Source organism: Callorhinus ursinus, unplaced genomic scaffold (genome assembly GCF_003265705.2).
Source record: "Callorhinus ursinus isolate GAN/ISIS: 27379988/994484 unplaced genomic scaffold, GSC_fseal_2.0 scaffold20, whole genome shotgun sequence".
NCBI lineage: Eukaryota > Metazoa > Chordata > Mammalia > Carnivora > Otariidae > Callorhinus > Callorhinus ursinus.
The window spans coordinates 23,357,909-23,429,702 of NW_027397082.1; the positions used below are offsets into that span (position 1 = coordinate 23,357,909).

A 71,794-nucleotide genomic window follows, 5' to 3' on the forward strand; every position below is an offset into this window, starting at 1 on the left:
CATTCTGATTTTACTGGCCTTTTGATCCAGTGTCTTGCAACTACTTGGGTTCATACCTGTAAGGAAGATACAGGAGAATACATTCTCTGATTATCCAATCTTTTGTAACTTTTTAAAAAATGTCATAAATACAGAAAACACCATATAGAACAGTTCCACTGTTTATTAAATCCCTCTTCTGTCCAAGTCCTGATCACCGTGTGCACAGTCTATTGTGGGTTTCTCTATAAGTCCAGTAATGTGAACATGAGCTTGTCACCCCCTCTGCTCTACAGGACAGAAAAACAAAACAAAACAACAAAACAACAAAAAAACAACCCAAACAAAACAAACAAACAAACACCAGCACAGGCCTCTGGTGGGGTTCAACTTTACCTTGACATGATTAAGATAATGTATGAAGAGCCCTAAAAGTGTCACAAATGATCTCTAAATACAATATAATGTTTACTTCTGTTCCTAAAAAGATATAGGGCTTCAGAGTCAGGATAGCGTATCTTCTCCATAAGGGTGTGAGGCATGAAACAGACCTAATATTTTCATGATCCCCTCCCCAATAAAGTATCTCTGTGTTCCAGAGTTACCCTGGTAGGTATTGAATGTTTGTATCCCCTTAAAATTCATATGTTGAAGCCCTAACCCCCAAATGCTGCTATATTTGGAGATGAGGCCTTTGGAGATTTAAGGTTAAATAACGTCACAAGGGTGGGGCCCTGATCCTATAAGATTAATGTCTTTGTAAGAAAAAACATCAGCAATACCTCCAACCCCCTCCTCTCTCCTCACACAGGCACTAAGGAAAGGTCATGTGAGGATATAGCAAGAACATGGCCATCTGCAAGCTAGGAAGAGAGTTCTCACCAGAAACTGAATTGGCCAGACCCTTGATCTTGGACTTGTGAGAAAATAAAGTTTTGTAGTTTAAGTTTTGTAGTTTAAGCATCCCATCTGTGATATTTTGTTATGGCAGCCTGAGCATACTATACCCACTCTGTAAGGATGGTGTGGAAAAGAAGGTCCTGCTTCAGCATCATTTTCCAATTATCCCTTGATAAAATCCACTATAATACTGATATAATCATAAGCTGGCTTCACATATTCTGAACCTGCCTGATATTTCAACTTGACTCTTATTCTCATGGGTGACTTGGTGGATTTTGGAGGTTCCCTGCTGGAGTACCTTCTGACTGCAACTCCTGTGACAGGCAGAATGACCAACCACCCTGAGTTGCCCGGGACTGAGGGATTCCTGAGACTCAGGACTTTCAGTACTAAAACAGGGAGAGTTCCAGGCAAACGTGAGCAAGTTGGTCATCCTAGATGGGCAACACATTCTCTTTCCCCAGTTACTGCTCCTTCTACAGCGTCAGATTTTCTGATAATCCACACAACACAGACTTTCTCAGTTGGAGTCCCATTTCCCTTCTGGGAAGTCCTCTTGGCCAAGAGTCAAAAGAGCTCCAGGCCAGCTTTTCTCGCATATGGTACAAATTTGGTGCACAAGAAACACTCAAACATGACTTGCCCTGACAAACTATGGGAATCACAGCTGATCCTAATATAGCAACACTCCTTTACTCCTCTGCCCAAACTTCTCACTGGCCCATTTCTCCTACCGTGGGATTTCTCAGATGTGAGTCAGGCACTATTGTACTTCTCAAAACCCATGGGACACATATCAATCTCCCTAAGTAGTGCCATTGAAACCCCACTCAGTAGACTTGAAGGGGCGTGAGGAAGCATAACATGGCTCTCTCCAAAAATCCTCATCATGAAATCACCTCTTTTATAATCTTCTTCTAAGCCTTGAAACTGGCGAAAAGCTCCAATAATTGAAAAGCCAGTTTTTTGACTGTGGTAACCAAATAATAGGGAGCAAAATTGCCTAAGGGCCCCAGATGCTGTGGCAGTCTGAAATCTTCTGCCACATTTGCACCAAGAACCAAGATTTCCATGGGCTGCTCCAGATGAGTGCAACACAGATCATAAGGCAAGCTTCTTCCTAGGAGGACCCTCTGTTGGCAATTTTGGCTTGAGCAGTCCCAGCAGCCTTTGCCAAATCTTCCTTAGACTGTACCATAGTCTAGGACACTTCCACCAACCTCCCCCCACCCCCTTCATTGCGTTTGACTTCCATCAGTCTGATGGCTCTCCCAGCCTTCCCTGGCTCCCTCCCCATTCTCTCTCACAAGTGTTTCCTCTAATAAAATTCTTGCATGTTTAATGTCATCTTAACAACTGCTTTTTAGAGGGCCCAGACTAACATGAAGATGCTTCCTTTGAAAACATGCCTCTTGTCAGGACCTCACTTGGTGTTTCATAGTTGCTGTATCATAATGCAGCAGGCAACACTTCCAGTTCAATATCCACTTATGCTACTAGGATGAATGAATGATATGGTAAGAGGGAACACCAGGGAAAACTATGGGATTTTACTTTACAGTTCTTGTTGTTCAATCCACTCTAGGTTTTGTTAAAATATAGGTCTAATTTGTATGAGTATAAAGCTGAAATTTTGGTAAGAATTATCATAGTGGGTGCTCAATGTGTGAGTGAGAACACTGTATATGTAAATCTGTTTGTGTGGGCAACTGGTCATGGGCCAAAACTTGGATGAAAGGGTTGTTACATGCTACCTTGGAATTTCAAAGCAACCTCAACCCCAGTATCAGCATTTTCCTTTATTCCTTTACATTTTCTTCCTCCCCAGTCCCTTCTTTTTTCTCTTCTATCTTTTCACTATATTTCTTGTAGTGCCACTGCTTGAGATGTTGCTAAAAAGCAATAGTGGAAGTAGAATACAGAAATAGAATAGAGAAACCTTTATTTTGCTTTTATCTGAACCTGGTAAGTTGTTTAAAAGTGTACCCCAAAGAAGGCAGAATAAAAGTAGCTTTTTATACTTGTTCTCCAGAATTTCAAGGGTCCCAAATCCTCCACTCCTTTTTTAGAAGAAAAACTTCTGACTGTAGTATATTTTTATACAAAGGTGTGTGAAAAACATCAATACCAAAACTATACTTTGATAATATCCTGACAGAAACCCAATGCTTTTCCAAGCAAAAGAATTCCTCTCTGTAATTTGTATCAAGGACTATCAATTGTCAAAATATGACAGCATGCCTTTTGTCATTATAATACCAGGGAATTAAGAAAGGTTTACTGTGGTCAATTTGTTTATTTCCCTATATTAAAAAGAATTGTAGCAGATGTGGAAAATAAAGAGAGAAGAAAATAAATGGCCACTCTTCAAATACAATCATTCTTAATTCTGATGTATTTGTTTTTTACTATGCATAATTTGTTTTTACAAAAATATTACTTCACCCCCATGATGTCTAGCACTGGGCTCTGACCTCCCCTGAGGTTGTGGTGCCCCTGGGACCTCTGACACCCATGGGTCTGAGAGGTCCCATTCTAGGGAGGTGCTGGGGTGTGTTGCTACTTCCCCACCTGCTAGCCTCTGGGGGGGGGCGGGGAACAAAGAAAAAAATGACTGAGTGGCTATTCACACTTTATCATTTGAAGGCTGGTTATAGTTAATGCTGACATAAGATCGAAGTATTGGTTCTCACTCATATTCTAAAGGAATGGAAACCAGGAGAAACAACTGATTCGGTGGAAAGTCCAAGATAATGGTTGTCAGGCCTTTATTACTGCCAGAGACTATTTGCCGATGATGACGGGCCTCGAGCTGTCCGAACAGTCTTGACTTTACAAGTGCTTGACAGGGGTTAAAATGTTTCCCAGCGGCCAACAGTCAGTGCCAGTTCCCTCAGTTAACCGGTGGTTGAGGGCAGCAAGAACCCTCCGCGTGCAGAGTCAAGGGGCAGGAGACCAAGTGAAATCGCAAGACACTGGGTTAACGAAGGTGACCACGGCACACGGTTCGGCTTTGTCCACCGCAAAGACCACGGCGGCTGTGGCTTAGCCCTACTCCAAGGACAACAATGCTGAGCTGAAGGTGAACGCCCTTGCAGAAGTGGCCTGCCAGGTGCAAGCACCAGGGGTTTGGGGGTTTTCTATATGGAAACATAACAGAAGAAATTTAAAGCACTGGCTCCACAGACAAACTGAGGGGATTAGAGCAGCTCCAATACGAGCTGTATTATCTTAGACAAATCACTCGCCCTCTCCTGGCCTTAATTTCCCCGTAATGGAAACGATACCATTTCTTCCTCCTGGACCTGTTGTGAAGAAAGGATTCAAATGGCATGGCAATACTGGTGTTGGGTACAACACGTGACGCGTAAAACCTGTTACAAGAAGGTGGTAATATATAAAACTCCCAACTCTTCCCCGTCACCCCCAGCGTCTCTACCGGACCCGCTTCCGGATCCCTTTCACCTCAGCCGAAAGCAAATCCCTCCGCGCTCGCGTCACTTCCGGGAGACTCTGGCGGCGACTCTTCGAAATACCCGGATGCAACTATCATGGCTACCATCAGTGAGGGACCGCAAAGGAGATCGAGTCAAGAGCTGCCCGGAAAGCGCTCAGAGTTGGGGCTTCATGGAGGCCTGTCAAAGGACAAAAGATGAGATTACTGGGCGGCAGGGTGCCCCAAACGTCCTAGGAACTGCGCTTCCGCGTTTCCTGTTAGCTTGCCGCCAAGTTTTTCTAGAGGAGTCGCTCCTTTTGGCAGGGTGGGGCCTCACTTCTTGCTTGGGCCTTCCTTGTGTGCCGGGTTTTGGTTTCCGTCACCCCGCTTAGCCCTGGAATTGCGTGGTTAATGCGGGCGCTGGCGGGGGGAGGAAGGGGCGGGGCAGAGGCTAGGACGGAGAGGGGTGGGGCGCGGCGGGATATTTGGGGTACCAGAGGTTTGGGGCGCCCCACCAAATGCAGGCATCCTCAAGGTGCTGTCCCATTGGAGTCTGGTTCCTGTATTTGACCGACATACACCTTGCCTTGGGGCTCTCATATTTGGTCATAGGGCTCTTCTCTGCTGACCCAACCATACTCAGCATTAGACTTTGATCCTCGAATAATATCCAGGATGTGTATAGTGAAGTATGCGATTGGTTTTTTAAAAATCCCAAATATAAGCAAACTAATAATGTTTCAGAGTTTTAAGTTTCAGAATTAATAGGGAAACTATACATGTTGAGTATGGGGTTGGTTTCCTTTTAAGGTTTAAATTTGGATAACATGTTAGTGCTTGTGAGATTTTTTAACGAAAGCACTCTTAAAGTAACTGGTATGAGACAATATGCTAATATTTAAAATATTCAGAAAATTGTTGCACTTTGCTACTGCGCAGTTGTCATGATGAAACACGAAGACACCAGAATTGTACCTCAGGATAAGACTTTAATTGCGAGAGGCTTCTGCAAATACAGTAATTCTAAATACAGATATATTCATTTCAGTTAGTTCTCTTTGCACAGTGGCCTATAGGTTTTGTCTTCAGGTGAAACAGGAACAAATGTGAGTTGATTGGTTAACATTTCCTAGTAGTTAAAACGACTTTTTAAGTGCTTAACTGTATATCGGTTGCATTCAGAACCTCAGTTGAAACCATTTTTATTTGTCTGAAATATATAATGAACTCATAATGTAAAAATACATATAGAATGTTATAACAAAATATAGAAACTAATATGTAAAGCAAGTTGACCCCATAAAACATAGTGTGCTATAATTTGGATTTTCACTTAAACTCTCAAAATTAGAAGAGCTAACCAGAAATGCTTAAAAAAAGAAATGTAGACATTTACCCCTTCTCTAAACATGCCATTGTTTGAACAGAAAACAAAATGACATTGGAAAGCACCTGGGATTTATTTTTACAGTTATACTATATGCAAGGCACTGAGTTGATAATGGATAAAAAAGTGCTTTACAACATATAAAGTAATATATTGATCGTGAACAGTTAATACTCTCACTTCTGACCAAATCATGTCTCCTCATGGTACATTTTAACGTCCCAAACTTGTTCTTGTACAAGTATTAATATACATGGTTGTAATCGTATTTTATAGAAAACAAAAATAAATGAACTGTTTACACATTTTGAATATTTTTTCTTGTTTATATGTTGTTTCAGATTGTATTTATAAATGCATTTGTACACAGTAGAGTCCTTAGTAACTTGATAATCATAGTTTTTTGTATGGTTTTTTGCAGGTAGGTCTACTGGGTTCTTGGCACAGTACCATATGGACCTGGACAAAGCATTGTTAAGGTGGAAATTTTTATTGTATTAATCAGTTCAAACATTTGACCAGTTTATTTATTTTCCAGTATTTTAGTTAGATAACTAGATGTGGGCTTCATAATAGTGAGCAATATTTGTAGGATAATTGGTCACTTTAAATTTCCTCCCAAATGTAAAATTTGATCTCAAATAGTTAAGTTTTACAGAGCACTAACTATATGCCAAACTCTGTGTTAAGTCCTATACATACATTATCTTACTTAATACAGTATCATGAGTTCGGTCTGTTAAACTCCTTTTTTTACAGTTGGAGAAGCTGAGGCAAAGAGGGATTAAGTTCCTTGTCCATGGTCCCAAAACTAGAGCCATATTCTAGAGCCTTTCTTTCCATATATTTGAAGACTTTGGTAGAAGAATAAGAATAGAAGTTAGGACCTGGGCTCTGGTACTACCACCTACCCTGCTTTGTAAATTAGGGCAAGTCATTTAATCTCTCTGAATTTCATTTTCCTCTCCTATAAGAAATGAACACTTTATCAACTATTATATTTTATGGAGTCTTGAGTCATCAAGAATCCTTAAGAGTCCTTTCACCATTGTCTCCCGTATTTTCTTCCAAGCCTCTGACACTGTTCCTTGAGTTTTGATGCACATGCACAGGCAGTGACAACTCTCCCTTGAGTGCAGCCTGGTCTGACCACATTGTAAGATGTGACTGATTTCACATTGTCAAAATGTAAAATAACGTGCATCTTGGAATTGATAACATATAATAAATGATCTCTAAGCTCCTTTCAACCCCAATTCTATGACGTGACTGACTAACTTATTGCTGGTTTATGTATTTTTTAATATGAATGATTCAAGATAAAACAAGCTTCTTGGTAGTGGGAAAGTTGGAACCATTCCTGTCTTTTTCATTGCTAAATCTTCAATACCCAGAACAATGCCTGGCATAGTAAATGCTCAGTAAATATTTGTTGAATGAATTAAGCAAACATTTTGCATTACAAATACAACATCTTAAAAAACTGTTTGACTTGAATTTGATGTAAAACAGAATACTATCAACAGTGCAAAAATATTTTGCTAACATTTTTTGGGTTCAGGAGTGTACTGTTATAAAACAGTCTCTTTGTTTCCAAACATCTTTTCTGTGCATTGTTATTGATTGTCATCAAGTGTGTGGTACGTTTTGTACCTTGAAGAGGTATAGTAAAAATCGAAATGCTGCCATAGAGTTTTTAACAAGGCATCAAACTTTTTTTTTTAAACTTGCAAAAGTATGGGAACACTGATTAATTATATAGAGATTTTCATTTTAACAAAAGTTGGAAAATGTTATTTGATATCTTTATTAAATTTTTATGTGTATTCTGGAGGTGATTAAACATACCATCCTTCCAAATATACAAATAATATTAAATATGTCTGAGTTATCAATGATGAAAATAAACTATAATTGAAAGATATGTTGAAACTCTGTGAATGGGCAGAAAAGTATTCAAGTTTTGGGGTGCCTAAGTGTAAGATAATGTAAGTAAAGAGATTATCCCAACTATATTTATAGTATGTCGGATGAGGTCTGTACTTTCAGTTAGAACCCAGGAAGGGGACACAGTAATTATTACAGAATTCTAGACTATTTTCTGGTGATAATCAGCTAAGTGTTCTCCTGTGGCCAGAAAAGCTAACAACATGTGAATTATCATCAAAAAAAGGATTTAGGAAAAATTAAAAAAAATTCTTACCTTGGGGCACCTGAGTGGCTCAGTCGTTAAGCGTCTGCCTTCAGCTCAGGTCATGATCCCAGGGTCCTGGGATCGAGCCCCGCGTTGGGCTCCCCACTCCGCGGGAAGCCTGCTTCTCCCTCTCCCACTCCCCCTGCTTGTGTTCCCTCTCTTGCTGTGTCTCTCTCTGTTAAATAAATTTAAAAAATCTTTAAAAAAAAAAAAAATTCTTACCCTGAACAACACAATGGTCTATCTAAACATGAAGGTACAGGCAGTTATTTTACATTCATGATGGATAGATCTAGAATGTTCAAAATCCTTTTAATTCCTAAATATGACTATAGATACTGTTTTCCTGACTTAATTCTGGAAAAGCTATATGCCTACATACCCACCTTTTAAAGACTAAAATACATAGCTAGTAAAATTTACATAGCTACTAAAATTTCTGCCACTAAAATAAAGCTCTGTATCACATTACAGCATATTATTACTGGATGAACATTAACCACTACTCTGAATTTCCACTATCAGTTTGCTTTTCTCAGGGCACCTTTTCATAGAAAACACAGTGTTTTATTCTTTTATAAGTCACGGCCTATGCAATAGTGAGGAGGGAGTAGTGTTCACTTCTCTTCGTGCTTATTCCCTTGCACCGGCTGTATAAACGTATCCTTTCCCGAAGCCCCAAACTCAAAGGAGAATAAGGCCAAGGGCCCACGAGACATTATAAGTTCAAATGAAATAACTCAATTTATGAGGTTTTTACAGAAGTTTATGTGTATTGATTAAAGGCTTATTCCGGTACAGTTTTGGAGAAGTGAAGGAGGAGTGATATTTATCATTAAATTTGGGACAAATATGTTCATTGAGTTCAATAACTGAAGAATTTTTTTAAGTACCTAATGGTAGTGCTTTGTACCACCTCAAAAAACTTTTTTTTAAAACTTCTACTATTTTCACATCTTTTTTTTCTTCATCTTTTTGTTTCCCTATAAATAAATCAGTAAACCCCCTCCCCGTTCCTGGGCTGCCAACCTCCCTAACCTCCTGCCAGCTATGATTTCATATGACTTCATCTGGATAAAATCCTAGGATACATTCATTTTGTTTTGTATACTCCACCTGTTTAAGAATTTATGTCAAATATATATGATTTGGAAAATCTGACATTTGGATAAAATAAATATAAATCAAAATAATAAAATCAGAAAGTCATGGGACACTTGAAAATAAACCAGAAACAAAATTTTAAAACCTTCTCTGGTTATTTATAAGTATCACATTTAAACTCTAGGGCAAGTAAATCCCTCAAAAGTTTTTAGAAAAGGAATACAAATGGAATGTTGCTAATTCATTATTGTTTTCAGTTTGGTACTTTAAAGGTAAAGGATTTTGCAAGTTCACGTAGCAACCTTATTCAAATTTTGATTTTTTTCCCTTTGAGGTCTCAACCATGACTTCTTTTAATAGAGGGTGTTTAGAAATGTTATGCTGCAAGTTGGTGAAGAAGTACTGCATCTCCTTTCTAATATTTATTCGAAAATCATTTTTTTAAAGTAATCTCCCACTCATCGCGGGGCTTGAACTCACAACCCCAAGATCAAGCGTCAGATGCTCCACCGACTGAGCCAGCCAGGGACCCTAGAAAATCATTCTTTATAGTCAAAACTTAAAGTCTTGATGACCCATTTTCATAGGCAGAAAATTATTTTTATGCTCTGCCTTCTAATTTGGTGACTGTGAGAAGTCTCTTGTCTAACAAATGACATTTATTAATGCATGCCTACACAGGGTGGAGAGACAGACATGAAAAGATCTACACCTTGCCACAACTCTGGAAGTACCTATATGAGAGTGACATTTAAACACATTAAGTGCGAGGAAGGATGACCTGTACTGTGGTGAAAGTATGTACAGGGTAGAGAGAGAGACACAGGTGATCCTTCCTGAGGTCTGGAGAGCATGTTAAAAGGGGGAGAGGGGGTTCATAGAACTGTGATACCTTGGATAGTCAGGATCCTTTGAAGAAGCGCTCTAAATAATTTGGTGGCTGTGTTTCTTAACAGGGACAGTATTAACATAGGATAGGACAGTTTATCACTGTACTGGACTCCTAAGCGATGTAAAATACTTAGCATCCTTCGCCAAGGATGGTCTTTTCCCACTAACTAGCCTCAGTTGGCATCATGAGGAGCAGTTGGCTTCCCCGCTTCTCAGTTCTGATCCTTATGCATGCTCACACAGACTGCATCGCTTTCGGGTGCTTTCTGGCCATGTGTGTCATTCTCATTCATTCCTTGCATTCTCCAAAGACTTTGGTACCTGACTCACAGTTTCTCTCCCTTTCCCGAGTCCCACCTTTAAGCCAAGTTACATAAAATTCCATGTGGGTAACCCAGGCAATATCCTGGTCTCTTGATTGCTTCAACTTCTCAAATTCAGTGACCTTTACCTTTTCTATAAAGCCACCCACTCCCTGGACCTTGTCATCACTTATGTCAACTTCACCCTTAAAAACTTAAAATAAACTCTTCTACTTTCTGCCCATTTTCCCAGCTTCCTGACCGAATGACTTCCAGTGCATCTATACTTCAAGAACACCAGGGCCTTGACTGTGCTACTCTCCCCTGTCAGTTTCTTCTTTTCGCTTCCCATCACTTCAACCACTGCACAAGACTCTTGCAATCTTGTCCTGTTAAACCTATTCAAGAAAACCCAACCATAGGTCAGAAACGATAATAGCTAACATATACTGTGTGCTTATTGTATTCCAAACCTCCAGTTGACCAGGATTGTCTCCTTTAATCTTCATAATAGCCCTATGAGATAGGCATTATTATTTTCATTTTGCAGATGAAGAAACTAAAACACAGTTTCTGTCTACGAAGTAGTGTCTCTAGAATATGAACCCAAGCAGTTTGCCCCTCAAAACCGTGCTCTTCCCGACCACTTTAGACTGCCTTCCAAACCAGCTGTCTTATGTACTTCCATGCTTGGACTGCTGAGCTGTTTTAGGGACAGAGTGGGTTTGACTAGATGGAGAGTGTTGAAAGTACTCACCTTAGCCCTTGGTTCCTTAACTACCCCTCGTGGTAAGTTTCAAGCCAAGCCAGGAAGCATAGAGGGAAGTAACAGTGATTAGGTATTTAATGCCCTTAGCTACTTCTGGGTGTCTGTAGCTAGAGGGAGGGGAAAACTAAAGAGAATATGCATCAGTTTGGGAGCTGGACATGACATGTCACCTCTGCTTGATGACCAGGTACTACTGAACTTGAGAGACTGAACTCGGCTTTATCTGCAATGGAGTAGACAGGAGAGAGTCCTCCGACTGGTTTTAGAACAGTCCTTCTCACCAGTTTTTCTTCTGGATTTCTTTCTCTAGATGTCCCTTTTTTTTTTTTTTTTTTTTTTTTTTTTGAAGAGACACAGCGAGAGGGGGAACACAAGCAGAGGGAGTGGGAGAGGGAGAAGCAGGCTTCCCGCCCAGCAGGGAGCCCTATACGGGGCCCATCCCAGGACCCCAGGATCATGACCTGAGCTGAAGGCAGATGCACTTAACGACTGAACCACCCAGGCGCCACTAGAGGTCCCTCTTTTTGTCATGGATTTGTTGACCCTGACATTATCACCTTAAGTAACAGGATAAAGCTCTTGAGAGCTGATTGTTCCAGTTAATGGGCCTACCTGTGTGGCCCTGTAAGTAGTTATTTTAGGGCTTTGGTTTTGACAGTGATTTTTGGTTCCCTGTACAAAAAAACCTTGCCTGTTGCCATTCTTAGGTACTTAAAAGGCAAACTTTTATTTTCTATGTATTTAAAATAATACCAATGATTTCTTCCCTTTAATATTAAATGCACCATAATTTCTGTATTACATACATAAATTTTATCTTCACCACAATTCTGAACCTGAATTTAAGTTACTCAGTTTCAAGAGAGAAGGTAGCCTCTAGTGAAGTAGGGATTTTCTTAGAAACCCCTTTCTGCTTAAAAGACTTCCTAGAGAAAAACCACACATCGGAGGACATCAGTAGCACAACAAATTTATGTTCACAACTTTACCTGGCAATTCTTCCCTGTCTCGCATTCTTCACAGGAGCTATATTAAAGTTCTGCTCACCTAAGACCTTTGTGTCCACCATCCCCTGTACTCCTTCACTCAGCAGATTATTTTACTTCTCATTTTCTCAGAGAAAAGAAAAACCATAAGACGGAATCTTTCTCAAATTAGTACCACCAAACCTTCAAACTTACTTAATTGATACCCATTCTTTGTCCTTCCCTCCTTTCGCAATGGAAAAGGTAACCTTCTTCTGATGCAAGGCTCTGGATCCCTTCCCAGTCCTGCTTCCTAGTACCTTTGTTCCTTTACCTATCTGTGGCTCCTTCCCATTGGCATTTTCAAGTCTTTTCTATCTTAAAAAAGTAAAACCTTCCTATAGGAACTCATTTTCCATTATGTTTTTTACTTCTTTACAGACATGGTTTATGAAAGAGTTGTCTCTATACACTGTTCCTTACTTTGTATTCCTATTCATTCTCCAACCAACTACAGTATTTTACCCCAACTGAAACTATCAGTTTTAAAGGTCTCCAACTACCACTGCATTTCTAAATCCACTGTGCACTTTTCAAACCTTATCTGACGACCTTTGTTCAACAAATGACAGTTGAACCACTCTCTCTTCTTGAAATCTTCTCTTCCTTGGCTTCTGTGACACCATTGTTTTCCTGGTATCAGATAACTTACTTTTCCATCCATTCTTTCTCAGTGTCTTTAAGGATATCTATTCATTGATTTTCTCATTCTCTTACTCAGATATTTACTAAGCATCTGTTACATGCCAGGCACTGTACCAGGTGCTGGCGACAGAATCTGACATAAAATCGAGTCTTTCTCCAGAAAAAATGCACTCCCAAACATACGCTCAGAATTTAGCATATGTTTTCGAGCGTTTCATGATCACTAAATACTTGTTTATCACTGTAGATTAAGAGACCTTGCCTTGGAACTTCCAATTTCCTTAGTAGAAGCTTTTACAAAAACAATTAAAAAACACAACAACCTGGGGCGCCTGGGTGGCTCAGTCGTTAAGCGTCTGCCTTCGGCTCAGGTCATGATCCCAGGGTCCTGGGATCGAGCCCCGCATCGGGCTCCCTGCTTGGCAGGAGGCCTGCTTCTCCCTCTCCCATTCCCCCTGCTTGTGTTCCCTCTCTCGCTGTGTCTCTCTCTGTCAAATAAATAAATAAAATCTTTAAAAAAAACAAAAAAAAAAACACAACAACCTAATGAAATTTTAAAAAAGTGGTGGGGGGGGCCTCAGAAAATGAAAATGAAGGCCGTTTTTCACAGAAGATTTTATAACCATTGGATACTTCCTCTAAGATGTTAAGTTTTTTTTTTTTTTAAAGATTTTATTTATTTATTTGAGAGAGAGAATGAGATAGAGCATGAGAAGGGAGAGGGTCAGAGGGAGAAGCAGACACCCTGCTGAGCAGGGAGCCCGATGCGGGACTCGATCCCGGGATTCCAGGATCATGACCTGAGCTGAAGGCAGTCGCTTAACCAACTGAGCCACCCAGGTGCCCCTAAGATGTTAAGATTAAACCAGTTCCTCCAACCTAACATTTGTGGACAAGCTACTGTTTCCCTACCCTCCAACCCCCACTCCTATATGCCTTGATTGGTGTCACAAGAATAAAATTCAGGAAAGAGTCTTAACTCATCCTTAAAAAGGAGAAAACGAAGTGATAGAGTTGGTATCATTACTTTGAAATTAGATTGAATAGGATTCTAGTTTCTACTAGGGTTCAAATGATGTGTAGGATGTCAGCTTCAGAGAATGGGGCAAGCAGAAGGCTGAGTAATTCCTCACTTGATGAAGCTGTTTCTAATGACAAGAGAAGGAAATGGTGCTTGTGTTGATATCTTGTGGTCACAGTAATAGGACATTTGCATTCTGGGCACTCTCTTTTTATGCCATCCATTGTCTCCCACCAGCCTCCAAAACATGTGGGTGCTGAGAAGATCCACTTCTGTCTTCTCATTACATGTTTTTAAAGGAAGAATCTTTTAGTGACAGATTCCATATTGGAGTTCCTTTGATCACTGGAAACAACCAGGAAAAACAAACAAACAAATGGTAAGATTCATGTTTCTTTTGGGACTATTGTGTATGAGGTAAACTGTTTGCCAACATTTTTTTTTTCATCCAACGCATATATTAAGCATCCACTGCTGTGCTCAACTCTGGTCATGTAATGATGAGTAAAAACAGATAAAACCCCTGCTCATAAAGCTTATAGTTTAGTGTAACAGATCACCAGTACCCAGAGAACCACACAGAAATATAAAAATGCAAATCTCACAGGTAGTAGGAAGAAGTATAAGGTTATATGAGACTCTATATAACAAGAGAATTTGACTGTGTTAGGGAAGTCTTAAAATGATGCTCATGCTGAAGACTGACTAAATGTTATCTAGGTGAAGAAGGGAAGTGTTCCCAGATAAAAGGGCTTGAATGTGTAAGAATCTCTGATAGGGGAGAACATTCAGGAAAGAGGTAGAAGAAAGGGTGGGTGGCACAGGGGAGAGAGTGAGGAGGAGATGAAGCTTGGGGTCCTATTTGAGTTTTGAGAGGATCTCCTTGGCTGAGGGTGAAGGAAAGACGAGAGTGGGGCAGAGTGCGGGAGAGAAGACCAGTCACCCAGGTGTGAGATGTTGGGTGGTGGGGATGGAAACAAAAGGGAGGAAGTTGATTGTATTTGGTAATTCATCTTGAGTACAAATACTGGATTAGATTGTATATAAATTTTGCTAATAGTTAAGCAGAAACTAAATTTTGATTATTCCTTTTGGCAGTGAAATAAGAATTACTGGTTAAGGGCACCTGGGTGGCTCAGTTGGTTAAGTGGGAGAGGGAGAAGCAGGCTTCCCGCCCAGCAGGGAGCCCTATACGGGGCCCATCCCAGGACCCCAGGATCATGACCTGAGCTGAAGGCAGGATCATGATCCTGGGCCAGGAGATGAGGTGTCACACTGCCTAGTAAAATCAGTTGCTCATCAATATTTGTGCACTTGACAAAAGAAGATGCTCTCCTCCTCTTGTGCTCTCTCTCTCTCATTCTCTTTCTCAAATAAATAAATAAAATCTTTAAAAAAAAAAAGAATTACAGGTTAAAAAAAAAATATATATATATGCTTTCAAAAAGTTATGGAAGACCACACTGGGACACAGGTTAGGCCCTCCTTGAAGCTTATTATATACACTGAATATGAACAACTAAAGCCTCAAATTGGAGAAAATTGAGTCATGGACCTTCGAGATTCAGCCTCCAGATTGAAAAGTATCTCTACAATTTTAAGAATAAAACTAATTTTATTTATTTGACAAAGAGAGAGTGTGCGGTGTTGGGGGGGGTGGCGGATGAGGGAGAGGGCGGAGGAGGATGCAGATTTCCCGCTGAGCACGGTAGTACCTTGGGCTCCATCTCAAGACCCTGAGATCCAGACCTGAGCCAAAATCAAGAGTCAGACACTCAGCAAAGTGAGCCACCCAGGCGCCCTAAGAGTAAAACTAATTTTCAAAACCAAGTTTGAGATTATTTAGCTTGTTTGGATGGCCTAATGGAACATTCTTTTGTTAATATTTTAAGTGGTTCTTTTACCCCCACCCCTTCTGTAATTGTACTTATCTGTAATTTAATGCGTTTAATTTAAATGCAAATTTAGACATGATTCCTAAAAGATAAATACCTGTGGTAAAATTGCACGGAGAGGGTGTTTATCTTCCCAGGCACATTTTCTGTGATAGTGAAGGTTTGTTGCATTTCTCACTTGAGGGCAACCAGCAAGCGTTGAATAACAGGGACACTTACTACGGCCACACATCTGAGTTTGTCGGATGTACAGTTGCTTCATCCTAATTGGAATAGGACAGTCCTAGATTACAGCGCCCGGTGCGTTGGTATAATTAGCGTAATTTTTATTTTGTGTCCAACTGCAGGGCAGGCTTCAGGGTTGGTAGCCTCTGCTCATCGGCCCCGTGATGTCATCAAGGACACAGGCTCTTTCCAGCTCTTTCTGCCACCTTTTGTGTTGTGTTGGTGTGGGAAAGTGTGTAATTATGATGCCAGCATCAAGCTGTAGCAAGATTGCTGCAGCAGCTACAGGCATCACCCCTAGAGCTATGCCACGGCTTCTTCCGCAGTTCGCAGCATTCTGCAGGTTGACCTGGCTTCTTACAAGCTTCGCGCTCTCTCCTCTGAGATGGCCTCCGACACGGCTTCTCAGGTTCCTGCCCTGACTGCCCATTGCATACTGCCCGGGTCGCCATAGCCTCTCTTGACTATGAATGCATTCTTCATTTGTCGTTGGCTACTTCTGAGGACTTGCCCCAGGACCTGAAACCCTCACCAGTAGAATTCTAGACTGAGTAGATTGAATTGATAGCTTTATAAATTCCATTCTCTTCGGTGGTTGTGTGTCTCCTGAGACGCTTCACATTAAGGCCCTTTTCTTCTTTCCTCCCACCCACCACAGATCACTGATAAGGGTCCCACCCTTTATCCTGGACTTGTGTAATTGGCTCAAAGAGCCTAGATCAAACATAAATTTCCCTATTGTTCCCATTTTCCTTAAGTACCTTCCTTTGAAGGTGTCTTCCTTACCTGTCTCATTGTCTTAGGACTAGAGTCTTTATATTCTTTTTTTTTTTTTAAGATTTTTTTATTTATTAGCGCGTGAGAGAGAGAGAGAGGGCAGGGGGAGTGGGAGAGGGAGAAGCAGACTCCCCACTGAGCAGGGAGCCTGAGGTGGGGCTCTATCCCAGGACCCTGGGATCATGACCTGAGCAGAAAGCAGACCCTTAACCGACTAAGCCACCCAGACACCCCCTAGAGTCCTTATATTATGTTGTGATTTCTCTCAGGGATTTATCTTGGTTGTTATTTGAAACTGGTATTAAACAAAAACATTTTTTTTTTTTAATTCTAACTCCATTGAGAGGCAAAATGAAGCGGCCTCCCCTCTCTCTGCTCTGGTAAGGCTTGCAAAAACAGATCTCTTACCTGAATCCCTCCTTGGCTCCCTCAACAATCCTTGTCTCTTGGGTATTGCTTCAGGCTTCCTGTGGAAGGAGCCTCAGAGAAGCTTTTCTGTTATTCCTTACGAACTGTGCCACCATGTGCCCTCCCCAGACAAAACCATTCTGCCTCCATCTCCACGTAAGTTCAGTGGCGGGAGCACAAACCCCATCATCCATGTTTTACCTCAAAGGAGAATGCAGATGCTGATTTTATTGAGCTTTGTCCCTATGCCTCAGATTGGCTGGACTGTTACTCTTTCAACTCTGAGCAACTATGTTTCTTACGAGGAAGGATGACCACTTTGATTTAGGGGAGACTAAAGCTGACTTAATTGCCAGCATCCACATCCTCAACTTCCAACTGATTAGGTCCAGTTACCTTGGTGGATCAGGTTTCCCCCAGGGACTTAGATCAAACCAACTGACTTCATTTTTGGTGCTGGTAAATGTGTTTCTTTTGCCAGTTGAAGAATCCAAGGGGGCTGGCCACTTGCTGATTGGCATCTTCAGAGGAACTGAATAAGAGGGTATGCATAATTTTAATTCAATTTAAAAAAATCCAGAGGTCCAAGTATTAAAGGCCTCACTTCCAGGAGCTTTGCAACCCTTGATGTAGGACAAAAGCTTGGCCTTTCCCGGCTCAAAGATCCCCCACGGCAAGGAGACTACGAAGAGGACTTTGTTTAGGACCACTTCCTTGTAGGATCAGAAAAATCTGTCTGGCAAGTAAGGTTTTCATCTCTGTTCTTCTCTTCCATGTGGATTTCTTATGGCTGCATGGACTCACGGCTATACTCAGCGTCAGTGCTCCACCCTGTTAATGGGTCCTGAAGACGTGGGCACCCTTTTTTTAAATCAAACTTAATAATACTCATACAACAAAATACACAAATACATACACCTATATAACGACCACCACAGTCAAGATACAGAACATTAGCATTACCCTAAAAGGTCTCCGTGTCCCCTTTCCCACTAAATCCTCCCCCACCCAAGTCCCTGGCCCAAGCAGCCATTGGAAGTAACACCCATGAGATGAGGCTCTATCAGTGCGGAATAAACCTGTCTTTCCTGGAGTTACGGATTGCCCCCACTATCTGACAGCATTCCTATGAAGCCTTCATTAGCCAAAATGGTGTAAAGCAAAGTAGCATTTACCCTTAATTTAAAGATTTATTTATTTATTTATTTATCTGAGCCAGAATGAGAGAGAGAAAGAGAGCACATGAGAGGGGGGAGGGTCAGAGGGAGAAGCAGACTCTCCGCTGAGCAGGGAGCCCGATGCGGGACTTGATCCAGGGATTCCTGGATCATGACCTGAGCTGAAGGCAGCTGCTTAACCAACTGAGCCACCCAGGCGCCCTACCCTTAATTTATATGGAAGATTGTTTGAGTGTTCCCAGACCCCAAAAGGGATGCATCTTGCTAACAAATGCACAAAATAAATCAGGATAAAGAACATGCTCACAGACACAGTTCAGAGCTATGGCAGCTTGATGCTGAGATGCTGAGTGTAGTTCTTGGGGAGGGAGCTTCGTGGGGCTGCTCTTGCTACTTGGGGTTTGGGCTGCCCCTATAATGGCTTGCTGCAAAACAAGCACTGGATGCCATTTTTGCCTTACACCTTTTCCATCAAAGTGAATATCCTCTCTGGATTTCTTTTGGTTAGGGAAAACAGGTACTCCTGCAGGTCTTTCCTAAAAGCAAAGTCACGTAACACAAACTTTCAAAAAGTGGGGGACATGTATAGAATGTGTTCTCTTTGGGTCTGGCTTCTTTCGTTCAGCATAATGTTTTAGAGGTTCATCTGGGTTGTTTATTTATCTGTAGTTTGTCTCTTTTTATTGCTGAGTATTATTCCACTGTGTGGATATGCCACAGTTTGTCTATCCATTCACCTATTGATGGACATTTGGATTGTTTCCCATTTGGGGCTAGCTTTTGTTTGGACATATGTTTTCATTTGTCATGCATAAATACCTAGGAGTGGAATGGCTAGGTCATGTGGTAAGTGCATCCTTAAATTTATAGTAAACTGCAAAACTGTTTTCCCAGAGTGATTGTGTCATTTTATATTGCCACCAGCAATATCTGAGAGTTCCCGTTCCTCCACATTCTCTCCAATATGTAGTTTTAATTATAGCCATTGTAGTGGGTGTGTAGTAGTACCTCATCGTGCTTTTAATTTGCGTTTCTTTGATGACTACTAGTGCTGAGGATCTTTTTTGTGTGCTCATTGGCCATACTTGCATCTTCTTTTGTCAAGTGCACAAATATTGATGAGCAACTGATTTTACTAGGCAGTGTGACACCTCATCTCCTGGCCCACTTGAACTTCTAGAATGGGTACCAGAGTTGCACTGTCCCTACCCAGCCACACACCCTCTTGGAGCCGTACCTCCTCCCTTTCTCTAGGTCGGGGATCAATAAACTTACTTTGTAAGGGCCCAATAATAATTTAGGCTTTGTAGGTCATGTCACAACTCTTCAGCTCTGCTTAAAAGCAGCCAGAGACAACATGTAAGTGAATGAATGTGGCTGTGTGCCAATGAACCTTTACTTATAGACCCTGAAATTGCCCCCAAACCGTCTTTAGATTGTTTTTCAACCATTTAAAAAGGTAAAAATTATTCTTAGCTTGCAGACCTAAGCTTGCCAAACTCTGCCCTGGATGGTTCACACGATCTCACCCTGTCCTTAGCATGCAGTAGTCACACAGTCAGAGGAGTTTGAGTCCAGCTCCCCCACTTACTGGTCTGTGTTCTTGGGCATCTCTGTCACCCTCACTTTTAAAGGAGACTTTCTGGAAGTCCCAAACAATGCTTCCACTTATATTTTGTTGGCCAAAACTTAGTCACATGGCCATGCCTAACTGGAAGGGAGACTGGGAAAGTCATCTTAGCTACATGACCATGTGCCCAGCTAAAATTTTGGGTTCTGTTACAGAGGCTGAATTAGTTTTGGGGTAAGTAACACAGTCTGTGCCATACACGCCTTATCCACAGCCCTATCCAGATATTCTCTGAGCCCTAGAATAGGCTCCTGAATGAAACTAGACACTACCCTCAGTCACAGCTACCTGCGTGGGAGTTGCCTTGCGGAGCAATGATGTCTGTTAAGTCATGATGAAAAAAACAACAGATTTTCAAGTCCAGTGATGCTCAGTACAATCAGTGAAAACTCCTGTTTAGTATGGACAAAAATGTCATCCCCCAAATCTTTAGAATGTTACCTTTCAGATCTCTCTTGTGATGTTCTATTTTCCATACTTTTCCAAGTTATGGATCAGATTCTGAGGTTTCTTCTTTTTCTGGTGATGACAATGCTTTGGTGAACAAAATGTCAACATGGACTTTTTCTACCCTGCTATTCGGTAAACATTCAAAATAAGCAGGTATGATTATTTTAAATATTTTGCTTTGGGTTGTTTTTTTTTTTTTCTCTCCCCTAAATGCTTGTCTCCATATAGCACCTGAGATTTTAAGAAATTGATAGTGGTAACATTTGAGTGGAGGAAGTCTTGGTTGGCCATCTTCAGAGGATTTCATGATAGATCTAATCTTATTCAAGATCTTTGACTCCCTATTATTTTAGATAATAGATACGTGGGAAACTCTTCCAAAGTCATAGAAACAGTCATGCAGGAATGGCTTCCACAGAGCCCACTCTTCTTCAAATGTCCACAGAAGAGGGCATCCCAAAAGTTTAGGCAAACCATATTAAAAAACATTAGGATGGAAGTGGGAGCCTTAGATTATTTGGCTTTAGATGGCTAAGCCTTTCTGTTTGGATTAAAATAACATGCTTTTATACTGTTATGGAACAGACAGAACATGTTTTGTTTACAATTTATATACTATGATTTTATCATGTTTCTAACAGTTGGCAAAACTGCTTTGCTTTTGTGGAAACAGTGCGAGCACATGTTTGTCTATTGGAATCCCCTCCTCCTAAAGCCACCTTATGCTGAAAATGTATCCTCTTCAAAGTGGAAAACCATCACCATCTTCTTGAGGGCTCTATTTGAGGGTGTTATTATTATGGTAGCCAGAGACCTCTGGGTTTTAATGTAAGTGTTTGGGGTCACCTAGAGTTGTCTGTAGTTATAGAATGAGTTGATTTATTGTGAAGTTGATATATTACAATTTTTGAATCAATAAATGACCATTCTTGAAAGCCTGCTGGTTTTTTGTTTGCTGCTCAGTAACATCTTTGGGCACTGAGAATGGGATCCTATTAAAAAGAAACCTGCATGAGTACTTACTATGGCTTTCATCTAGAACCTCTTTGAAGCATGGGTGAAGAAGTCAGTCTACTTGATCTGAGAAGATTTTTATTATCGGTAAAAAAAATAAACAAAATGTATTTTTCCCAATTGTAAACATAATCCATATTTACTGTAGAAAAAACACAAAGTTACCAAGGAAAAAATTAAAATCATCCACAGTCGCACTACCCAACAATAACTATGTTAAACCCTTTTACAAACATCCTTTGAGATGATCAAATTAAGTTAGTTGTCTTTGAACCAGTTAGACTTACCCAGTGGCCCACCCTAAAGTGATTTATGATTAAGGGAATTTTGAGCCTCTCTATAACCCAAAGACTGCTTTCACTTAGCACCTCACTGGGAGAAATATTTGTAAAATGTGAATCTTCCTAAGTGGACTAATTGCTAATACTGCAGCACATACCCAAACAATCCTTTATGTATTTCTCAAGACCTTTTGGAGAACATGGTTTCTAGGATGACACATTATTTTGTGATGCCTTGATAATAGGACCAGCAGAGGTTATATTTCCTTAAGTGCATGAACTTGGCTGTGTGAAAGAAGGAAGAAAGGGGTAGCGTTGGAGGATACAATCCCATCATCTCAGATTATTAGCCACCTCCCTGGCATCTGAAAACCGTGAGGCACCGCTGCAAGAAGCAAAGACAAAATATTTGCTGAGCCACTTTCTTGCTTTCCATGTGTTGGGATGGGGTAGTGGTGGTAGCTGACTAAGAAGACTTCCCGGGCAGACATCTTTGTAATCCCTCTAATGCCAAGCACAAAGCCTGAAGCCTTGTACTGCAGTAGTTAATTAGTAAAAGTATTCACAGTTGTGTTAAGAATAATCAGGGTCAAAGAGCACTTGAGTACACATATTGACACCAGCTCACATCACATATGGCACTTAACCATGTAAGAGATCCAGATCTTAGCCATGGTTGTCACCCTTCTCAGACATGTCGCTGGCCCAGTAAATTAATATCTAAGGATGGAGGCAGGTATAGGAAGGATCTGCAGACCGACCTGAGGACATGGCTGTAATCTGTGGGCACATTGCCACCTAGCCCTGCACTTTTGTACCGAGGTGGCTTTCTGCAGCCAAAGAATGTCTCTTCATCTTGGGAACTTTCTGGAGAAGACATGCATATACAGCAAAAGTGCTTTGTTTTGCAGTAGTACACCCTCCTGACTATCTGCATCAAAACTGCCTACATGTAGTGCCTTCTAAAAATGCAGGTTCTTGATTCCCAGTCCAGATTTACTGAATCAGAATCCCTTGGACTTGAGGTCTAAATGATTCTTATGCACCCTGTTGTTTGGGAACATGGGGTTAAGTAGTGTTTTCAAGTTTTTGACTGTGACGTAGAGTTAGAAATGTTTAATAAAATAATACTTATTCCTACAAGGGCAGTACATTCATATATTCTATTCCATTCTTTCCTATTCAGTTTGCTGACTCTGATCCACTAAGTTGATTTCATGACCCACTAATGCTGAATTAGAAAATTGGATTCAATGACTTGTAGTGTTTCAACATTAAACATTTTATAACTAGGAAGAATTGAACAGCATACAGAAAATAAAAATAAATGTAAATATAAAAAATAAAAAAGATAAAATGTCATCTTTTTTTTTTCTCTTTTCAGATTGTAGCCAATATGAGGATTGTCAAAATTCATAGAAGCACAGCAGATGGTATGCCTGGGGTTTACTCTCTAGCAACTGAACAATCAAAATCTTTGGGCTTCAGTTTTCATCATCTATAACATGAAGCTAATATTCCCCTTTACATTCTTAAAAATTCTCAAATGAGAGGGGTGCCTGGGTGGCTCAGTTGGTTAAGCATCCAACTCTTGATTTCAGCTCAGGTCATGATCTCACTGTCGTGGGACCGAGCCCCAGATCGGGTTGTGCACTCAGCAAGGAGTCTGCTTGTCCCTCTCCCTTCCCCCACTTGTGTGCTCTCTCTCTCTCCCTCAAATAAATAAATAAAATCTCTTTAATGAGATTAAAACTATGAGGAAGCTCTGTGAACTCTAAATGCATCCATTGATATAAGACATTAATTAATTGTAATACATCAATGTAATGCAATTAATGTAATTATGTCCTTTTACATTAATTGTACTTGAAAATGTTTGGACATCAGGGCACCCCTCTCGTAACACCTGTTGCTTTCTGGTCATAACTTACACTCTCCCTGATCCCTGGTGGATGGGCTTTAGAGGAAAAGGCACTGCAGAAATCACGTGAATGTTGATGCAAATATTTGGTTCTTGCTCTTACATTCTATCTCAGTTGCTTTCATACAAGAGAAAATGTCATGAAAAAACACACCTGGAAGAGCAGTCTAGATCTTTGGTCTCTGAGATATGTTCTTTTTCTTTTTTTTTTAAGATTTATTTATTTTAGAGAGAGAGCGAGCACAGGGGAGAGACAGAGGAAGAGAAAATCTTGAGCAGGCCCCCCACTGAGCGCAGAGCAAGACATGGGGGCTCGATCTCATGACCCCAAGATCATGACCTGAGAAGAAACCAAGAGTCAGAGGCTTAACTGACTAAGCCGCCCAGGCGCCCCTCTGAGATATGTTTTTAAGCCTCATAACCAACACCCCCTGGTCATTGTTGGGAAAGTGGTAAAATACATGTTCATTAGAGCATTTTTTAAATCATTTCAAAACATTGCAAAATGGTTAAAATATATTGTATTCATATAATTTAATACTAACAACTCTAACATATTTGGATACACTTTAATTTGGATATATTTTAATTTCATGAAAAATATTGTTATGTATTGTGGAGTAGAAAGTTACATATTCAATATACTGATCATGTAAATATGTATTTGTGTAAAGGTGCCAAAAGAAATGATTAGTTATGCCATTCTGCTTTATATTTTTCATTTTCCAAGTGGACACTGATAGACAAAAAAGACTCCTCATAAGACCCTGTAAGCATTGGTATAATGGTTAGCATTACTCTATGCTTTGATATATCTTGGAGACTGCCTGTATCAGTTTATATAAATCTTTGTTCTTTTAAATGCCACTGTAATAGTAAAACAAAGTCCCCAATTGATGAACATTTAGGTTGTTTAAAATCTTTTGTTCTTACCAGCAATGACGAAATAAATAATTTGTACCTATCACATTCAATATATATAACTTTACCCGCAGGATAAAATCCTAGAAGTGGAATTTCTGAGTTAAAGTATTTTTGCATTTGTAATTGTGACACATATTGCCAAACTGCCCTTCCTAGAATTTGCTTCATCAGACACTTCCAATTAGTAAAGTAGGATAAGGCCTACCACCTCACCAACACTGTTATCAAACTTCAAAATGAAGTTAGGCATCTTTTCTTCAGAGACATCAGTATTTCTTTTCCTGGGAACTGCCTGTTTATATCATTCTGTGTTTATATGTTAAGAAAATTTGCTCTTGCCTGGAGATTAATTGCAAATATTTGACCCATGTTGTTACTTGTCTTTTAACTTTGATTATGGTGATTTTTGTCATGCAGAAAAAAATTAATTATACAGCTTCTAGATTTCTTACACATACTTAGAAAGGTAATTCTTCCATGGTTTCTCTTTGATCAAAATTTAAATTTTTGATGGGGATCAATTTTATTTTTCCAGAAGGCTACCCCAGATGACCCAAGTCAATTTATTGAATAATCCATACTTTCCTCCACTGATTTGAGATGCTACCTTTATCACATATAAAATTCCATATAGGTTTAGGTTTATTTTTGGAATTTCTGTTGTTTCATTGAATTGTCAACTCATTTGCCCGTAGCACAGTGACTTATTTATTGCAGGTTTGTAATATATTTTAATATGTCAGAGAGCTCATCTCCCCTCATTTTCCTTGTTCAGAATTTTCCTGTTTATTCTTGTTTAGTTCATTTTTTAAAAATTGGCTTGTGAGGTTGTTTAATTTATAGATGAATATAAGAATTGTCATCTTTATGATGTTGATGTTGATGCTTCCTCTCTAAGAATATGGCATGACGGGGGTGCTCAGCCAGTTAAGCATCTGTCTTCGGCTCAGGTCATGATCTCAGGATCATCGATCGAGCCCCATGTCGAGCTCCCTGCTCAGTGGGGAGCCTGCTTCTCTCTCTCTGCCCCTTCGTGCCGCTTGTGCTCTCTCAATGAATAAAATCTTTAAAAAATACGGCATGACTTATTCAAGTATTCTTTTGTGTCACTCACAGTATTTAAAGTTTTCTTCACATTGATCTTGCACATTTCTTATGTTTATTGCTAGGCATTTTATCTTCTTTTGGTGGCCATTATAATTAAATATATCTTTCATTAAATCTAACTGGTGGCTGTTTGTATATATGAAAGCTATTTTAATTTTATTCACCCAATTTACTGAATTCGCTTATTGTCTGTAGTAGTTTTTCAGTTGGTTATCTTCGAGTTTCCAGGTGTACAATCATATCTGCAAATAGTGGCAATTTTACCTCCTCCTTTTCAATTTTTTAAAATATATTTATTTATTTATGAGAGAGAGTGAGAGCGAGAGAGATCACAGGAGAGGGAGAAGCAGACTTGCCACAGAGCAAGGAGCCTGATGCAGGACTTGATCCCAGGACCTGGAAATCATGACCTGAACTGAAGGCAGATGCCCAACCGACTGAGCCACCCAGGTGCCCCCTCCTTTTCAGTTTTTAAACTGTTTTCTTTTGTCTAGCTGCACTCAGGCATGTATCAGGTTTTTCTTTTATAGTTCTTTAATTTCTGCATTTATCTTTTTTCTTTCCTTCTGTTTTTGCTTGGTTTACTTGTTCTTGTTGGCATTTTGACTTTGTTTTATTTTTGGTCCTATTATTTGTATTTTTTTCATTGAATTTTCATGGAAGTATGTTTTCTACCATGACTATACAATGTTAATTCTACATTTTGGAGTTGATTGCTGTTTTCTTTATGGATTAATAAATAGTCAAGTTTGGTGAAAGTTCACATTAGAGTTTAGTATTATCAAAGAAAACTTAGATATAATAATTATCAGTACACTATTTACTTGTGCAAAGGAAACCAGTAATGGGTTAATTTCATCTAATGAAGGCAAAAATGGGAATATTTTTGCAGTTTGGAAACCATGGATTTTCTCTTCTTTGGGTGAGCTACAGATTAGCTGGCAGCTAGCAAATAGGTCAAGTCAAGGCACTGTGATTGTAGGCATCCAGATGGGTCAACAAAGAAAGCAATTCCATTTGTTAAAAACTTCTGAGAAGACTGAGAGTTTTGCTGTTGGCACAGGTGACACTCTGTCAGTGTCCTCTGTAACCTTGTCCGCCGGGTCCATACCATCTCCCTTCTCAGAATCTCTCCATATATGACAGTTAGATCATAATGTTATTATGGCCTTCTAGATCTTCACTTATTTTTTAAATTACCAATCTGCCATGGACCAAAAGAGATGACTTTCAGTTTCCTACTACCTAGGTTTTTCTTTCATTTCTCCTTATATCCTCTGTTGCTTTCAAATATTGTTGCAAAATTGATTCACAGATATTCATTAACTGTTCATCTTTACTGTGAATTATAATCTTTAGCATTATATATACTGCCCCCCTTTTTTCTGGTTAGTTTAATACATTTGGGCCTGAATTCAGCCTTGTATGTTATTAAGATGTTGCTTTTTGAGGGTTTTTTTTTTTTTTTTTTGGTATCTCTTAACTCATCCTGTGTTTTCAACCCTTCAGAATCATTTTATTTTTGTTGTAGTTCTGTTATATAGCACAGATTTGAGTTTTGCTTTGTGATTCAGTCTAAAATTCTTTTTAATAATTGAGTTTAGCCCTTTTTATATTTACTTATTTGTATGCTTGGTCTTACTTCTGTCCTATTGTTATACTTTTTTGTATTTATACCATCTATAAATATTTTACTATATAGACTGCTTGCTTTGTTTTCTGTATTTCTTTTGATAATTAGGAAGGTTTGTTCCAGTAGTTACCTTTGTAATATCTTGATTGTATAACAACCTCAATTCTGTATTTATTCAGCCAGACTTTCAGTATTTGTAATTCCCTTCTGTAAGTAATAACAAATGATCAGCTGGATTTCATTAAGATAAAATACTTGGGCTCTGTGAAAGACAATGTCAAGAGAATGAGGAGACAAGCCACAGACTGGCAAAGACACATCTAAGAAAGTATTGTTATCCAAAATATACAAAGAGGGGCACCTTGCTGGCTCAGGCCATAGAGCATTCAATTCATAATCTCAGGGTTGTGAGTCTGAGCCCCACGTTGGGGATAGAGATTACTTAAAATAAAAAAAAAAGTGCAATACCCCAAATATACAAAAAACTCATAGAATTGACAATATGTAAATAACCTGAGGGGCCCCTGGGTGGCTCAGTTACTTGGGCATCTGACTCCTGATTTCGGCTCAGGTCATGATCTCAGGGTTGTGAGATTGAGCCCTGTGTCGGGCTCCGTGCTCAACCCTGAGTCTGCTGGAGATTCTCTCCCTCTCCCTCTGCTCCTCCCCACACTCGCACACAAGCACTCTCTAAAATGAGTGAATAAAACTAAAGAAAAAAAAAACACACAAAAAAAACACCATAAAAAATACCTGGTTAAAAATTGGGCTAAAGACTTTAAGATACCTCCCCAGATATACAGATGGCAAGTAAACATAAATGCAAACTATGCAATTATGTGGAGCATAAATGCAAATCAAAACAATGAGATACTATACACTACATACCCCTACACACACTACACACTTACAGAACAGCCAAAATCCCAAAACACTGACACCACCAAATGCTGATAAGGATGTGGAGCAACAGGAACTCCCATTTACTGCTGGTGCGAATGCAAATGTACTACCACTTTGGAAGATAGTTTGGTGGTTTCTTAGAAAATTAAACATACTCTTAGCCATACAACCCAGCAATCTCACTTCTTTGGTACTTACCCCAAAGAGCTGAAAACTGACATCCACAGTAAAACCTGCATACATGTTGATAGCAGTTTTATTCATAACTGTTGAAACTTGGAAGCAGCCAAGATGTCCTTCAGTAGGTGAATGGATAAATAAACTGTGATCCACCCAGACAATGGAATATTATTCAGCACTAAAAAGAGCTAACAAGTTGGGCGCCTGGGTGGCTCAGTTGGTTGGGCGACTGCCTTCAGCTCAGGTCACGATCCTGGAGTCCCAGGATCGAGTCCCGCATCGGGCTCCCTGCTCAGCAGGGAGTCTGCTTCTCCCTCTGACCCTTCCCCCTCTCATGCTCTCTCTCTCAAATAAATAAAATCTTTAAAAAAAAAAGAGCTAACAAGCTATAAAAAGACATGATGGAAATTTATACATATCACTAAGTGAAAGAAGCCAATCCGAAAAGGCTATGTACTATATGGCCCCAACTATATGACATTCTGGAAAAGGAGAAACTATGGAGAAAATAAAAAGATTAGTGGTCGCCAGGCGTTGGGGATGGGGGAAAGGGACAACATGGGGAGGGGTGAATAAACAGATTAGAGGATTTTTAGCAGTGAAAATACATAGTAGGATACCGTAATGATGGGTACATGCCATTATACTTTTGTCTAAACCCATAGAATGTCCACCACTAAGAGTGAACCATAATGTAAACTATGGACTTTGAGTGATTATGATGTGTTAAGTGTAGATTCATCAGTTGTAACAAATATACCACTCTGGGGCAGAACGTTGATAATGGGGGAGAATGTGCATGTGTGGGGTAGTGGGCACATGGGAAATCTCTGTACCTTCTGAATTTTGCTCTAAAAATTCTAAAACTGCTCTAAAAAAGTCTTTAAAGGGGCACCTGCTTGGCTTAGTCAGTTGGGCATCTGCCTTCGGCTTGGTCATGTTCCTGGGGTCCTGGGATTGAGCCCCGTGTCAGGCTCCCTGCTCCCTCTCATTTCTCTCTCTCCCTCTGTCCTTCTCCCTGCTTGTTCTCTCTCTCTCAAATAGATAAATACAATCTTTAAAGAAAAAAAGTCTTTAAAATAATAAAAAGAATGACAGTTGGCTAGGGATAGGGTAGCAGCCTACCCCTACTTTCCCATTGGAAAGCTGGAGCTTGGTCTTCATGCTTTCCACCTACTGTATTTTTTACTTTTTTTTTTTTAATCTAAGGGATTTTAAAATGGATGTTGGGTGATTCCTATATGAAGATAATATTAAACTGAGTTCCAGACTATACCACTGTAACTGCTCCAATGTGATAGTCGTTATCAAGCTAAATATAAGCTGCTTGAGGTTAGGGAGGTTGTCTTTCACCATGTGCTTGAGGACAAATGATGGATATAAAACTTGTTACATGGGGTTCAGAACTGCCTCCACGTAAAGCTACCTGCCCTGGTCTAGAATGCTTGTTTTCTTAAATTCAGCCTTAAAGAACGTTATATATTAACTGACTCGAGGTCTGTTGCTAAACCCTGACACTATGCCAGAGCAAGGGACAATACAGAGGACTAATTTTAAAAATGCTTCTTAGTACATTAGTAAGATGTTAAAATTTTACTCTTCAAAACAATTTCTATCTGCTGAGTTTTAAGTGGCAAACGATACATACACTTAGGTGAACAGACCATTCTCACTGTTGACCCTGCTTCCTCTCACACCCTTGACCATCTTGTGCCCCTACTCTTCTGAGATCAGACTTCAAATTTTCTGAAGTATGTGTTGTTTGATAAATCAGATGCTGCAATTGCTAATATACTGAATTTAAGCTCAAAAGGCCAGAAGCTGTGTCCAACATACTTTCGTGGGCTTTGATGCTCAGTATGAATACATAATCAATGGACAAGAGTTTCCTACCACTTCAGTTATACTCTACATCTGGATGGCTTTTAGTAAATATAATTAGGATTCCAACTCTGACTAATACGATGACATGGTTCACTGAAGCTACAAATATGTATCAAATATATTTAAACAAAACGCTAAAGCCATTTTACTGAAAACTAGTTTTATTTTAAAATTAAGTGCATAGCACTCATCTAATTCCATTGGTGTAGAATTTAGCACCATACTCACTATTTGCAATTAATGTCACAACACAGATACATTTTGGTTTGCAGTCTGTACTTGAGTAGTGTTTATTTAGTGGACTTTGGTAAAGCCCTTTATACATATCATTAATCTCTTCACAGTACACATTTAATGATGGTCCAGTAATCTCAAAAAAAAAAAGACCTACTTTAAAGACTAACCAATAAATTAAACAAAACAAAACCCACACAATTCCCCCCACCCCCATCCCGCAAGGCTAGCAGTTGTGAGCTATTATTTATATTGAAACTTAATGTTTTAAAAATAGTTCTGATTCTCCAACCACCCCATCCCACCCCACCCTGGGTATGCAGCAATAGTAACCAATTAATTATTTTATTCTACCCCCCCACAAAATTAATCCAGTGTTCTTTAGCTTTTTTAAATACAAACTGGGAAAGTGTTAACAAGCTTTTTAAAAAGGCATATTCTTCTATAACAAGAATGACATTTAAACCAATCAATAAAAGCATTTGACAAGACATTAAATTACCATAGGCACCGGTTGTTGTTTCAAGTTGGGATCTCTATCCCAATATCTTACATTCATAGCATTATTGAGGTAGTTAAAATACTGAAAATTGGACTCCAGGTGCTGGGTTCTGAATGTGAATGTGAAAGATATATTCTCTTTTGAACCCACTTTCCCCCAAATAATTCAAGCTCTCTTTGAGGTAAGAACTACCAAAATCCAATTAGCAGCCTTCTGTAAAAAGGAAAAGTGATGATACTTTCAGAAAAACAATTTTCAGGGTTGAAAACTGCCATGAGTGAGTGTTCTTACCTGAGTGGTTTTTTATCTACCAGACTAATAAATTCACATCATGCCCTATGTACTCTAATTATAAAAGTTACCATTCTTTTAAGGAGAGGACATTCTCTAGGAATTCACGCTGGCAGAAGCCACCCACCCACATTTATCCACTGGAGCCATCTGGATCAGTCCACTACTGCGTTGAGTCCCTTCCTTTCCTAACAAAAGCCATTGGCTTGATTACTGAGACTCCTGCTGCATACCCACAACATCTTTATAATAAGTTTGTCTTCAATGCATATTGTGGCAGTCACATAACTGCCATGCAGTTTCCCTTCTATTCAAGTGCTATCTTTAAAAAAACACAAACAAAAAGACACACCTCACTAATTTTTAAATCAGAAAGCTTCCCTCCACCAAATCTCTCTTCTCCCACAGATAAGAGCACAATGTATAGTTTCAGTTATTACAATGCTTTCTTTCTTTTTACTTTTTATTCCCCCCGAACTCTCTCCCCGCAATTGCCCTTGCTGTAATGATGACTTATTGCTGTTTAAAAACACTCATTACCGACACAGTGAAATGTCCCAGGGCCATTCTGGGGCCAATGTAATGCAAGTGGCTACTGCAATCTAGTATTGGGTTCCTTTGCTGATACGCAGACAGGCTTGGATTGCAAGGCTGCTTATAAAACTTGTCTTCCATGTGACAAAGTGCTGCTCTAGCACAACCTGAGAACTACCCTGGCCACATTCCACTTCAAAATAAACCTACAGGACTTCATTCTAGTACTGACATTTTACAGTTACGCCTTCCCTTGAAAAAACTTCAAATCTGAGTATAAATCATTGATTGCACTGAGAAATGCAAAACCTATATATGGATTATGAATGACAGGAACCACTTCATTCATTCTAAGCTACAATTAGGTTCTCAGTTGGAAACACATCCTAGCAAGAGTATTTTAACCTATGTTATAAAGGTAGTTCATACTATAACATTCCCAAAGCATGTTGCATTACAGTTAAGTGTTTCCAAGTAGTACAAATTCCCTGAGTTAAATGTGTTTTAATCCTAAAGATTTGAGGTTGATCACTTAGGGCAAAAAAACAAAAATTTATGACCATGATTTTAAGAGATCTACTCCACCCTTAATTTTAGTACATAAATCCAGATACCTATATATTGTGATAGGAAGTTATAAAGACTCATCTAAAAAAAAAATTTTTTTTTTTTACTGCACAGATTGGTAGAGCATAGCAATTCATGAGTTTAAACTCAGTCAAAAATTCATTTGTAGACCAAAAATGTAACTCAAAACTGCAGAATAAAAAAAAGGACCTCTTCAAAAATTAATACTGTAACTTTCCTTCATAAAAAGACCATTTGGCAAGTCCACAGATAAACATTAGTCTCTGACATATAAGCCAACACTAGGCCCAGAGCCCACCACAGGTCAAATCTCAAAATGGCGATTTAGAGTCTGTCCAAATTTTCTGTTGTATTGCATATTTTTGAAATATTTGGACCATCAGCCAGGGCTTGAAAGTTTTTGTCATATAGGGACGTGTTTTAACAGGATTTGATAGACATACTGTTAAAGTGTTTGCAGTGTTGGTTCAGTCCTCCCCGGTATTCGTGGTGCACTGAAAGGGATATTCTGTCTTCCTGATGCTGGTATCCGAAGCGTTCTGATGCAATCTGGATCCCTTTCCTTTTGAAGAGAACTTTACAAAAAGCCTGCCCCCAGAGCTTCAAGTCACAGAACAGTCTGGGTCAGGAATTACCTTCATGTAACATCACCTTTCAAAGCAGGGAGTGATGCAAGGGTAATGTTCGTTTATCTGATAACTCCGGTTATAAGAAACATTCAGACAGGGCTTAACTTCTACTGGTATTGCCAGGGACATCCCAACACCAGTCTGCACGTGCCCGAGGCCCTGCACACTGGTTTGGAAGCCAGCAGGACACGTCTGTAGTGTGTAAGACGAGGTGTGTGTGGTAGATCCAATCTGCGGGCAGCCTGGCTGTTCGGCTGCAGGATGGCGGTACTGCAGCGGGGTGTGGTGCGTCTGATGGAGATAGTGGGGCTGCTGAAAGTGAACTGGCCGCGAGGCCTGGGAGGCTGACTGCAGCACGCTCAGCTGCGCCGGCTGAGACCCCGCCTGGCCTCTCTGTTTGTTTGCCTCTTTCACATCGTTATCATGCGCGCTGTATGGAGAGAGAGAAAACTGTTAATAACGGTACTTCCACTCCTCAACAGCTGACTCCGCGGACGGGCCCACTGCCTACGCAGTAGTCACTGTAACCAGAATTCCGACAATGGTGAGATCTCTCTTGTATCCTTCTAAAAAGTTCCTTCCTTTGGCACAAACCTTGGGAACTCGCTGCTGGTAGCCTGGAGGCCCATTTCCTGCTTGGGAAATATATCCACAATAAGCACTTGAACACCTATGCCCCTTTGGTGACACCCTGGTGGCCCCACAATTCAAAGGCGTGGAAAGAAGGACCAGGGCAAGACCTGCCTGGAGTGATCTGGGTTACGGGCTCACTCACGTAAGAGCATACCGTGTACCCAGAATTGTGACGGCAGCAACAGCCTCTCCAGGAAACAGCCCAGGTACAGCCTCCTGCCAAGCACTGCTCACGGCAGCCAGCAACAGTCAGAGCCAGGGTCCTAAAAGCTCTGCGCTTGCGAGAAGTTGTTTGTAGGGCCCCTTATCCATGAAGAAAAATACTGAGAAATCACAAACACAAGATTAAGGAGGCTTACATCAATAGCCGTTCAATGCACTGCACTAAAAAATCCCAGGAGTAAGCAGTAAGACGATGCAGTCTTGTAGGCCACGTTGGAGAAAGACGAAGTATAATCCTTGAAGAAGCCACACATGCAGCAGCTACTAAAGAAGGTGCATAATTTAGAAAGGCATAATCTGTGGAGACATCAAAAATGAACTTAAGCAACAGAATACACAAGTCACCAGCTCACATGTCACCTACTGGCATCCACAATGACTCACCTTGCAAAGATACTTCCAGGAAATAATCTGCATACTTGGCCATGTAGAGTTTCGTTTTTTCCAAGCAAATCATCGGCCAGCCATCATGAAGATCTGTTTCGTGTACTGCTTCGGAGAGATAATACTCAATGAAATGGGCAGCTGTTGGAAGGCAGAGGTTCCACTGAAAGGTTTCTAATAATAACAGTTCCATATGTAGCAAATTTTGCTTTGTTAATACTAGATTCATATTAGTCATACAACCCAGGCTGTTGAGCTGTTCCAGCTTAGGCACACTATCTTCTTTTTCTTCAAATTTACCTTATAAGCAAAGGGGGGGGGGAGAAAGAGAGAGAGAGAGAGAGAGAGAGAGAGAGAAAGGTTACACAAGCGATCATTATAGGTCTAGTCACTTAAATGGGATTTGCTGTCTCACTGCAAAGATTTAGATGCAAAGGCATTCTTTCTCCTACCATGGGCAGATACAATTGTGCCAGAACTCTGGCTCTCATATTCTGCATGTTTTCTTTCCTCCTGCCTCCATCCCCTGCCCCTCACCCTCCTCTAAAAAAATGGAACATGTAAACATGCTGATCTATGTGACACTACATAATGAAAAGAGTCCTATGTGCCAATGAAAAAATAGCTCTCTCAGATCTCACCAGCCGAATATTTCCGGGAAATTTCTTTTGGGGAGGGGGAACAGGTAGTGGTCAGTGGAAGAAAATTAGTTTATTTTAGAATAGAAGAAAGTGTAGAGAATTTAATGTCTTAAGTTATCTGAAATGAGTAACTTCATTATCTGAAGTTATCTGAAAATACTGAGTTATCTGAAATCAAAAGTAGCTAAGCTTCAAGTGCTTCATCTTGGTGTATTTTTCAGAACAATCTCAATTCTAGAGAGACAGCAGGAGAAAAAAACTGGGTGAATATCTAATAAGCCTTCTCATTCCACAGAGAAACCTCCTCTTCAGAATTCAAAACAGAAACCTAGCTAAATCTGTTACCAAAAAAGGGAGGGGAGGATACTTTTTATCTACTTTTATATCCTCTTCCTGAAAGCAGAATAAAAGTAGACAATCAGATGGCTGGACTTCATTATTCTAAGGCATTAACTTCTTTTTAGGAAATACTCATCCACATGTACAGCTGAGAAATAGAATTCCCTCAGAATTCTAGCCCCAGAATAATGTTCCTATAGGTTTTGTACCATCTTATACTTTAATCTTAACTATACATAAATCATTCATTTTAGGTATCTCTAGAACTTATGGCTGGAGAAAATTCAAACTATCAAGTACCAGTATGGTTTTCCAGATGCAGCAATAGAACCAAAGAATTGTCTTCAAGTTTCTTTAGGTTCATTCCATAGTGGTCCATAGAGGAAGGGAAATTAACTAAAACCTTCTACCTTCTACTATTATGTTCTATTTTACCTTAAAGTTTAAAACAGTCATATCATATTGCAATTATTTCTAATTGTATGCAACACAATCATATAGATTTCTCACAACAGCTTTTATACTTGCTCAAAATTATAGTTGTTGGACTATGTTACATATTACTGTATAAAATTTTTTGTTTTACTATTTTGATAACTTTTTCAACATACTTGGTTTCCTTGGAAATCTTGTAATTTTATTTTATCCATTAAAAACATACTTTGGAGAAAAGCCAGAAAGACTGTCAAGCAGTAGAAACCAGGCAAGCTTCCCTGGGAAACTTCTCTTCCAGAAGGGCTGGGTTTGTATCACCCACCGGAGGTACTACAACAAACGGTAGTGGTCCTCAGGACAGATGTTCAATGTACTGGACCCAGTGGGCCTGCCTCAGGGCTGGGGAAAAAGCACTGCTGACTACTTGGGTCTTTGCTTGGAGAGTGGGAGGACTGGAGTAGGAAGCTGTGTCTCCTATGCCAGGCCAGTCAAAGCTCATGACTTGAAGAAGAGTCAGAGCCCAAAGAGAATTCCTCTCCTGCCTCAGAAATTCTGACCTTCGGGGCACCTGGGTGGCTCAGATGGTTGAGCGACTGCCTTCGGCTCAGGTCATGATCCCGGAGTCCCGGGATCGAGTCCCGCGTCGGGTTCGCCGCTCAGCAGGGAGTCTGCTTCTCCCTCTGACCCTCCCCCATCTCATGTGCTCTCTCTCTCATTCTCTCTCTCTCAAATGAATAAATAAAATCTTTTAAAAAAAAGTACACAATTCAGACTTTTAAAGAATCTAGATAACCCTTCCCAATTCAAATCACACAGAGAAAAATTTCCCAAGTTTTTCCGATATGATATACTTAAGTACAGCCAAATGCACTAACGTGGCCTTTAGGACATGGTCATCCAGCATCATCACTGCATAAAAATATAGGAAAGGAACCACTGCTCGCAGTGTCAGAGTGGAGAAGAGTGTCCTGGGAATTTAGTTCAGCTCCTCTGGATGAATCATGAAGGTACTTAAATAAGCACCCCGCCATTTGTGCAGCAGTAACACTAGCTGTATACTTCAAAGGAACATCGTAAAACTAATGTGTTTATTTATATCGTGCTTGAAGTTCTTTTGAAGAAACTAATACACCATAATTCACTGTTTAATTCAGGATCAAGAATGTTCCATATTATCTTCCTGAAACTTTCGACATTGAAAACAAAATTGTATATGATTAATTTCAAAGCTCAAAAAAACCAAGAAAGTGAGGTTGGCCAATTCATTTAAGGTCAAATAAGTTGAACCAAATAAAAAAATGGAAGCCAAAAGGGAAGACTTATGTTTGAATTCCCAAGTCTGTACTTCTAGATCAAAGTATTGCACTGGGTTATATGGGAACGACAACTATCAAAACAGACAAGATGTCAATATTATTAAACATCTACGTGGTTTCTGTATTTATAAAGTACTTGGCTGTTACAAGTGTGAAAGCCTTTGCAACTTGACATGTAGAGTTAAAAATAACCTTTAACTACATAAATAACCATACTTGGGATTTTATTCAGGCTTATGTTTTTTGGAACTTTTTCGTTATGTATAGTGATAGAAATACTCAGAATCACGAAAACTAAAGGATTTCAAAATGTGTGACAGTGTCAGTGAGTACCTGCATTCACATCCATAGTTTTTGTTGTGCTGAAAGCTATGGGCATGGGTATTTTAAATCTACTTATCTGTAATACCACATACAGATCACAGACATCAGTTTCTTCAATTGAAAGGAAATACCAGAAGCCATGTGATTATATTGATAAAGGCCTCAAACAGGAAATAAGGGCACAGGAAATTCACATCTGCTTCCCAGAAAATAAGGAATTAGACGCCACAGAAACAAAACATCAGACTTTCTTTCCTTTATAGGAAATGCTCAGATCAGCCATGGAAACCAGCACATTTTCAAAGCCAGCAGTGAACGGCAGGTATGTGGCAGAAGGGAAAGGATCAAGTGTCATACTGTAAGCTCTGCCGATCCACACTGGATTCTGTTAGTACTGAGTAGGAAAAAAGTCATCCTTAATATATACTAAAAATTTTCACAGATTTGTAAGACTACCAATCTAATGGAAAAACAGGTAAAGAACAGGAAAAGACAATTCACAGGGGGGAATAAAAGGTTCTATTCTTAAAAATTGGGATGTAAATCAAATCAACTATGAGAGAAAATTCTGACCTTTCAGTTAATAAAGTAAAAAGTCAACCCATTACTGGTAAGCAAGGAGAAACAAGCACTTATCACAATTTTTCTACTAACAGCCTATAATCTTACTTTGGCTTCATCTTGATTCTGAGATCATTCCCTGGTTACACAAATTATCAAAAGCCTCATCTCCAAGACTGCTTTCATGTTCTCCACAAATTCAGTGCTGATCACAGAAGCCAAGGGAGGCCAGGGTATACATGACAAAGAGTTGGAATTTCAAAATTTCCCAGGGTAATCAGACTTTTCTGGAAAGAGCCTGAATCTTTAGGGCTAGGGAGCCATATTAAAGATTACAGAACAGATTATGGAAGAATTAATCATTACAATGCTGACTTTTGTTTCAATTTCCTATGTGCTTTTTAAACATCTTACCCACTTGAGCCTCACAACAACTTTGTCAGTTAAATGTCTTTATTTTCATTTTTTTGGACAAGCAACTTCAGACTTAAGGGTTGTTGAAATTCATATTGCTGACAAGACATATAAACCTAGGAAATTCATCACTGTAATCCCTATCTAAAACACTGCATACCCCTCTCCAATCAGGGACAGTCTGTAGGTCCTTTCTTCCTACTGCCAACAGTGCAGACACAGGCAGCTGGGTATACATATTACCTGGAACTTACACCCTGTGCTCTAGCTTTGGCCAAACCAGAGACAGCCTCCCATCTTACTTAACAAGTGGAATCCAACTGCCACCCAGTCCTGTCAGCTGTAAGCTGCTCTTCACTTTTATACAACAGGCTGCCCATCCTAAAGCAGGTAACAGCTGGAGAAGGACAAAGTTCAATCATTCTGGGAGGAGAGAAGCATTACTTAAAGTTTATGAAACCTAACTGGAGAGCTGCCAAAGGTAAGAAGAGTGTAAGAATGTAAAAAATACTAGAATGTATTCCACAAATTAAAAACAGACATTAGATACTGAAAACAGGCTACTAGTTTATAAGCACCTTAAGTGCTTTTGTTGTAGTAAAGTTACAGAGCAGAGGCAGGAGAGATTGTAGCCAACTACTAAAAGTCAGCCTCTTTGATTCCTGACCCAAGCACAGAGCTGACAGCTTGAACTTTTTTTTTTTTTTAAAGAAAGATTTTATTTTTAAGTGATCTCTACACCCAACATGGGGCTTGAACTTACAACCCTGACAGCTTGAACTCTTGCCCACTACCTACCTGGAGGGGCTGAGACCCTGGGAGACACCTACCTCATACTCTTCCATTCTCCCGTGGGAAAGGAACAATGGAAAAACAATTCTCTCTCAGGGAAAGAGAGGGTAAGGGCTGTCAGTAGAACAAAAGAAGGAGGTATCTGACTCTTTCTTTCTTTTTTTTTTTTTTTTAAAGATTTTATTTATTTGAGAGAGAGAGAGAATGAGAGAGAAAGCACATGAGATGGGGGGAGGGTCAGAGGGAGAAACAGACCCCCGCCGAGCAGGGAGCCCGATGTGGGACTCGATCCGGAGACTCCAGGATCATGACCTGAGCCAAAGGCAGTCGCTTAACCAACTGAGCCACCCAGGCACCCCTGACTCTTTCAGTAACAGCTGATTAACAATTCATATTTGAACCACAGCAAATACAAATCCTAAAGCCTAGTTCCTGGAAAATGTGCAAAATCAACAATAAAATAAATTGATCATAATCTTAAACTAACAAGAATTAAAAAAAGAACAGTTGAAAACTCCATTCCAATCAACTTAAGATGGTGTGCAAATAAAGTATCCTTCCCCCAAACTGTACAAATTGCAGAAACTTGGCACCAATGCCAAGCACTGCATGGTGGCCAGAAATCTTACTAGATTATTTGACTAGAGTCCCCAGTGAACTTTGGCAATAACATGTGGTTTATGAGTATCTAGTTTAGCATCCCCTAATTCTTTGATAAGTTATCAGTAAGTAAACTTAAGTCACAAATGTAAGTCGGTCTATGAACACTACAACGTTCATAATTTCACAGTCCACCAGCAAGAATCTCCCACTTGGTCTGCACCACACTTTTAAAAATCTCAGGCATAGAGCAGACGGGACTTGGCAGTGGTAAAAGCACAGTGACGGCCAAAACAAGCAAAAATCATTTTTCATTAATGATCCGAAGTTTTTAAAATAACCTAACTTGTGTATGTGATTTCCAGTATCTCTCTTCTATAAACTGATCCTATTATAAACTAACATTTTGTAGGATAACAAGAAACCATTCCATTTGTGGATTCTCACACATCCGATATGTCAAGTGTGGGTTTTTCTAGTCCTATGCAAACTATGAAACCACAAAGGGCTTCACAGACAGTGATGAAACATATACAGAATTGTACTTGAGATTGCTTGTGAGAATGACACTCTGAATAAAGGTTACAGGTTAAATATAAATGCAAGTATTACCTCTCCAGCTTTCTGGGTAGAGGAGAGAAGAACAGGTGATGTGTCTGAATCTTAGAGGACAACAGATTAAAGGAGAAATATAGATTTTCAGGAAATAGATGGTATTCTAGTAAGACTTTGGCTCAAGGTGCATGGGAATAGGGTGGGAAGGTAAGACTGGAAAGGTGGCGGGGTCGAGACGAAAGGTTCTAAATGTTACATTAAGGAGTTTCTACCTTAACCCACAGGGAGTGGAAAGTCATTACTGGGGCTGTGTTTGTTTATATTCAGCCGGGTCCACAAAGGATTTGAAATAACTTCAAAAAAGACCTCGGCCGGCTGGGGTTCCCGAGTCCCTTGTACCGCGACCCCCGCACGTCTGTGAACATGGCGCTGCGAGCGGTGCGGAGCGTGCGGGCTGCGGCCTGCAGTCTGCGCGTCGCCTCCGCGCCCGCCGCACCGTGCCTGACGCGGCCCTGGGGGCTGAGGGCGGGCGCCGTCCGGACACTGCGCACGGGCTCCGCTCTGCTCTCCGTGCGTAAATTCACAGACAAACATGAATGGATAACAACAGAAAATGGTATTGGAACAGTGGGAATCAGCAATTTTGCACAGGAAGCTCTGGGAGATGTTGTTTACTGTAGTCTGCCTGAAGTTGGGACAAAACTGAACAAACAAGATGAGTTTGGTGCTTTGGAAAGTGTGAAAGCTGCTAGTGAACTCTATTCTCCTCTATCAGGAGAAGTAACTGAAATTAATGAAGCTCTTGCAGAAAATCCAGGACTTGTCAACAAATCTTGTTATGAAGATGGTTGGCTGATCAAGATAGCACTCAGTGATCCTTCAGAACTGGATGAATTAATGAGTGAAGAAGCATATGAGAAATACATAAAATCTATTGAGGAGTGAAAATGGAACCCCTAAATAAACTAGTATGAAACAACTTAAAAAAAAAAAGACCTCCAAGGAGACAAAAATCAGATCAAAGGAATAATAAGGGTAGAAAAAGAAATCTGGGGCGCCTGGGTGGCTCAGTTGGTTAAGCGACTGCCTTCGGCTCAGGTCATGATCCTGGAGTCCCGGGATCGAGTCCCGCATCGGGCTCCCTGCTCAGCGGGGAGTCTGCTTCTCCCTCTGACCCTCTTCCCTCTCGTGCTCTCTGTCATTCTCTCTCAAATAAATAAATAAAATTTTAAAAAAAAAGAAAAAGAAAAAGAAATCTGTACTAGAAATGATTACACAGGCCTGCATTTGGTTTTAGGTTTACTTGCAGTCAAAGAACAAAGTTGTTCTAGAAAGAACTCCGGTAGCAGGGTATAGGGGGAATGTTCCTTAGACAGCAGCCATACAAGATCCCAAACCCTCAAGTGGGGGTTAGAGATGAAGGCAGTAGGTATTTCTACATCCTACTTTAAAGTGGGCTTTACATTCCTATTGTAATGTCATAAATAATATAAAAAGTAATGAATTCAATTTCAATATTATATACAATCTTTTTCACATTACTAAAAGAAGAAAAACCCAATTTCAATTCCTTTACTCACCCTCTTTCTCTTTGGTCAAGGTACTAACAATGAAATGATTTATAGGAAGAAGCTAAAAGAAAGAGGCACCAAAAGACCCACCAGTACATTCTGCAGCAGGTAACAAATATGGTTTATTAGAGTCTACCTTGCAGCCGACCACGGAACTGTGCCTACTGCAGAAGCAAAGTCCTCCCCATTTGTAGCAGCAGCCTGTGAATCTTTAGTTCATTAAGCCAACTCATTATGTAGTCAGTAGAAGGTATTCTAACAATACAAGAGTACAGTATCTTTTAGACAGAGTTTCTCAACCTAGTTTCACTGATATTTTGGGCCAATAATTCTTTATTGAGGGCTGTCCTGTAAACTGTAGGTACTTAGTAGCATCCCAGACCTCTACTCACTAGATCCTAGCAGCATCCTCCCAGGTTGTGACAACAAACAAAACCGGCTTCACCCAAAGCCAACTATTTCTTTGGGGCACCGTTTTTCCCAGTTGAGAACTTTAAGGCAATGGTTCTCAACTGGAAAAGTACATCAGAATCACCTTTGGAACTCGAGCCCCATGATACAGATTCTGAGTCAGTAGACCTGGAGTGGCCTAGACTTTTGTAGCAGAATCTTCAGGATGTAGGGCTTAAGAACATGTTTTCAAAAGACTTCAGAGCCACTTTTTAATGTCTAGTTAAAAATTATTATGCCAAGAAGCACTTTCAACATAAACTTTCTGATATTAGTAAATTGGAATGAATGGAATTTGGTGATATTTCACTGAGCTCTACATAAATTTTCTTTATTATAAACAATGGAAATTTCCAGTCATATACATGAGATTCATACTTACTTGCTAAAAGCAGACAGGAAAGTGCAACTAAATGCAGCTGCTGGATAGAGATGTCATATCGATCCATAAATAAGTCCAGCAAATAGACAGCAAGATGGCGGGCAGAAGGGCAGAGGGTGAAGCGATTGCTCACAATGGCAATCAGGTCAGCAAAATACCTTCTGAGACTTAGTTGAGGGGACTGGCCTTTGTAGGAAGGCAACTTCAGCTCCTATATCAAGAGGAACAATATTTAGTCTAACAGAGCGTGTAGGAGTAGTACCTGCACAATGCAAAGACGCCCCCCCCCAATATTAGTGTTAACAAGGGCCTAAAACACTTTCCTTGAAAGAAACACAAACATGAAGAAGTTGATTGGAAGGATAATGAATAGTATTAAATAACAGCATTTGATTTAAAATTTAAAACCAGACTTTTCTCCTTCATTTTTAACCATCTCTGATGTGACAAATTGTGTTTCTTGCATTACAGAATGGATATATTCCAGCAAGATTTTTGTATCCTGTTTTCCCTATCAGGTGTTTTCCGAAAAACATCCTTATCAAAATCCCAACCACACAACACATACACACCCCTTCCAGAAAGCTCAAAGCTTTGGGTCAGAAGGTAACAGGGAAGTGAATCTGCTCCTGGTCACATGCTATACTATACTTGCAAAGGCATGGAAGGTGGAGACTAGTATTCATCCACTAGTATCTTCTCAGCATGCTTCCCTTTTAGCAGTTTTATGATGCTGTCCTTTGCCATTACCTTTTCATATATCTAAAATTTCTCCCCTCACTGCTGTTCAATCTCAGAATTGTATGAACCCATTTTTTTTTTAAGTTAGAAATTTTCTATAGTACTAAAGTATTTCCACAGCATAGAGAAAGACAGGTTCTAAATTGTTTCATGAGATCAGCATAATACTAAAACTAAACCCAACAGGTATCACAATAGCAGGAAATTACACAGGTATGACCCCAAAAGCACAGGCAAAAAAAGATAAATGAGACTTCATCAAAATTTACAACTTTTGTGTATCAAAGTTCACTCTTTTCAATAGAGGGATAAGGCAATCCACAGAATGGGAGAAAATATTTGCAAATCATATTCGGGCAAGAGGTTAATATCCAGATTATATAAAGAATTCTTTTATACATGCAATCCAACAACAAAAAAACAAATTACTTAAAAATGGGTAAAAGACTTGAAAAATAATTTCTCCAAAGATGATATATAAATGCCCAATAAACACATACAAAGATGCTCAACATTACTAATCATTAGGGAAATGCAAATCAAAACCATTATGAGATAACATTTCACACCCACTGGGATTGCTATTATCAAAAAAAAAAAAAAAAACACAACACAGGGACACCTGGGTGGCTCAGTTGGTTAAGCATCCGACTTAATTTTGGCTCAGGTCTGGGAGTCGTGAGATGGAGCTCTGCATTGTGCTCCATGCTGGGTGTGGAGCCTGTTTGAGATTCTTTCCCTCTCCCTCTAGCTCTCTCTTTCAACAAACAAAATAACCACAAAAACAGAAAACAAAATTAACAAGTGTTGATAGGAATGTGAAAAACTGGAAGCCTTGTGTAATGGTGGGAATATAAAATTGTACAGACACTGAACAATGGTATTGCAATTCCTCAAAAAAAATTAAACAAAGAATAACTATATGATCCAGCAATTCACTTTTAGGTATACACCAAGAAGAACTGAAGAAGGGACTCAGATATTTGTACATATATTGACAGCAGCATTATTCACAAAAGCCAAAAGGTGGAAACAATCCATCAACATATAAATGGATAAACAAAATGTATTTTAGTTTAAGAAGATGACAGGGTGCCTGGGTGGCTCAGTCGTTAAGCGTCTGCCTTCAGCTCAGGTCATGATCCCAGAGTCCTGGGATCGAGCCCCACATTGGGCTCCCTGCTCAGCGGGAAGCCTGCTTCTCCCTCTCCCACTCCCCCTGCTTGTGTTCCCTCTCTCGCTGTGTCTCTCTATGTCCAATAAATAAATAAAATCTTAAAAAAAAAAAAGAAGAAGAAAAAGTTCTGAAGATGGAGAGTGGTGAAAGTAGCAGAATGTAAATGTACCAAAAGTCACTGAACTGTACACTTAAGTATGGTTAAAGTTTTATGTTGTGGACATTTTACAATAAACACCAAAAACAGAAGTTATACATCTAACTTAATAAGGTATAAAACTTTAGATAAAATGTTAGCCAAGGTAATTTAATAGTATATCCAAAGAATATCATCAATTGTGGTACATCCTGGGAATTCAAAGATGGTTTGATATCAGGAAATCTACAACTATAAATCATAATTTAAAAATCACACATGAATATTCACAATCATCTTGATAGATGCCAAAATAGCATCTGGACAAAGGTGACCCTGGGAGAAATAATATCAGATGTATATTTCTTTGATGAAGGAAGGAAGGTAAAAAAAAAAAAAATCTCAAATTTAAGAGCCAGCATCTCACTTGGAGATAAAACAGTAGAAGGATTAGCATTCTAGTGCCTGCTATTGCAATATTACTTAACATTATTCTGTGAACACTAACTAATCCAAATAGAAAAAGGAAAGAAAAGGTTTAATGACTGGAAAAGGAGAATCAAAAGTCAATTATAGGAATAAAAATATTTTTTAGATGATAGAATTTATATCCAAGAAAACCAACAGAAAAAGTAAACAGTATTCAGTAAGATGGCTGTTTACAAAATTAATATTAAAAAAATCAATAGCCTGGGGCCTCCTTCAGCTCAGGTCATGATCCCAGGGTCCTGGGATGGAGCCCAGAAGGGAGCCTGCTTCTCCCTCTCCCTCTGCCTGCTGCTCTCCCAGCTTGTGCTCTGTCATATAAAATCTTAAAAACAAAAACAAAAAAAAACAATAGCCTATTTGTATATTAACTGGTTAGAAAATAGAAGATTCCATACAAACTAACTATAAAAATTAAAACACCTAGAAAAAATATTTATATTTCAGCACTCTATGAAGGTAACATTAAAATTCTAAAGGCGTATGGAAGACTTGCATACATGCAAAGACATTCCTTTTTCTTGGATAAAGAAATCGATTTGATAACAATGGCATTTCAAATCAGGAGAACAGATGAACGTAAAAGATGTTTCTGACACATAGGACAGAGTTAATTTCTCTATTATTTAGAGAAATCCTACACATACACATCGGTAAGAAAAAGGCAACATTTAGGGGCACCTGGGTGGCTCAGTCATTAAGGGTCTGCCTTCGGCTCAGGTCATGATCCCAGGGTCCTGGGATCGAGCCCCGCATCAGGCTCCCTGCTCTGCGGGAAGCCTGCTTCTCTCTCTCCCACTCCCTCTGCTTGTGTTCCCTCTCTCGCTGTGTCTCTGTCAAGTAAATAAATAAAATCTTAAAAAAAAAAAACACATTTATAAACAGTTTATTGGAAAATTAAATATGGCCAAAAACATATAAAAAGATGGCTATTCTCATTCAAAACTAAAGAATTACGTAGTTTTTCACTTCCCAGATTATATTTTATTAACTTTCCCTTATGCTATCAAGAGTGGAAACAGGAACTACCATGTATTTAATAGGTCAGGTTGACAACTGACATAACCTTTTGGAGGGAAATTAGGTAATATAAATTTTTTAAAATGCAGACTGCAAATACCTTTCAACCTAGCAATTTACCCTACATATAAGAAGGTCCTTTGCAACATCGTTTTTATAGCAAAATAGTGGGAAAAGCTTGATATCCAAAAATCTAGATGAATCTACAGAGATTTATTGCTGAGTGTATACAGCCAATCCCAGGTCACATACTCGTAATTCCAGATACATAACATTCTTAAAAGGACAAAATTACAGACATGAAGGACAAATTAGTGGTTGCCAGGGGTTAAGGGGGAGAATAAGGGTGGGAGAGAAGAGGGTGTGGCTACAAATCATAAGAGATTCTTGTGGTGATAAAAAAATATTCTTTATCTTGACTATATCAATATTAATATCCTGGTTGTGAAAACTGTACTAAAGTTCTGTAGATGTACCACTGAGGGAAACTGGGTAAAGGATAGAGAGGATCTCTCTGTATCATTTCTTACAACTGTATGTAAATCTACAATTATCTCAAAAAAAAAAAAAGTACAATAAAAAAAAGCTTGGCATTCCTCAACCGGGGACTGATAAACCATAGGACATCAACTCAATGTGGACATTAAAATAAAGGGCAGTTGATCCAAATGTGTTGATACAGAAAAAAACATAAACAGAATGAGCTGAATGATGTTGGGGTGGAAGGATGGTACAGAACAGCAAATATATATTCTGACCTCTTGTATCAACAACAAAAAAATATTTGCATATATACTAATTTATTGGATATCTTTTCAGGAAAAAAACAATGGTGGTAACCTTAGGGGATCAGGGAACAGTGAGGGTTGGGGAAAGCTCATTTTAAACCTTATACTAACTGAATTTTTTTTAACCCTATGCATGTATCACTTAAAATTTCTAAAAAATATTAATAAGAGTTACTTGGTAGATAGACTAATAGGCCATTTCAAATTTTTGTACATATGAGAAAAGCATAAACAAATGCTATGTAGGAAAAAACCACTGACTTAGGCTTGCTTGGTTCTTTGAAAAGAAAAAAAATATTAACTTCCCAAATAAAAGGAACATGCCGATTTCTCATGCAGCCCCCAGGATCTCCTCTTTCACCATTTCTGTAGATCTTTAGAATGGTGTAAATGAGTTACAATTTTAAACTTCACTTTTCTTTGCTGTCATCACATGACATTTATTGAGCATCTCTTATGTAGCAGATCCTGTGTTAAACCCAGGGATAAAAGCTGGAAAACAGTCTCAAGCCTCTCTTGAGCAGGTAAACCAAAACACAGAGATGATTAGGATACAATATAGTAACCACAGGGTATTACAGGAACGCTGAGATGGAAGATCTAACCCAGCTCAGGGGATGGAGTGCTGGGAAAAAACAAAGTCAGGTTAGGCTTTCTTTAAGAGAGGCCTGAACAAGGTGTTAAAACTCATTGGGAAACACAGCTGGAGAACACTGTATTTGGTGAACTTTATTTTTCACTATATTAACTTTATTAAATGTGGACAAAACAAAGGCAAGAACACCAAAGACCAACAGGAGATTTTTAACTAATACATTCTCTTTATGTCATTTTAAATGGTAAAGTACAAGTGCTTACCAGAGTGGCTGTCAGATTTAGTTCTCCTTGCCCAGGTACTGCCTGCAGTTAGGCAAGCATGAGAAAATAACCTGTGCTTCTCTCAGCTTACAAGGTTTTTCTAATATCTATTCCTGATCCTCCAGAATTTTACACTCTTCTTCCTCTCTGCTTCTCGGAATCCCATAGGACCAAAGCACTGAGACCTGGACTTGTCATCTCCATCTCCAGTCTCAAGTACTAGTCAGCTCCCCACTCCAAACGCCATCCCTTTCCCAGAACAGATTCCTGTCCAGCCAGGATGGAAATAAAGGCATAGAAGGAATACTCACAAATGTAAATACAACTCTGTGGGATATTTTCTGAATGTTTCTCACAAGCTAGAATTGTTCACATCTGTCACAAAGACTCCTGAAAATACTTCCCAAGCATCCTAAGGCACTAGTGTATACAGCAAAACAATGAGAAGACAGAGAAGACATAGGTGTAAGAAGACAGTTGCTTTGTAGGGGTTTTTTGGGGGGAGTGTAATTATATTTTACAAAAACAATACATCTGGTTTTTGGGGTTGAAGAGAATTTCCATTTGTTGTCATTTTTACCCTTCTCTAGTAGATACAATGCTGGTCCAATTATTTCTCTATACACCTTGGATCTAAACACAGAATACCTTCCATAGTGTCTGAATGGCACCTGCCCAAAGGAAGACCTAAATTTGGATGCTTTGAGTTATAGGAGATTAGATTACGTAAAGGAGATTAGATTACGTAAAGGCAGATTATGCCTGTCTCATTCACTATTTCCATTTTAATACCTGGCATAGCACCTTGTACACTGCAGGTACTCATATATGTTGAATAAATAAGCATATGACTATCCAACTAAATCACCCAATTAACAGCTTGGAATTAACATGTATTTTTTTTTTTAATTGGAAAAGTTCATTTTAACTTTCCTTGACTTCAATGTACTACAACCAGGGTTCTTTCCAGTTCTACGATGCTCAAGTTTACTGATTAACATAAATTATTCAAAAAAGTGTGGCCTTTGTGTCAAATGTGGCTTACACAGTGCTTAAAGATAAAATAAAGACAACCCAGGGTAGCATGCCACAGGTAGCCCAAGGTAATTTTCAGTGCCGTTCCCTCAGACCCTGTGCTAGCTCATCCTCTTGATAGTTCGTAAGCAACTTTAGTACAGGGTCGTGTCTTATTCCTTCAATCCTCCCCAGAGCCTAATACACAAAAAGTATTCAACAAGTCTGTGGGGGGAAAAAAAAAATCCACTTCCAACCTCAACTGACAAAATTAATTCAGGAAATCATTCAGGATTAAAATTACACATAAAATAATTGATCAGATCGTGCCCCACATCGGGCTCCCTGCTCAGCGGGAAGCCTGCTTCTCCCTCTCCCACTCTCCCAGCTTGTGTTCTCTCTCTCGCTATCCCTCTCTCTGTCAAATAAATAAAATCTTTAAAAATAATAATAATAATAATTGAAAACCATGGAAGTCCATTAAGAAAAATCTTTTGAGGGGCCCCTGGGTGGCTCAGTCTGCCTTCAGCTCAGGTCACGATCTAGGGGTTCTGGGATGGAGCCCCACATCGGGCTCCCTGCTCAGTGGAGTCTGCCTCTCCCTCTCCCCCACCCCTGCTCCTCCTCTCTCTCACTCACTTTCTCAAATAAATAAAATCTTTTAAAAAATTAAATAAAATAAAACTAAAAGACCACATCTTTAAAAAAAGTATATGGACAATTTTCAAAGTGGAAAACCTGAAACTCTCTTCCTAACATTCCAGAGAACTATTCCACAGTTGAGACTTTTTTGTGATAGGAAAAACCTCTTAGGGGGCTGAGGTGTATTTAGGCCATCTAAGAGGCTGAATGTCAGAATTAATAAGTAGCATTTAGAAATCTCAAACCTTAGAAAAGGGTACAGTTGGAACAATTAAAGTCAGAATTAGGTTTTCTAATCTAGTTAACCTGGCATAAAAAAAAAAAAAATCAAGATACCAGTTCATTATCATCCCAGGATCTCCCAACTCCAACAGACAGCATCCCTTTTATTAAAGAGTCAGTGCTTTGCTTCTCTCTCATTTCCTATACATAACAAATGGCTATCTCCATCCTTGGTGAAAATGAGTCAAGTTAGGGATAGTTTTGATCTGGTCTCTCTTCTGGTTATCAAAGAGGCAGAGATAAATCCTTAAGCTGAGATGTGACAGAGTAAAATTGTTACTTAAGAGCAACAATACGCAGACTTTGCATTGTGCCAGAAAATTGAATTCTCCCTACCAACATCTATTAAATATATTAAGTGTACTTTCTGCCTTACATTAGCTGGAAGCAGCAGTTAATTCCTACCTTAAGGCATTGTGAACAGCCCGCAAATCTGAGGGTCTCAGGGAAAATAAGTTATGGCTTAGTGCTCCTATATACGAAGCCCTGTTCTAAAGCACATGTACAGTATCAGCTCATTAATCGCACAATCCCCGCCCCCACAAGGCACGTTCCATTATTATTATTCATTCTACAGATGAGGAAATTGGGAAACAGGAAAATTAAGTAACTTGTCCAAAGTCTGACTTACAGCAAGTTAGTGGACAGGCTGATGTACCGATGTGACATAACAGCCTAATTCAACAGCAACTACAGAACAAGGAGGGCTACTCTGCCCAAGAGAAAGGCAGCACACACATCTGTTTAAAACACAGTATCAAAGTCATGTTCCACCCTCCCTCTCCCAAATGCCGCGCCCCACCCCCTTCCTCATTTAAGTTGCAGGTTCTTCTGATACATCCAGAGGAAGAAACTAAGAAGTTAATTAACCTCGAGGAAATAAGCAAACGCGCCCTTTCTGGTCTGGAAACTAGCGACCGCACTTCCCAGGGAGCTGCGATTTATACAAACCGACACAAAACACTGTAAGGAAAAGTGCGGGATCGGGGTTACCTTGTATCGAAGCGCTTGATGAATGTCTGCGGCCAGCTGTCCCCGCCACCACTGTCCCTCCAGCTCCATGGGACCGGGCGGCGCGCCTGGCCAGACGCGGCAACTTCAGTCTGTAAGACACACCCCAGACGCGGTCACGGCCAGCACCCTCCACACGACCCTCCGCACCCCCTCCCCGAGGGGTGTGACCTCAGGCCACCCTGGGTGGCTGTTCCTCTTCACCCAACTCGACCTAAAGCTAGCACCGATGCAAACCAATTCCCCGACACCACGCATAAGGCCCCGGTCAGGAGGAACGGGCTCACGCTGAGAACTGCCGGCCTGGGCGCCGGGCAAAAGGGTCCAACTTGAGCCCGAGTTCCCAAGGCGCGGCCCCGGCTGGGCGCACGGGAAGCTGGAGGCGGAGGCCGGGCTGAGGGCTCCCCGCGTCCCGGGTTCGAATTCTCCCGTCGGCCCCGGGGAGCCGAGAGACTGACACCAGTCGCAGACCCCCTAAGGAGAAAACCTCCCGCGGACACACCGACGGACGAAAGCCCGCCTGGCTCCGGGTCCCGGCTGCAGGCGCCCGGGCGCTCGTCCCTCCCGGGGGGCCTCCCCGCGGTCCCGCCGGGGCCGGCGCACACCCAGGCCGCCGCCTCCTCGTCCGGAGCAGCGCAGGGGATCGCGCGGCCCCAGAAAGGCGAACAAAAGGCCGGCCGGGCGGGTCCGGTGTCCCGCGCCCAGCACAGGCCTGCCGGTCCCCACGGCGGCCTCCCTTACCCGGAACCGCGGCCCTCACAGCCCCAGCCCCGCCGGCGTGCCTGGAACGCCGGCCCCGCTCATGATGCGGACAGTCGGCCGCGAAGCGCCGGCCTCAACTCCGGCCCAGCGCCGGGGCGCTCGCACCGCCCATTGTTAAAGGACCGGCAGGCGGCTCCGCGTACAAAGCCAGCGCGGGGGCACATGCGGCCCCGCTGCTGCCAATCTCGTCTCGCGATACAGCCGGGTCACCCTGAACCGTCCAATCGGCGGCCGGGCCGGGCCCAGGTGCAGCGGTCGGCGGCGGCTCGGCGGCCGCGGCCGGGACCCGGTAGCAGCTACGCGCGCCGCTTCGGCGCGATCCGGTGCTTGGCGTTGCCCGACAGCTCCGCCACCACCTACCGGGAAGCCGGCCCGAGGGGCGGGCAGAGGTCGGAGGAGGGCGCCAGAGAAATTACAACGTTGATCATCATTCCGCGGACCAATCTGGTCATGCCACTCACCTGCTGAGAAGCTTCGATGGCTCCCGATGCCCGCAGAGGAAAGTTCTGAAGCCTCAGTTTGGCGTTTAAAACCCTTTACAGTGTGGATTGAGTCTGCTTTATCTCACATCACAACAGCGCCGTATACATCCTAGGGGCTGCTCAGTGGGATTATTAATCCCTCCACAAATGCTTTAGCCGTTTCTGAAGCTCCTAAATGGGCTTGCTCTTTGAAATTCTGCTGTCTCTTAAGTTCCACCTCAAAACCTATTCCTGCTTCTAGAAACGTAATTTATCATTCCCCCTCTTTATTTCCTTTGTTTTAGAGATCCCCAAGAGCTTTGAGTAGAGATTACCTTTAGTAACCTAGTTTGTCAAATCCAAAGTGGATGTAATTTGCCATCTGTGGTCTTAAATCAGAAAACTACAAAACTGTGGAAACACTCCAACATCAAGTAAGGTGATGTGGAACCTGGAATATGATTCGCAGAAATCTAATCAGTTGTATTTTAACCTTTTTGGTGGAATATCACAACAGAAGTGCATGGTCAACCCGGGACAGTGATGCTCGCTTTCTGAGAATATGGATCAACCTCATTTAGTATTAAAAAATGAATCGGCTCAGTTGGTTAAGCGACTGACTTCGGCTCAGGTCATGATCCTGGAGTCCCGGGATCGAGTCCCGGGATCGAGTCCCACATCGGTCTCCCTGCTCAGCAGGGAGTCTGCTTCTCCCTCTGACCCTCTTCCCTCTTGTGCTATCTCCCATTCTCTCTCAAATAAATAAAATCTTTAAAAAAAAATGAATCATGGAAACTCCCCCCTTTTACTTAGAATTCTTTGTCCCAAAAGAGGCATGATAAAGAGCTACTATGAAGTGATGAATGTATGTTACATAAATCAGTTTTATTATCACAATGACATCTTGATATATTTGAAGAACAGCTGCAGATATGTATGTGAGACAATGTTAAGCCCGGGAGAGCAGGGCTACAGGAACTAATGGCAAGACAAGGAAAATTCAGAAGCAGAGCTAGGCAGAACCCAGCCTAACCCAGCGTTGTCCAGGGAGAGGCTGCCCAGGCCTATCTCAATTGCAGGGTTTCCCTAGAGAGGAGAGGAACACATCCAGACCAAAACCTCCGTGCCATTTATAATGGCGTTTAAATAGTACCTACCTCCTTAGGTTCTAATTTCATGTGCACTAAGCAACTTTATGACAATAATTTGGCATCCCAATAACTTAAATGTGCAGGGTCTAGTTAAGAACCCTTTCAGAAAAATAGGTCACAGACTGTAATCATCAGTATAATAAGTAGGTTGTCTCTCATGGTTTACTTTGAAGATGTTATTTACTGGGAGATATTTGTTCACAAAGAATTCTCAGATTTTCTGGATTTGCCTATGATGAAAGGACCTTAATGTTCATTCATTTTATAAATTTGTGTGTGGGTATATATACACTTCATATATATATGAATTTGCCCTAGTATGTCTTAGATTATAAATCCCTAAAGTGTAAAACTCAGGTTTATTATGATTTCCTCATTAATTCCTTTTGGGCAAGCTGGACACAATTAGGTATTTACTTAATTCCTTAATGAAGTCTGGTTTCATAGAGTTTATATTCTAATGGGGAGAGAGAAACAGAATAAGTCAGCAACAACAAAAAGTCACATGGTGACAAGTGCTGTGAAGAAAAATAAACAGAAATAGAGAATAGAAAGTGACAGTGAGCAGACATTGTTTCACCATAAAGTGAGGTGTGCAAAGGCCTGAGGGAAGTGAGGAAGCATGCAGATATCTGGTGGCTGAGTGTTGCAGGCAGAGGGAACAGCAAATTCAATGACCCTAAGGAGAAGGCATGTTTGGAATGAACATGGAGGTCAGTGTCTGCCTGGAGTGAAGACATTAGGAAGCACTTGGAGGTCTTGGAATCAGCAGCTGGCAAAGGTATGAAAGGACGGAAGTAAAAAAAAGAACTTTAAAACAATGAGCAGAGTAGAGAACTCGCAAAGGGTCCATTGTGCCTGCTGCATAAAGCACAAAATGGATTAGGCAAAAGATGAGGGCAGGACCAGATTCTCTGGAAAGCTTTTTAAAACTCATGAACTTTAGGCAGTGAAAAGCAACTGATGTTAAATTGTTTAAATTTTTTTTTTTTAATGAATGCATGCAAAAGGTAATACATTCAAACTGAAAACTGTATACTGTGACTGGCAAATCTCCCTCTCTCCTCGAATCTCAGTTCTTCTTATAGGCAACATTAATACCATTTTCTTTTGTACCCTTCTAGGGATATCCAGGTACTTAAAACCATGCATATGCATAATGCATGCCTCATTTTGTGCACAAATAATCACACTCTACACTCTCTGTTGTGTACCTGGTTTTGTCATACCATATATTCTGGTGAACATTCAATAATAGAACATCCAGGATTCCTTTCAATGGCTACATTGTATTCCACTGGATGCAAAGGACTAGAAGCCAGAAGCCCTGAGCTCTGGTTCTCAGTTCTTGATTTATTGCTTCCAGTTAAGAGTACTGGTATTTTATCTCCTCTGAGACTCAGGTTCCTATCTATAAAGTGAACTAGATGATGGCTGAGATTGCTTCTGACTTCAACATTTTAGGTTCTTTGCTCTTGCCACACACATGACAAAGGCTTCTGTGGGGAAAGAGACCCGACACTAGCCATAAAGCTCTGATCGTTATCCAGTTTTAAAGGCTTTAAATTTAAAGTGTATCCTGGCAATTCATGTCTGTACACCCATTAAAAGTCAAATATTTCTAAAAGGCATATAATGGAAAGCAACCATTCCTTGTTCCACTTCCTCCTCACTCCCAATTCCCATTCCAAAAGGTAACCACTTTGATCTCTTTCAGCTATTTCTTACGGTGTTTGCTATCATCTTTCAAACTGTCATGTTTATATTAGGATTTCAATTTGTCATTTTTAGATATATTTACATATTGTCCTGGTAAATAAAGATTTAGATGCCATACGTTACCTTTCACACACACATTTCCCCCTTCCTCCATCTCCCCAGTATATAATTTTAAGATATTTTTGATTACATCCACTTTCAGTTGCTTTCATTGTTATGACTACACAAACATGTTCACTGTTGAGCCACATGGTGTCCTATAATTATACTTTCCTTTTCGTTTTCCTGGACTTTTTTTCCTTAGCTTTCTTCAAGCCTGTATCTTAAGTTTTCTACATTCTCCAATAGCTCTGTAAAATGTCTCCATTCAGCTTTCAAAATAGTCAAACCTTCAGATAATTTATTGCTTTTATCTTTCTGCTCTTGATTTATCCTCCTGGACCCACCTACCCTGACACTCCAGCTCCAATATTGATGGCGTCTCTCTAGAGCTCTATCTAGCTGCCTATCCTGGGATAGATTCCTGTTCCCAGGATCCGATGTCATTCTTTCCCTGAGTTTACAGAGCCCAGTAGCTTTCTGAGAAAGAGTACCTGGGAGGCAAATCTTTGAGACCCAGTATATCTGAAAATATCCTTAATCTCCCCCTCATTCTTGGTTGTTTCCCTAGATATGAAATTCTAACCTGGAAACCACTTCCCCTCATAATTTTGCATTTATGCTCTAATTAATGCCTTCTAGCCCTCTCATTTTCTGCCAAGAGAATAGGGAGATGGTGTAAGACTGGCTGATAATGTTTTGGAGGCTACACTGAAAAGCAGCCTAGAAGACTGTCCTCACTATAAACAGACTTTCACATGATTTCTCTGTTCTCAGTAGAACCCCTTTCTCCTTCCCACAGTTCAACCTCTTTAGAATATAAGCTTTCAGACTTCTAGTGTTGGTAAGTAGAGTTGCCTGGCTACAAAGGATGAGGAGGGAGATCTTACAGTTAAGTCATTCCTTTTAAAGACTTTTAACCAATCATCCTATTTTTAATTCACCTAGTATCTCTACCCCTGCCTCCATCCTTAAAGTGTCACAGGTCCTGGGGTATCTGGGTGTCTCAGTCTGTTAAGTGTCTAATTTTGTTCCGGTCATAATCTCAGGGTCCATGGATTGAGCCTCGTGTCAGGCTCCCCCTCAGTGGGGAGTCTGCTTCTCCCTCTACCCCTCCCTCTGCTTGTGCTCCCTCAAATAAATAAAATCTTTAAAAGAAAGATGTTGCAGGTCCTGAGTTTTTGGAGGTTCTTGTTGACTTTGAAAAGTCCCAACACCCCTGAATCTATAGCCACTTTATTTTCAACTTTCTCTGCTCTGGTAACTTGGTTAATCATGGGTCTATCTACTTTCTAGTTTCTAAATTTTTATTCACTCTTGTGGTCCACTTGTGAGGGAGTAGAATAAATTCTGTGTTCAATCTGCTATATTTAACTTGAAGTTGAATTATTTCCAGTAAAAGTCTTACATTTCATTCTTGACTTTTGATATTTCAGAAGTATGTTTCATAACTACAGCTCTGTTGGTTCTACCTCCAAAATATATCTTGAATTGGTCTACTACTATGTTAGGTTTCCCAAGACTGCCATAACAAACTACCAGAAATTGAGTGGCTCAAAACAACAGAGATTCATTCTCTCACTGTTCTGGAAGCTAGAAGTCTGAAATAAGGTTGTCAGCAGGCTCCTCTGAAAGCTCTAAGGAAGGATCCTTCCTTGCCTCTTCCTAGCTTGTGGTGGCTCCTGGTAAATCCTTGGTGCTCCATGGCTTGTAACTACATCATTCCAATCTCTGCCTTCCTCTTCGGGACCTCCTCCTCTGGTGTCTGTGTCCTCTCTCCTTCTTGAAAGGATAGTAATCATTGGATTTAGGGCCCACCCTAATCCAGGATGATCTCATCTTAATTATTTCTTTCTACGTTTATATATATAAAGGAGGAAAGGTAAAGAAATCTATATGGTGGTGACAGTTCTACAATCTACTTAAAGTGGTAGATTTTAAGTAGACTGTGAAAAATTAAGTATGTATAGTACAATCCCCAGAGAACTCTTTAAAAATATACAAAAATATATACCAAAAAATATATACATTAAAATGAAATACTAAGAAATGCTCAAATAATCTAATAAAGTAGCAAAGAAAAACAATGGAACAAAAACAGAGAGGAAAAATGGAATACAAATAATAAAATGGTAGACCTAAGTCCAAACATAAATAATGACCTTAAGTCATGCCAATGACTAAATATGCCAATTAAAAAAGAGATTGTCAGAAGGTTTTTAAAAAAATAACCCAACTATATGCTATTTATAAAAAACTCACTTCAAATAAAATTATATAGGTACATTAAAAATAAAAAGATGAAAAAATATATATACCAAGTAAACACGAATCCAAAGAGAGCTGAGTAGTAGACAAACATCAGACAAAATAGACTTCAGAGCAAAGAAAATTAATAAGGATAAAGAGGAACATTGCATAATGATAAAAGGGTTAAATAACCAAGAAGACATAAATCCTAAATGTATGTGCAGTTAACAACAGAGCTTCAAAATACATGGAGCAAAACCTGACAGGACTCAAAGAAATAACAGACAAACCCATAATTACAGTTGTCAACTTAAGTACACTTCTCTCAGTAACTGACAGAACTAGTAGACAGAAAACAGCAAGGGCATAGGAAAACTAAACAGCACTTTGACCAACTGGATCAAAAGATATTATCAATAGGAGAATGGTTGAATAAACCCTAACATCTTCACAACCAAGGCCACCACATACTACACAACTCCAGGGGTCCTTGCACATAAATTATGAGTTGTGTGGTGCATGAACGGCTTAAGTGTCTGTAGTGGTTCTGCCCACACTTTAGAATACTATGGATCCTTTAAGAAATAAGAATTAGTTCACTTGGAGGTATTTCTACGATTTTCGAAGGAGAAAAACAACATACAGAAAAGCATACATGATATGGTCCCATTTTTATAAAGCAAACAGGAACATACACACACGTATGTGCATATGTATATTTGAGAATGACGGTAAGTGGAAGGATGCATACTTGGTTGGCAAGCAGGTGAGTGAGGTGAATAATACAGATGGAGGAGGGGACAGAACAGTGGGATAGGGACCCAAACCAAAAAAAAAGAAAGAAAAAGAAAAAATTAGCTGCACTTAAAAAATATGATCACATTTATGCACTTAACGCAAAATAATGGGTATCTGTAGAAGTAATTTTTATAGTCTTAAATATGAAAAATATTTCACTGTTACTTAACACCTTCCAATGATTTGTTATTGTATAAAATCTGAATTCCTTACCATGACTGATGTGATCTGATCTTTGTCTACCTCTCCAACTTTATGTGCCTCTACTGTCCCCTCCTTGTGTCTCTTTCTGGACTCAAGCCCTTTGCAATTGCAGTTTTCTCTGCCTGCTAGGCTTTTGCTGTAGGTTTGCACTACCGGCTTCCCCTCATCTGTGGAAGCCACAGGTGCCTACCCAATAAGCCACCCTCACCTTCCTCCTTACCAATAGAGCACTGATTTTATTGGGACAGCAAAACCTCATTTACAATACTTGACCTCCCAGCTTGCCCTGTAGCTAGGAGTGATACAATTCTGGTCGATGGCAGCTAAGTGGAAGTTACTAGGCATGGCCTCCTGGGAAGCTCTTTAAAAGAGCTGCACCAGCTGCGTCCTTTACCTCCCCCTTCTCTTTCTGCATTTTCTTGCCATGGAAACGGTTATGTGAGGCTAAAGCAAAGGTTCTCAAGGTGTGGTCCACAGATCAGCAGTCCAGGCATCACCTGGGAGCTCGTTATAATGCAAATCACTGGGCCCCGCCCCAGACCCACTGAATCAGAAACTCTGAGTGTAGGGCCCAGCAATCTGTGTCAACAGCTGTTCAGGTGAGTCTTAAGCATGCTGAAGTTTGAGAACCACTGAGCTAGTGGACAGAAGCCTCCCTAGAGATGCCTCCTTAGACGATGGATGAAGACTAGTACACCTATGACATCACAGATCCACTGCATCAGACTTGGACTGCCTCCTCTAAACTTGGCGGTTATGTGAAAAAGTAACCCCTTTTGGTTAAGCCACTATGATTAGGTTTCTGTTCCTTGCAACTGAATGCAATTCTAGTTGATAAATCATCTTCTAAACCTTGGCTCTAACATTGTCTCTTTAGAGACAACTTCCTTAACTACTCTGCTTATACCCTCTATCCCCACCAAAGTCCTTCTCTATCATGCCATCCTGTTTATTTTCTTTATAGCACTCAGTACACAGTGAAATGATCTCAGTTATTGTTTATTTGCTTATGGTCCATTTCCCCTGAGGAATGTAAGCTTCACAGGGGCAGGACCTTTGTCTTTTCACTGCTGTACTCTAGCACATACTGACGTGTCTTGTACATAATGGATGCCCCATTATTATTTATGGAATGATTTAAAGAACTTTAAAATTAGATGTCACATTTAAAATCATGTATTTTTAAGTTAAAAATAGAACTACCCTACAATTCAGCAATCACACTACTGGGTTTTTACCCAAAAAATACAAAAATACTAATTCAAAGGGATACATGCACCCCTATGTTTATAGCAGCATTATTTACAATAGCCAAGATATGGAAGCAGCTTGATGAATGGATAAGGAAGATGTAGTATATATATATGTGTGTATGTGTGTGTCTGTGTCTGTGTGTATATATATATATATAGTGGAATATTTATTATACAGCCATAAAAAAAGAATGAAATCTTGTCATTTGCAACAACATGGATGGAGCTAGTGTAATGCCAAGTGAAATAAGTCAGAGAAAGACAAATACCATATGATTTCATTCATATGTAGAATTTAAGGAAAAAGACAAATTAACAAAGGGGAGGGAGGGAGAGAGAGAGAGAGAAGCCAAGAAATAGACTCTTAACTATAGAGAACAAACTGATGGTTAGCAGAGGGCAGGTGAGTGAGGGGATGGGTTAAATAGGTGATGGGGATTAAGGAGGGTATTCTCATGAGCACAGGGTGATGGATGGAATTGCTGAATCACTATATTGTACACCTGAAACTAACAATATAACACTGTATGTTAACTAATTGGAATTAAAAACTTAAGAATAAAATCATGTATTTTTAAAGTAGACAAATAAAAAAAATGGTTCATTACAGTTTCAAAATTTTAAGGAAAAAATTTTATTTGAGAAATCCATACACCTGTAAAAAAAAATGCATATGATACAGAAGGGTCCTCTATGCTTGCCCAAGAACACTTTCTCCCTTACTCATGAGTGGCCTATCAATTCCAAAACCATAAACAACTAGCAAAATAGTAATGTAAATATTGAAGGTGCCACAGAAATGAACTGCATGAGTTCAGTATTTTTTTGGTAACCTTGTCTTTCCATTGACATCATTTCGTGCTACCCCAATCAATGTGGGAGACTTGTTAATAACAAAACTTCATACAGCATTTAAACACAAACATTCAAATAAGAACAAAAATTCTAATTAATCTTCATATGTATGCCAGAGAACACACACGATTAGGTTTTAACCTTGGAGAGAAAGCATTCTCTTCACCCACATCCCTACTATTTTACTCTCCTAGTAATCTCAAGTTTGGTCCAAGACAAACATCACTGAAAATAAATGAGGTCTTCTCTGGCATCAGCCCATGAAGGCGCATTGCAGGAGAGAATTCAGATTGAGGATTCCCCAGAGATGAACCTGGGGTCTCTACTTGTGAGAGTGACCCAAGAAGATCCCGCATTCCTGCACTGGGAGAGGTCAATTTTCTTTCTCCTGTTTTTACCTCCTATAAAAGTGCTCTCATCAACCTTTGGAAGTCTATATCCTTTGGTTTTTCTAAAATAAGTTGTTCTGTAACATTTAAGTAAAGTGTATATTTTTTTCTGTGAAGCACAGAATAATTAAAGAGAAGAAAGTGTAGCGTTTCTGACACAGGTCCCCGTCCACTCTCTCTCTCAAGGCTCCTAGGATCTAGATGGGCCTCCTTGGCGCCCCCTCCACGGGGAAAGGAAAGCAGCAGAAAACTGCCAGAGGCAGGATGGCAGGCTGTTCACTAAGGGAAAAAGGAGCCTTGAGATTTGGTAAGACCATTTTTCCCTTTCTCACAGAATCAGGAAAGCATATCAAACAGAGCTTCTTGGGAGACCCTTCCAAATAGTTGGAGCTGGAAGAACTTCAGGTCAGTAGCATCCCAAGTGAAAACTTTTAGGAAGCCCCCAGAAGCTGGCCTCAGCCCTCAGCCCAACATGGCAGATTTTCCTTTGACTTCACTAGTGCAATAATCTTTTATCTTATGAGAGGCTATGACCTCATGTTCGTACTGGAATACCTTCCACCTGGAATGGCATCAGAACCAGCATCAAACGTGCCAAGCTCACACTGGTAATGACAACATTCTGTAAGGCAGGGTTCTCATTCTGTAAGGCAGGGTTCTCACTCTTAACAGGTCATCAGAATGATCTGGGGGTCTTGTTTACAATAACGTGGGTTCTGGAGCTTCACTCCCAGAGGTTCCGATTCAGTAGGTCTTAGGCAGGATGTAGGAGTCTGCATTTTCAACAAGCCTCCCCAGGTGATGTGACGGAGGTGGTGTGGAGGCCTACAGCCTGAGTAATACTGGCTTCAGAGGGAGGGGCCAGAATCACTTCTTTCCCATAATAAGACCTACTGTAGACAGTGACCCAAGGCCACCAGACTACCCAAAGTGTTCTCCTTGAAGAGGTCTCCAGTGGGGAGGTCATTTACACTCATTCTCAAAGGCTCAGGGAGTGAGTCTCCGTGGTGCCCAACTCTATAAAAGAACCAAAACTTGGGTTCATACTTGACTGAACTTGAGGATAAGTAGCAAAGTCCTAAAGTACCAGAAAAGTCTTGATTGTTCTGGGCAAGGGGCCCATAGCACTTTTTTTTTTTTCCTTTTCCCTTCTTCCTTTTCACTGATGTCGAGCTAAGGAAGCCAAATAGACCCACACAGACAATACGTTGTTTGGGTATGGGTGAATGTATACAGCCAGAGCAAATTCTGTCTGGGGAAATTCAGAAGAATGAATTCCAGTTTGATACACAGCATCAATAATTGACTGTAAATCAGTGTAAGGCATCTGGATAGGAAATCCTGTGACCTAGACAAAAGACAGAATGACGCGTAAACCCATGCTATAATTATGTAGGTAATCAGGAATCACTGTATGCAAAAATATTACAAAAACCTCAAAAAATGATAGTCATAAAATAATAAGTTATTTTATAGGTGCTTATGATATCCTAGGAACAGGACTAAATGCTTCACATACATATTTAATCCTCAAACAACTTTATGAAGTAGGTTCTACTATAATCCCCACTTTCGAGAGAGAGAGAGGAGCAGAGCCAGAGCTGAAACCAGAGCATGCACACTCAACACTCCACATACTTGCACCCTTTCTAGAATAGCAACCTGCCAATGAAAAAATTACCTGGTCCTACAAATGAGGTATTGAAGTAAGCATTATGGGAGAATTTATTTAACACTGATTCAGTTCATATTTCTTAAGTGACCACCATGTGACGGGATTAAAGGATTATAGTACATGGTCCTACGTAAAATCATCTATTTAATAATACACAGACAACAATCATACACCTCTTTCAAGCCTTAGATTTCTTACTTCAGGAGGCTTTTCTTGATCCTTAAATCTGTTCATGTGTCCTTCCCATGTGGTTGCAATAGGTTGCTATCCTTTCCTATGTTACTTAATAAAATATATTGCAATTATATGTTTTCTGGTCTGTTTCATTAGCCTATAGTCTCTGTGAATGCACTAGATTGTATCTGCCTTGTTTATGGTCATAACCCCAGTGCCTAACACAATGCTTGGCACATAAAATACAAATAATAATTAACATTTGCTAAACACTTGCTGAGTGCTGGGTGCTGTGGTTAATCCTCACCATAACCACAAACCAGATAACCATTTTTATCCCTGTTTATCTCGCCCAGTAGGGTGGAAAGTACAGAGAAGTTAGGTTACTTGGTCAAAGCTAGTGAGTGATTGAACCAGGGTTTGAATCCAAGCCACAGGATTCAGCTCAGGTTTATGATTGTGCGTTATTAAATAGATAATTTTACAAAGAAATTCTAAGCTTTAAACCTTGGCTTATATTGCTTTGCCTATCTGTTTACCCCTAATTCTTTTTTTTAATGCAAAAGAGCTTCCTCCCTATTCACGAAAAAACAGCACCTGCAGCTCCTCCCACCTGACAGCCTAAGTACTGAACTCTCAACAGATTCTTTCTTTTCTTCTCTCATAGGGTTTCCCTAGGAGGTATCTCCTAGCCTGTGGGATAGTAGGGGGAAAGAATCTCACTTTTGGGAGGCTGGGGCTTTGAAAAACCCACCGGACCAGTTCATAGGGAAGAGTCAGTGAGAGGATATCCAAAGCTGGGGGTAGGTAGAGGAAAAGAAGGAGGGCCCTAGCAATATACCAAATGCCCATGTTTGGTTATGAACTTGTTGAGTTTGAGATGCCTTTTAACCATCCAGGATGATGTCAAATGTGTTGGTAAATATATAAGAGAGGAGGTCAGGAGAAAAGTCCAGGCTGGGTACATACATTTGGAGTATTTTGCATATAAAAGATATTAAAGCTTGCCTGGAGTCCTCTTGCCCAGAACCAAGGACAGGGAATCTATTCTATTACTACCACCAAGGGATCATTTTTCAATTTCTCAGTTGCAGGTGATTTCCTTTTGGTCATCTCTTTCCAGAGGTTGTGGTTTATATAACATACAATATATGACTGATTCCAAGAAAATGTCAAGCAGTGTGGTCATGGTAATAGCTGTTCAGTATATCTGAAATTTCTTAGTCTATAAATAAATGTATTTTAATGTCATATCATCTATCATCCAGGATCAAGATAACAGCATTTCAGGGATATTTAAGGCTACTATTACCTAGTAATGAACAAAATAGATAAAACAAATGTTATTAATGCACTAAATCATATACACACCCAATAAAATTGTAGTAGTCTTTCAAATTCACTCTCTTCTTCAGATGAAACAAAGCTTCCAGTGCCAAGTTCTAGTTTAGGAAGGATTTTTCGCAAAATATAAGTGCATTGTCGATTCCAACGTGTCGGCTGTTTAGGTCGCCATTCCATCATTTTACATTTCAGAGTCCTTTCAATCCTAACGAAAGAATGCAAAGATTAGTTTATGACAAATTACAATTTGTTTAATAAATGTGTAAGAGTTGTGGCACTTTGCTCAAGTATGAGAATATTTTTTTTATTTAGGATGAACCAGACCTCTATGGCTAAGGTTATCTGCCATCATTCACATTATTAAGTTGGGGAGAAGCAGCTCTTGCTTGGCTTGGGAAAGCAAGAAGCTTCCTGAGGTAGCCAACAATGAGATCTCAGGGGCACAGCTCTTTTCCAGTTACCTGTGTGTAGGCAGCTGCCTATTGGGTGTGATGTGACAACCATCTACTGTCTGGTCACTGGACTGACATCCCCATTCTCCAGGCCCCCCCTGCCATAAAACATTGTTTCCAAGAAACTGCATTTACCAAAATTCAGATATCTGGTCTGGGTGATGTTAGCAGGGATGGATTTATTAGATCAGTTAATTCAGCAGGCAGAGTTGGAAGGAAGTAGGCACAGACTGATAAGTATGATGATCAGGTTCCCCTACTAGAATGTACCCTCCGTAAGGGCAGGGATTTGTGCCTGTATATTCAGCCCCTAGAGCAGTGCCTGCTGGTAGACTGTTCCAGGGACAGTGCAGGTTGGATTGATGGGGCCCCCTTGGGAAGCCTCATCTCTGCACAGAATCAGTGTGTGCTCTAAAAAAAAAGCCACTGGGAGTCTCCTCTTGGCTGTCTGTGGTGTAACCAAGCAGTTTGGAGTTTGCTGTCTCAGTAGTGGCTAAGCATCAGAATCGCTAATAGGGCTTTATCAACGTATTTTACCTCCAGATACTGATTCAACAGGCTTGGTCTGGGACCCTGACATCTGTATTTTTAAATAGTTCTAGAAGTGATTCTGATAAAAAACCAGAAGCTGGGAATCATTTCTCTACCCCATTTCTTCCTTTTTTTTGTTAAGAATTGAGGAAAAAGGAAGGGACTACGAGGTGGGAGTTGTGTGCTAGTGAGAGAAGAGAGTAGCAAAATTATTTTTGTCATGCTTTGTTTTGATCGGTTGGTAGCAGCTTATGGGGCAGCCTACTATGTCAGAATGAGTCACTGAAGGCAGTAAGATCTAGAAGCTTCTGACACATCTGGAGTAGGAGTAAGGCCTGCTGCAAAGTTTGTGACTTTGACAAACTTGTTCAGCTTGACTGAATAATTCCTTAGGGCACGTGTGTGTGTGTGTGTGTGTGTGTGTGTGTGTGTGTGTGTGTGTGTAAGGGAAGGGGGGAGTGCTAGCGGTGGGTGTGGGACAGTATTGATGTTACCACCCAACTTGGATGTTTCTTCCATACTCCAAGTGGTGGGCCATTTACCTTCATATCCTTTCAAGAAGTATTAGCTACCACATTATTATTATTACTCTAACGTCAACAGGTGTCTGTGTTGAGAACTTCCCAACAGCAGCCTCACAATGTTTCCAGAGGCAACCATTTTTTTACTTCGATGGTCTTTTTAAGGAGTGTTCTGGAATGGCAGAGGGGCTGCTTTTCGATGCACAGACCAAAAGACAGCTGACTCAGTGGAAGAGACTATTATAAACTCCATTTCCTGCTTCTATTGAGGAATCGAAGAGGTGTTTTGAGAGACTGGGTTAGAGGGCTGAAAGGTGGAAGGAGGACTGAAAGACTCGGGAGAAAACGTAGTAATTGTAAGATACAAATAAAGGTGATACCTGTTCTTTAGATCTTCTATCATGCTTTTATTAGTCTCACAATAAATAATTTCTTCAGGCTGAAATGTACAGACAATTGAAAGTCAAAAAAGATTCTAGGGAGACAACCTTTACATTGCGATCACCCCTGGAGTGCGAACTATAACAAGGGGAACCCAAACCCCTTTCATGTGGCAAAATCACTCCACTACAGAGGCTCAAAGGTAAAACACAGATCACAGTGCTTCCTTTGATTTTAGTACTACTTTACCAGAGCACAGGATGAGGAATTAGGGTATTTTTCCTAGATGAGACAGAGCTGCTGCCCACACTCATTTATTCAAACAAGCATTTGCCATATTTATCGAAGAGACCAGATAGCCTTTGGCAAGCTGCTTTAGTCTCTTCCACTGATTAACTGGGGTCTTAAAGTAACTTAACCTGAGTCTCAGTTACCACATCTTTAAAAGAGGGACAATAATAGTACTGACTTCCCTAGGGTCTTGTGAAGATTTTGAAATAAAGTAATACACGCAGAGCCTGGCACATATTGTTCAATAACATCAGGTATTATTGTTATTACTACTCCTTTAACATGGTTTATCATCTTCCTTCTTTGAGTATCCTTTTCTTTCAGCTTGCAGGAGCTGGGTCTTTTTATTTGCGTGCGTGCGTGCGTGCGCGCGTGTGTGTGTGTGTGGTCCATTTCAATTTCCCCTGTCTCCAAGCCATTGTAAAAACAGCAGAGAGCAATGCTCTACCACGTTCCCCATATTCCCTTCCCTGCCCTGTGGGATTTGCTGAGAGGAGAGGGGACTCCTTAAGTCTACCACCCAAACCAGCCCTCCCCGCCCTATCTCGCAGGGCTCACGCGGACAAGAAGGAGGGGCTGGGTTTAGACATTCTTACTTTGGGCATTCCTGAACTGAGAAACAGAGAAAGCTGTAGAGACAGGGACACGAGTGGAGGGAGGGTTGTGCAAAAAGACGGCAACAGTTCTTAGACCTCTAGGTGCTAGAATATCTCAGGAGTGATCCAGAAGATTCAGTCACGTGGTGATCTAAGCCAGTGGTTCCTGAAGTGTGCCCCCCACCCCCACCCCAGACCAGCAACCTCACACCTGGGAACCTGTTAGAGATACAACTTCTCAGTCCCCACATGGGACCCACTGAATCAGAAACTCCGAGGGCAAGGCTGAGCACTCCATGTTTCAGCAAGCCCTCCAGGGTTCTGGGGCCTGCCGTGGACAGATGTGATGACAGGCCCAGGCACAGGGAGCTTCCCCACAACAGCTGCTGGCAGGAGATGGGAGGCACTGCAGAAAGGGAACTATGAACTCCAGCGTCATGTTGCAGGGCCACCAGCTCTCCCAGACAGGACAGGTAAGCCGAATGCCTTTATTGCTGCCACCAACCACTGTGCAACCCTCCAACACCTCCACTCCCTCCCCCACACCCTCTCTCCAGCAGGTAACTCTTGTGGATTCCTGAGGCCACCTTCAGGCCCGAAAAAGAGGCCTGGGTTATGTTAACTCAGTACAAATACCTCATAAAGGTATTTGTCCACTTTCCTTTTTTGGCAAAGTCCCCTTTCTTTCCGGGAATTCCTATCTTTATAAAACTTCAAGAGGATTTCCCTGTTAACTTCATCTCTGCATACCCACATACTCACCTTAGACGCCTAAATTTGTGTCTGCGATCACGATACAGAAGTGTTCACTACAGATAGCAGTTTATTTTGGGATGTGTGTGGCAAGACAGAAGATTGAGGGCCATTAACCCACAGGAAAGAAATCAGTAGAGATACAAGCCAAACGCAATTCTGAGTTTTATATTTATAGATTCAACTTGGCAAAAGGTTTTGTTTCTGCGCTCAGGCGAGTGGCTTTTAGAAACTACAGCTGTGATCATGGCAGCCTTGCTTTAGTGCTGTTGGCTTCTGATTGCCCTGAGACACAGGGCCACATCCTTAGCAGGACTCTGCTCACCTCTGAGCTTGTCTTGCTCACTCCCTGGCACGGCCAAGCTGCCTTTCAGCTGCTCCCCAGATCCCTCCATGCCCCGCACGTCTGCTGTATCCTCGCTCTGCTGCGTGGTTGTCCACCCTGAGTTTCCCCTCAGCCGGCTCCTGCTCACCTTCCTCCCTTTGCCCCTCATCCCGTTTTCCCAGGAAGCCCAGAAACTGTCCTTTCCCTCAGGTCCTCCAGCTGCGTGCTCCCAAAGCACACTCATTTCTTCTGTAATCACATTTACCACTCTGTCCTGCAAGGGCTTCCTTCTCTTTGCTCCTTGAGAACACAAGCCTCCGGACTACTGAGACATGTCTTTCCTTGTGGAACCGATGCCTGACATGGCACTGGCTCAGCAGGCATGTGAGACGCATTCACTAAACGCCTAACAGACTGATTAATAGTACACATAAAACCTCATCTCTATATGTACAGTTCTCCTCCCTAGGAGGCAGCAATCCATCAGTCACAACTTTGGGAGGGCAAAAGCAAGGCATGGCCTGTGGATGCTGAAAGTGCTTGCTCAAGAGAGATAAGCGCATTTCCCCTTCTTTAAAATGACTTTACAAACAGGAAATATAAAAATATATATATATGCTTGCAATATGTGGAGAATGTTTAGAAGGACGCACAAGTTACTACTAAGAGTGGTTATTTCTTAGTGAGGAAAAATGTTGAAGGCGAGGGACATTCTTTATACAGTTTAGTACTGTTTGATCCCTTCCCTGCAACCGCCATGCATTCTTTTTGATATTGTCAAATGCCTCAAATACACAGACAAGCATTGAGAATAATGTAATGAACATCCACTCAACATACCTACCACTTAGCTATATCTAATATCTGCATTCTTCTGTATTTGTTTTAGATTTTTTAAAAAGAAGTAAAACATTACAGACAGACTTGAAGTACTTTGTATGTTGCTCCCTGATCTCATTCTGTTTTTTGTCTCCAAAGGTAGCCTTTAACCTAAATTTGGTGTTTATCATTCCTATGAATGCTTTTACATTATCACTATGTGTCTATATATATATAAACAACACATAGTTTTCAAACTTTTATTATACAAGTGGTTTTGTACTCTATGTGTCATTTCACATATTCTTTGTTTTGCTTAATATTTTAATTTTTAAAGTTTTTTAATATTCATTCATGTTGATGTGCATGGCTCTAGATCAGTCGTTCTCAACCTCGGCGGCACGTTGGAATCACCCGGGGAGCTTTAAATAATAATACAGGTGTGCGAGTTCCACCCTCAGAGATTCTGATGTAATTGATACACAGTCCAAGTTGAGAACTAGTGTAAATTGTTTTTTTTTTTTACTACTATATAGAAGATTTCATAGTATGAGTACTTCATAACTCATGTATTCTTTTTCTGGTGGATGAATTGTTTCGTTCTTTCCTTTTTTTAAAAAATATTTTATTTATTTATTTGACATAGAGACAAAACGAGAGAGGGAACACAAGCAGGGGGAGTGGGAGAGGGAGAAGCAGGCTTCCCGCTGAGCAGGGAGCCCGATGCGGGGCTTGATCCCAGGACCCTGGGATCATAACCTGAGCTGAAGGCAGACGCTTAATGACTGAGCCACCCAGGTGCCCCCCTTTTTTTTTAATCTATTTTTGCTATTTCAAGCAATTCTATAATGAACATTATTGTACTTGTCTCCCTGTGCTTGCTCCTTTATGGTATATACTTAGAAGTTGAATTGGTGGATCAAAGATTGAGCATCTTCAGTTTTATCAGATATCATCATAATGCATTCCAAAGTATTTATAGCAATTTACCTTCCCACCATTTCTCTGCTTCTTTGCCAACACTTGGTATGATCACACTTACAATTTCTTTTGTCAATTTTATACATGTGAAGTAGTGTTTTATTGTTTTAAATTTTATTTCTCTGATTGTGAGTGAGATTGAGCATTCAAGTTCCTGCTTCTATGAACTGTTTTCTGCCTGTTTTTCTACTTTTTTTTTTCTCTCACTTTCTCTGAGCTCGTAGCTCTTAGTTTATGGATTTTGCCGTTGCTTGCACCTGCCGTGCCTTGGCCCTCAATCCAGAAACAGCCACAGAAGTGAAATTTGGGGTGCTCTCACAAAGTGACACTAGTCCACTGCAGATCCACAGGCTGAGCCATCTGTGGTCATTAGGTTGTTCTTGACCTCAGGTGTGAGGTGCTTCCTCCTCCTGCCTCTTATGCCCCAGGCAGTGAGTCTGCAAGCCTTCCTTCCCCATCTTCTTTCAAGAGTAGTGAAGTAGGAAGCCCCATCACAACCCCTGACTCCAAAAAGTGGGACTGACTCTGGTTCCCTGGATTTCATGAACCATTTTCAGACCTTGCTGCTGTCGCCTGTTCGGCCCTACTCACTGCTAGTATTTCTGTCCTGTTTCTATTCCATGAGACAATCATCATGGTTTGGAGCCCAGATAAGCCTTCTATTTTTCAATTTTTATATTTTACCATTGCCACGGATGTGGAACAGAAGAGCTAGGTCAAAGTAAACTTATCGCACCATCTTAACATTATATTTTCAGTTTTAGAATAAATATTTAAAAATTTTTACTTTAAAATCTAAATTCACATTTAAGATGATACCTTTTTCTCAACTCTTCTTTTCTGCAAGCAGAGGAGTATGGTTAGACTAGCCCAAACTCAGGCTGGATGGCGAAGAAAACTAGATTTTATTAATATTGCCAGGTAAATCAACATGCAACCAGCTATATAAACATAACAAGAGATGGCATGACTGGCAAAGATTAGAACAAATGGGAACTTTCATACAGACACACCTGGAAAAATATAATTTACCTGTATGGTATGTGCTTTTGTCCCTTGGAAATTTTTTGGAAGCAACTGTTTCCAGAAACTTTCCTTTGAATAGTCAAAATGTACAGCCATCGGTGTATTGTTTTGTTGAATATTAAACCAGACCTATTAAAACATAAACATAAAATCAGTATAGGCACATGGGAGCACAAAGGCCCTACCTGGTTAGGATGGAGCAAAATTTTACAGTCCTACTACCAAATGAAGTGGGAGAAGCCAAAGGAGGTTCTGAGGTAGGAAGTAAAGCGATTCTAGGGGTATGTAAACATTAGACTGATTACTGGTGCTCAGTCTTGGAGGCGCTACAGAATCACCTGAGAAACTTTATGGATAAAAGATTTCCCTGGCTCTATATCTCAGGGATTCTAACTGAACATCTGTAGTCTCCTCAGAGTTTTCCACACAATTCTAATGTAGAGCAAGGGTAGAGGTCCACTGTTTGACTCTTCAGGCGATAACTCAAAATAAAGATTCCGCACCCCCCACCCTCGCCATATACTTACATTTCCATCATCAAACAAACAGTCTACACTTTGTAAGGGACAAAATGGGTCAAACTGCTTATGACATTGCCCAGTTAATGGATTCCAAAGCAAATATTCATCAATTTCTTGAGTTAATACATAAGCCACTTGTCCCTATATGAGGAAAAAGAGTTAAAGTCATGTTTGGTGGGTGGTTGATTTAACTCATTTTTGTATGTGGAAATTATAATGTAAGTATGTGGTATCTTTGATTTCTAAAAGGCTTTTTTAGGGTCTTCGAAGTCTTTTTGAAAAGCAAAAAAGCCAAAGCTCCAGAAATCCTCAGGCCCAGGCTAGCATGAAGATTCAAATAAGAGAAATTTTGAGCTGGTACTGCCATGTACAGCCCTGTAGGGTGTACCCCCGCAGCAGTAAAACATGTTGTTCTAGAAAAATCCGTATACTATGACAACAGCTAGCACTGAAATGTTTTGAGGTAGGGATACTTTGGCCTAATTCACACAAAGGCACTACAGGGATTAGCCCTGCTTTGAGTGGAATATACTTGGGGACTGAAGGGAAACACCACGCAGAGTTAGGAAATGGACACTTGCCTAAGGCTCTGAAAAAGCCAAATGAAGTTAAAAAGCCATTAAGTTAATTTTGAGAACAAAATCTGAAGTTAGAGGCTAGAGAGAAAGTATATAGGAAGCCATCTGAGGAATAAAAGTAGTCATTATGTTACTATTCTGTTCTGAACATACCTTTTTAAGTTCAAAGTTTTCTTAGAAAAGAATAACAATTTCAGGTAATAATAATAAAGACTATTGAACATTTATTGGGAATTTATGTGCACCAGGTATCGTGCTCAACATTCA

At 40.4% G+C, this 71,794-nt stretch overlaps 3 protein-coding genes, 1 long non-coding RNA gene and 1 other non-coding gene across 13 annotated transcripts in view; 3 read left to right on the top strand and 2 right to left on the bottom strand.

Moving 5' to 3' along the window:
• The first annotated feature begins 3,323 nt into the window (after positions 1-3,323).
• On the top strand, positions 3,324-3,413 carry LOC112831012 (small nucleolar RNA SNORD88). Its single transcript, XR_003210058.2, has one exon. It is a non-coding gene; the product is annotated as a small nucleolar RNA SNORD88 (small nucleolar RNA).
• A 463-nt stretch (positions 3,414-3,876) lies between these two features.
• LOC141374654 (uncharacterized) lies at positions 3,877-27,030 on the top strand. The gene is made up of 5 exons (XR_012381704.1): positions 3,877-4,643; positions 6,127-6,184; positions 13,894-14,035; positions 22,899-22,947; positions 23,650-27,030. It is a non-coding gene; the product is annotated as an uncharacterized lncRNA (long non-coding RNA).
• Positions 27,031-30,217: 3,187 nt separating this feature from the next.
• Positions 30,218-51,600, bottom strand: CCNJ (cyclin J). Of its 4 annotated transcripts, none has more exons than XM_025880867.2 (6): positions 51,360-51,600; positions 50,601-50,710; positions 42,464-42,674; positions 34,084-34,383; positions 33,837-33,960; positions 30,218-33,274 (listed from the first exon to the last, which is right to left on the bottom strand). In XM_025880867.2, exons 2-6 carry the CDS (start codon positions 50,667-50,669, stop codon positions 32,863-32,865), a joined length of 1,116 nt encoding a protein of 371 aa, XP_025736652.1. In that variant the 5' UTR covers positions 50,670-50,710; positions 51,360-51,600; the 3' UTR covers positions 30,218-32,862. The 4 variants fall into 4 exon arrangements, with proteins under 4 accessions (XP_025736652.1, XP_073760499.1, XP_025736651.1 ...); XM_073904398.1 differs by having other exon boundaries at positions 33,837-33,963; XM_025880866.2 differs by having other exon boundaries at positions 33,837-33,996; positions 51,360-51,594.
• LOC112830772 (glycine cleavage system H protein, mitochondrial) lies at positions 40,432-41,047 on the top strand. The gene has a single exon (XM_025880868.2). It carries the CDS (start codon positions 40,484-40,486, stop codon positions 41,003-41,005), a length of 522 nt encoding a protein of 173 aa, XP_025736653.1. The 5' UTR covers positions 40,432-40,483; the 3' UTR covers positions 41,006-41,047.
• An 8,381-nt stretch (positions 51,601-59,981) lies between the features above and the next one.
• The window catches only part of CC2D2B (coiled-coil and C2 domain containing 2B), a 103,339-nt gene continuing 91,526 nt past the window's right edge, over positions 59,982-71,794 (bottom strand). For all 6 annotated transcript variants that reach the window (XM_073904400.1, XM_073904401.1, XM_073904402.1 and 3 more), the window contains 5 exons: positions 70,956-71,090; positions 70,435-70,557; positions 65,637-65,695; positions 63,780-63,957; positions 59,982-61,907 (listed from right to left, as the gene is read on the bottom strand). In XM_073904400.1, coding sequence (XP_073760501.1) covers positions 61,719-61,907; positions 63,780-63,957; positions 65,637-65,695; positions 70,435-70,557; positions 70,956-71,090 — 684 coding nt within the window. In that variant the 3' untranslated portion in view covers positions 59,982-61,718. The remainder of the gene's footprint in view (positions 61,908-63,779; positions 63,958-65,636; positions 65,696-70,434; positions 70,558-70,955; positions 71,091-71,794) is intronic.

Bases quoted from the DNA above. Each gene is read 5' to 3' on its own strand.
- LOC112830772 (XM_025880868.2), top strand. From the start codon at position 40,484: ATGGCGCTGCGAGCGGTGCGGAGCGTGCGGGCTGCGGCCTGCAGTCTG.
- CCNJ (XM_025880866.2), bottom strand. From the start codon at position 50,669: ATGGAGCTGGAGGGACAGTGGTGGCGGGGACAGCTGGCCGCAGACATT. The intron at 34,384-42,463 runs GTAAGTATGAAT...TTTGCTTATAAG, and splicing joins TTCCTGTCTGCTTTTAGCAA to GTAAATTTGAAGAAAAAGAA. The intron at 33,275-33,836 runs GTAAGCCTCCTT...CTCTCCATACAG, and splicing joins TGCATTGAACGGCTATTGAT to CGCGCATGATAACGATGTGA.